At 36.2% G+C, this 72,089-nt stretch overlaps 1 protein-coding gene across 1 annotated transcript; it reads left to right on the top strand.

Annotated features, from left to right (window-relative positions):
- The first annotated feature begins 34,531 nt into the window (after positions 1 to 34,531).
- On the top strand, positions 34,532 to 70,794 carry LOC149814642 (mitogen-activated protein kinase homolog MMK1-like). Its single transcript, XM_089990263.1, has 6 exons — positions 34,532 to 34,895; positions 46,567 to 46,696; positions 54,809 to 54,946; positions 61,609 to 61,941; positions 69,950 to 70,130; positions 70,437 to 70,794. The coding sequence occupies exons 1-6, from the start codon at positions 34,675 to 34,677 to the stop codon at positions 70,607 to 70,609; spliced, it is 1,176 nt and encodes a 391-aa protein (XP_089846389.1). The 5' UTR covers positions 34,532 to 34,674; the 3' UTR covers positions 70,610 to 70,794.
- The last annotated feature ends 1,295 nt before the right edge of the window (positions 70,795 to 72,089 follow it).

The raw sequence follows: 72,089 nt of genomic DNA, 5'->3' as shown, positions 1-72,089 counted from the left end.
GGTAAGAATATTCACAACATATTTGCAAATGTTAGACACATTTGCAGATATACGTTCAGACTTTATATGAGTTTTTAATTAAAGAAAGTTCACATGGTATCCGCAAGAAGGTCATGATGATTGCAAATATGTGACACGAACTTATCGAGCTTGAATTAAAAAACATGCAATGGTAACGACACTCAAAACACACATTTGCGAAGGTCGATTATACATTTGCAGATGCACGTCTTGACTTTAAGCGAGTCTTTAGTTAAAGGAGGTACACATGACATCTGCATGAATGATAAGATTGCCGTAAATGTATAGAGTAAACTTGTCAAGCTTGAACTTTTAAATTCTAAAATATGCACATAGGGCTTGTGAATCTCAGAAGATCTGTATATTTAAGATGCAAATCTCATGTGTTGGGATTCAAGTTAACCATGCTTGCAAATACTTTATGCAAATTTTATCTGCTCTGCAAAGTGTTCGTGTGAATCTCCTTTTTATTGAGATGTTGCGGCGTTCGAAGGATGTACATATCTATCTCATGAACATCAACATGTTCGTTTGTGCGAATGGTAAAATATCCTAAAAAAGTTGAAAATATGAATTTTGGACATGAAAAGAATTTCAACAAATTGTGAGACATTTATGAATTCATGCCATTTTACAAGGACAATATGATCATTTTTCGATTTAAATACCTGTCATAGGTACCCAACCCACTCAACAATCAAGTAACCGAATTAACAAAGTTTTATCATTCTCGCCAACACTTGATCATCTCTTGTTTTTTCTCATCACAGACCTCATTTACTAATGTTATCTTTCAGTTAGATACGTTGATTTTGTGACTTTCTTATCTAACTTCAAAAAAATGTTAAAATAATGATTTCATGTGAGAGAATCATTTACGGTGGTTTGGACATATTCGGCGAAGGCCTAATGATGCTCCAGTTAGAAGGATGGAGAAATGGGAAAATATATTAGTTAAAAGAGGTCGGGGTAGGCCTAGGAAAACTTGAAGGGAAATGATAGGAAAGGATATGAATGCTTTGAACCTCACCGAGGACATGGCATTGGATAGAAATGATTGGAGGAGAAGGACTTGTGTGGAAGACCCAAAATGATATTCTTTGTTGGTTCATATCGCCGACCCCAATTGTTTTGGGATGAAGGCGTAGTTGTTGTTGTTGTTGTATGTGAAAAAATAAGGTTTCATTTGTCATGTGAATATAAATCATGAAAGAAAATATTTTCTCTTCACCACGTCAAACTAAAAGTTCCAATTTTCTCCTCTAAACAAAGGAAGATAGGTTTTACACCATGTTTGCTATCCATATTCCCATTTTTACCTTTCCAATTCCACCTACAATGTTATGTTGTCCATCTTACAGGAATACGGTGTCAATGGATCAGGTTTGACCTGGACCCAATCCATACTAAACTCTATAGGGTCAAAGTATGGTGATAAATAAGGTCAAATTATAATTTGGGCAAGACCCAAAGGATCCTATTAATAAATAGAGTTGGGTATAGTTTGTGAATTTTCATACCCGACCTGAGTTCCAATTATGATTTGTGATTTTTAATATAAAAAATAAAAAATATCATTTTACTAGGTATGGACTGGGTCTAGTTCATGTAATACTTATATAACCCGAGTATGGTTTTTCTTATGGTGGGCCTAATTGAACTCGAGTCCAGACCTGATATCAGAACCTCAAAGTCAGATCTACGTTCGTACCCACCGAGGTCCAAACCAGGTCGGACCCACTGGCACCCATATATAGGGAGGTAAAAGCACTTGTGATTGAAGCCCATCTTAACTGTCGTAAACCCTAAAAGGTGGTAAAAAATCTTTCTTAGTTTTTCTAACAACTAAAACAGTCACTGTTTTTTTAACATCGCAAAATATTTAACTCAAAAAATTGTGTAATTTTTTTTTCTAAATCACAGCAGAATTATATACCAAAACTTTGGTTAAATAGATTATGCGAGTTACAAGCAATTAATAGCAACTTTCATACCATTCAACAAATACTTAAACATTGTCTTGAATTATTACATGTAAAGCCATAAATAGTAAGAATCATCATGCTATCAGAGTTTCACTGGACATTCATAGAATTATACGGTCTCATGGCACCGCCCGCAGTGACGACTACAATTTCCCGGATATCTTTACTCATTACCTGAAAAATAATAATTCAGAGGGTTTCAGAAAACAACCAGTCTGAGTAAGTAACATGTAAGCAACATGTAAGTTCATCATGTCAAGGGTACACAACAACGTTCATCTTGCTAGCATTCAATCGATGCACCAACTAGAATAGGATGCATCTTGAGTCTTAGGCTAGACCGGTAACATATACCGGCTTTTAAGTGTATGCAGAATCCAAAACTTAGGTTATGTGTACATGTCTGTCAAGTTTATAAATTTAGGTGCATTTATAACACCTTTCTATTTTTTTTGACCACATGTCCAACCATGGGCAAAGACATGTGGACGCATCATACCAATGCATTCTGGCAAAGTCAACATGCTACATACGTAACAACATCACAAGTGCTCATATGACTCCACAAGATTCATTTTTTTTGAACCACAAGCTCAATTTCGAGCTTACATTCGTGCAAGCATGGCATTATATTTTATCCTATAACTTGAAGAATATTTTAGGCATGACACATCACAAGTTGCATATTCACATTATCATGCACAACATTATGTTGCTCCCATTCTTGGCATTCATATGGCAATAACTTGCATGTTTTATTGTCATGCATTTGATCAACATAACATCATCATCATAAAAATATAACAGTATAAGATCATCACCATATTTAAGAAAATATAACTACATACCAAAGACATATATATATCATATGCTTAATAGCATGAGCAGAGCATTGCGTTCATAAGTGGTATGCCTTTTTTAAGTGTATTTTTAAATGTTGTTTTTATGAAAAATGTTTATGAAAGTTTGTTACCAAATTTAAAAATACAACTCTCACAAGTAGTGAGAACCGAGATCGAACATGGGGAACAAGTTGAAATAAACTTTGTACTCCAGAAATGCTAATTATTTGTTGCCTTAAAAAGGAAAAGTTAAACTACTTAAGAGTAATTATAAACTGAAAATTAAAGAATTATTACAAACCCCAAATATTTAAAATTGAAAGTAATTACAAGTTTTAATGTGGCCAAGAATGGACCTAATTAACTATGAATTGAAAATGCGAAACAAAACTAAAATTACAACTCTTTCGCCTTTGCTTCTTCACTTGAACTTTAAATCCACTTCAATTCTTCAATATGGAATCAACAAACAGTATCATTTCCTGCAAACACCAAAACAAACACACAAAAATGCAAAATCTAATCTAAGTTGAACTTCTACTTGAATTTATAATTATGCTGTTACTATTGCAGAAATTCTTGTCAGAACAGGTTTTTGTAATTCGATGGAATGAGATAGCAATTAGATTCAATTTATTCTTAAATTTTTTAAATATGATCTCAACACATGAATAAAAAGAATCCAATTTACAGAACTGAAAAATTCAAAGTAGAACTTGATTTATTAATAAATGAACAACTTTCAAACTCTGGAAATTGTTGTCAAGACTTCTGACAGCTTACATAATTTAATAGATTTAGTCTAGTAAAACAGATTGGAATAAATGAAATTTTTACAGATAAAACTAGACTTATTTATTAATCCAATCCATTTTCCAGAACTAGATTTGGATTAAGAAAACTCCAAATAATCGAAAAACAAAAACTAAGAAAAATCCAAAAAATGAAAGTTGGAGAAAATAGAGATTCTAGAATATGCAGCTGAAAAAAACTCATGACGGCCAGTCAATCAGACTCCGATCATGCCGATTTTTTGCAGAGAGTAAGCACAATTCAGATCCAATTTACAGATCATAATTCGGATTCTGAAATCTCTAGATATACTAAAAACAAAAAGAAAAAAAAAAGGAAAAATGAAATTCTAGAATTTCACACTTTGATCTATTGCATTAGATCAAAGAATGATCAATTCCAAATTCATGAAATCAGATCTATCTATTTAACTAATCTAATTCTAAAAAAATCACAAATAAATAAGAATTAAATTTGCTAGAATCAAAATCTATGCTATGAGAAAGATAGATCTAAAGCTATAATTGCATTGAAAGTAATTAAGCATAGATCATTTCTCTCTTTTAATTTTTTTTTCATAAGACAAAAAGAAACCTAAATCAGATTTAAATTCATTGATTGGATCTAATCTGATTTGATCTTATTGCAATTAAGAAACAACAATAAAACTAAAATTCAAAAGATAAATCCCTAAACTAATGGAATGAGATCAATCGATCTCTTGAATTGCGCAAGAGCTATTCAAGAGATTCTATTGCTCTTCTTATAAATGAAAGGAATTCTAAATGCAAAAACATGAATTACAGAATTCGAAACTCTCTAAGATGATTAATCTAATAGCAAAAACAAAAACTAACTATCTATGCTAAAATTTACAAGGTGTAGAAAACTCACTAGAAATTCACTTCTAGTGAATTTGATGATTGGAGATGAATGAAGAATGATCTTTAACTGTGGATGGTCTGTCCACACCCTTTTTATTTTTTTTCCAAAGTCATTTTCATTGTTGGATAGAAGTGAGAAAAGGGAGAAGAAGAAGAAGAAGAACAAGGAGGGAGGAAGGAAGAGTTGGATCAAGAACAATTGGGATTTCTTTGGGAGATCAAGAGGAGGTAAAGGAGATAGGAAGGGAGAGGCTTAAAATGGCTGAAGATGGCTTCATGTTAGATCTAAGTGAGATATTTATAATGGCTTTAAAAAAATTACCATTCAGTCCTAATTTTTGTAAAATTTCAAAACATGAATTAGAAGAAAAATAAATGCTATGCACCATTTTCAAAAAGGTTTTTTCTAAAAAATTTAAATGAATTTGGTTTAGATGCTTGCTGGACATTTTAGAATTGGATCCAAGATCCAATTAAGGTATTTTTGGATTGGATCATGATCTGTATTGCCTTAGGATCCGGTTCAGAACCGTAAAATGACCTTAATTTCTTTATTTTAACTCTGAAATCTGCAAGATTCGAACTGTGACTTCTCTAATCCTAAAACATCATAAGCATGAAATGTAAATCACTAAAAACATACTTAAATACATGATTTGCGTAATAAAAAGATTACATATTCATGCATTATCAATAAGTACCAAGACCGCATAAATCCACGGATCTCCAAGTGTAGCATGCCATCCCGAATTATGTTAGGACTGCTTGCTGCAATTTGATGGCAGCAGGCCAATGATCTAACCCAACACTATCTATCACCATAATTAAATAACAAGTGATGAACACGATAGAGTTGTTACTGACCAACCACACAAAACACATCAGCCATAAAATTCCTCTCAAGCTAAGGTGAGAACGAAGTCCTCAAGTATTGATAAGGCGGTTAGGATCATATCAAGTGTTTAAGTATTGGTTTGCTGCTAATGTAAAGGCTGGCCCGACCCTTGGACAATTCAACTCACTAACCGTCTCAAAGAAAATTATGATGATTCTGTCCAACCGCTAGTTGCACACGAGCCACACTACATCTTCTGAAATTTATTGGATGTTCCATTTATTTATTAACTTATCATGTCATATTCATTATTATTTTGTATTCTGGTGCAAATTATCAGTAACTTGTGCCCAATGCTGTTTAACCAATATGTTAGTAGCATTGTGAACAAATTGTATCATTTTTTTAAAGGTAATGTTTTACACGAAATTTGGGTACTACATCAGAGAAGACAATTATCATTTTACATGATAATCGACTACTACATTAGAGGAGATGGTTGGCGAGTCAATCATTGATTAGAGGAGATAAGGCTATATTCTAGGAACTACCAGCTACATTAGAGGACCAGACGACTATGGTAGCACCATGTGTCAACCTGGAGGATTCTCACGAGAGATTATCGGTTGAGTATTCTCATTTGAGAGATCAAAGAGGCCTATCTTAATAGTCTCAACAAGTATGTGAAAAACAATTCTCTATTGGCATTTCTCCCAACTTCGAAATAAACAATATTAATGTGCCACTTAACATAAAGTATATACATAAGGTTCATATGTTCCTACCTCAAAACTTGTTGCAATACTAGAATCCAAAACCGGTATTATGCAAGGATTTGTTTATCTAATTGATTTGTTGTCTCTGGTCCTCCTTGTCAATGATGCACCAAAATTTATAGCAACTCCTTTAATGGAGTTCTTCTATAGAGAATGCAAGGAAAATGAAGAAAGATGGGAAGAAGAAGAAGAAGAGAGAGAGAGAGAGAGCAACACCAAAAAAATTTGTGTAACCTCTCTTTTTGGAAACTCTGAATTTCCTCTCTTTTTTATCTCTTTTGGTTCATGGCCAAAAATTTTGAACTCTTGAAACCGTCCTTATCCTTATTCTAATCTTCTTAAATTTAATCTTAATTCTAATTGCACTTCTTATGAGAAAAATGTCTGCTAAACTGGGAAATCCTCATTTATGTTTCAAAAGAAATCAAGATTTGAATCTCATACCCTTATTGAGTTTCTTGTTTTAGAATTTTCCGTCAGCTTTTAACCTTTATAATTAAAACGTGTAATCTTGCCATTTAATTTCAGATTTTGTAAAAAAGCAATCAACTTAGGTTACTCTCTAGTGAAGCAATGAACTTCACCACTGTAGTATGTTTTGTTCCGTAGCAGATAGAGTCATCTTTATTTTACTTATGCACATGTAAGCATTATGCATTTTTGTTAAAAAGAAAACAACGTTTCTTCATTAAACCGTACATGTGGGTGTAGTGGGATTTGAACTTGCATAAAACCCCTAAGAGGCAATGAACCTCTCCACTAAACTACACCTCATCTTATTATAATTTTTTCTAATTTAATTTAAATATACTCTTATTTGGGTTTTCCCCAACGGGTCTTAATTTTTTGGATTTTGAGTTTCCAAATATTACATATCTATGGGATCCGTTAATTGGTTTTCGGATCTCAATTGGGTTATACGATATTTGGATTCTACTAGTATCCAAATTGAATTCTAATTGGGTTTCGAATCTTCTCTGGGTTATACGATATTTGGATTCTAGTAAGATCCAAATTGAATTCCAATTGGGTTTCGAATCTTGATTATGTTATACAATATTTGGATTCTAGTACGATCCAAATTGAATTCAAAATGAGTTTAGATTCATCTAGGATTCAAATCCATTTGTTGTATCTGAATCCAAATACTCAATCTATATGATCTTGTTTGGTTCTAAGATCCATTTATACCAAATTCATTTATCATATCCAACTCCACATATTGGATTTGATATACCCCTATTCAGATCCAAGACATTTAATATAACATTATTTTATTATATTCATTCTGGATAAAAAAAATCCTTTTTATATATTTTTAAATTTTCAAAACTTTTATGGTTTTACAATTTTGCAGAAAATGCTTGTTTCTATCAAATATTCTATATTACTGAATTTAGTGTTCGGCTTGTTTGGGGACTAAAAGTTATTGGAGAAGAAACAAAAATGTATGTTGCAATGTTTTTATTTTGGGTTTTATTTTTATGACCAAGTTGGGGTTTTAAAGTCCCATGGATCTGGATTTTTAACTCGATGGCTTGATTTTGAAAATGGATCATCTTGGGAAGATAGTGGGAACCTAGAGACCTTTTTCCTCCTTTGCTAAGCAGGAATCAATCTCATCAAGAATGCTGGCTTCAGGATTTCTAAAGGGTGTTTTAAAGTTTTATTTTATAAAATACATTTTAAAGAATATTTCTTGAAGGTTTTTTGGCATTTTCGATTCTTCTTTAAATGAAATATGGTTTTAGCAAACCTTGAACCATGAAATAACATCTTCAACCAATTCCAACCAAATGTAAAGGTCTCTAGCATTCTAACAAGTCAAAAATAACTTCTATCCTATATCAGAGTGATGAGTTCTAGCAAAAACATATTGTTGGCCTAAAAAATAACTTATTCAGAAAGTAGACCCCCAATTTGAGGGTAATTTGACAATTCAAATGGTTGAATTTGGTTATTAGTCTAAATGAACAGTTATAAACAAAGATGCTATCTTTTCAAAAAATGACCGTACTGTATGAAAAAATGATGCATTTCTAAAAATGTCCTACAATTTACCAAATTTGTTGAATTAACAATTTTGCAGGTTTCCAATTTTGTCTTGACAGCTTTACCCCTCATAGACGCAATTTTTTGATTTCTGCACATCCTGACGCTAAAATAATACACCCATGAAACTCGTCAATAAAATCACATATGCGGTTGTCATATTTCAAAAAAGAGTACCAAATTCTATAAAATTTGTGAAACTTGTGACGAGGTTTGCATGATCACTTGCTAAAGTTATAAAATTTACACAAGTCTGATAACTGCAAAATTGCAGACGGGTATCTCAAGGCACATTACAAAAATCCTTTCAAGTGTTCTGAAAGTTTGTACCTTAAAATTTTTTGAGCGAGTATCACATGATGTATTGAGAAATTTTAAAATATTTGTGAAAGTTCGATATTGTAAAATTTCATATTTGAATCACCCGTATTGTAAAATTACTTTTGCTTTTAAAATTCTGTCCCATTTAAACGATGCTTCACTTCTCAACCCCTTTTGTTTGCATTCAGATGCCCTATTGCAGCGCATTTGTTGATAAGAGTCCTACCAAAGATAAAATATTGACTGATATGGTCCATCTAACCTTACTTGATTGGCGCCACCTAAGAAGGAATGCAATGACGGTAACCAAAGTTCAAAGCGTTTAAAAAGCATATTGAAAGGAATGAAAAAGGATGAGAGTGTGTGAGTTTTTTTTTATCATGGATGTAGATTCATATTGAGTTGAACCACAATAATTGTTGTGTTCTTGTGTGTTACTGTGGGGTGTTTGAATCTATTAATGTCAATAGTATGTTTGGGTCAGATATTTGATTAAATGAAACCTGTTCAAATTAAGTGGTCGCATCAGATTTAATATTAAAATGTAATCCAATTAAATAGACTCATAGTTAATTCATTTTTAATACAATCTTAACAGATTATTGAACATTCAAAAAGTAAGGCGCAAATAGGGCACCAGCTAGAAAATACAGCAACTACATACTTGGGGTGTGATTCTTGAACCTTCATGGAGCCATAACAAATGGCAGAAACAAGGGATCTTGACTTGACCTCCCTAAGCCCAAGCTAAACCTTATTGACTTAAAAAGTCACTTAAGCCAATTGTCCATCTCTGTCAAAATCAAGCCTCTCTTTCCACTATCTTGTAACCATTTTCTTTCTTTTTCTTTTTTTTTCTTTAAGTTGTTGTCAGTGTCACTAGCAATGTGTTCCGTGTAGGACCCGATGGTCTGGTCAACTTCTCCAAAGCTGATGCTGAATCTTCTCCAAATGAGTACAAGTCGCTTAGGTGGTATTTTCTTGTGGGCCCTCGTGACAGAGAAATTTTGTTCCGTATACAAGAACTTACAGTATCATATCACGTGGTTACTTGCACAAACTCAGATCATTAGAACAATCCTCCAAGAAATATAGGAGAACTAAAAAACATTTTTTCTATGAAGTGCAGGTCCACGTAGAGATATTGACAGGTCATGAAGGTCGTACTGGAATCTCAACGTGTGGGATACGCTGCTAGGCTGGTCAGTAGAGATGTTGTAAGCGGATGATCTAAGACCCGAGATCTCCACTAAAACTAAACATGTAAATCAGTAAGTATATTTTTACTGGCCCATCTCCAATTTGTACCAGTTAAAATGTATTTTTACTGGCCCTCATAACAGAAATTTTGTTGCATATACCAGTGGGGTTCGAACTTACAATATCATATCACATGGTGACTTCCACAAACCGCTCCTACCAGTGCTGAAATTTCTCCCCATGGGCTGCTAGGCCCATCAGCTGGGGAGAAGCCAACAGGTCATGAAGGTCCTACCGGAATCTCAACGACAGGACGAAAGAGGATAAGGTCAGGGGCACCCCTATCTGTAATACGTCAGAAGTCATTTTGATGTTGTTCGTTCTTGTAATGGAAGGCATCCCAAACACCACAACACTTAGACTGATCGCACAACATTTTTCAGAGCAATTGATTCCCTAAGTGGATGGTAATGCTCTGTTTGGGAGCCAACCATCCACAATGGTTTGGCTTTAATAGTGCAGTTGATGGTGGTTGAGCTCCTTTAAAAGTCTTCAATGGTTCTTTTGTTTCTTTGTGCAAAGTCATTTTTCAACTTCACGTATGGACCCAAATTAATAAAGTACAAGTTTAATATGCACCACCCACCAATGAATTGACTCCCTTCCCTCCACAACCCCAACTCCTATTTAAACTCTCTCTCTCACAGAGAGAGAGAGAGAGGGGGTTCGTGGTTCAGTCATGGTGAGAGTGAAATTGTTCTCTCTTGTAGTTTTCTTTATGCAATATTGGACTCTCTTGCTGTCCAAAGAAGTGGGTCATCCACAACAACTGCGAGCCCAAGCTGAAGCACTTATCAAGTTCAGGGACAGTCTCAAGTCTCGCCATCCCAACCTGAATTCATGGTCCCTGCACATCAACTCTACCAATAGTGACCCATGTGGTAATTGGTTCGGTATAGTCTGCGATGATAATGGAAGGAGCGTCGTCCAGATCGATCTTCCAAACACAACTCTAACGGGTACGCTCCAGTCCATTAACTTCTCAGCCTTCTTGAGTCTCACAGCTCTCAATCTCAGCAGCAACAACCTTTCCGGATCGATTCCAGAGGGGATTGGAAGCCTCTCCAGTCTCTCCTACCTCGACTTGTCTAATAACCACTTCTCTGGTGTCCTGCCACATTCTCTGGCCAACCTCACCCACATTTCTATGCTCCTAATGGCTCACAACATGATTGGTGGAGAGCTGCTTCCCAATTTTCTCATCAGCTGGAAAAGTCTCACTGTCCTTAAACTAAGTGGCAATCAAATCAATGGAACAATCCCTGAGGAGATAGGAAAAGTCAAGAACCTGCAGAGCCTAGATCTCTCTGACAACTCCCTCGTAGGTTCCATCCCTACTTTGATTGGAGAACTTTCAAATCTCACCATTCTATACCTTTTCAGAAACAACTTGACTGGACCCATCCCTCCAGAAATAGGAAAGTTGAAGCGTCTCACTGTTTTAGAGTTATCTGAAAACTCTCTTATAGGTCTAATACCTGCCACTATAGGAAACTTGTCCAATCTTGTGACTTTGTATCTCGATGGCAACAATTTGACTGGACCTATCCCCATTGAAATAGGAAATCTTTTGAACCTTCAAAATTTTGAATTAAGTAATAATCATCTATCAGGATCCATACCATCTGAAATCTGCAATGGTGGGCTGCTATCTAAATTTAGTGCTTCCAACAACAAGTTTTCTGGGCTTGGACCGAGAGGATTAACAAATTGCAAAAGCTTATGGAGGCTGAGATTGAATGGGAACCAAATCAGGTTTAACATAACAGAAGCTTTTGGAGCACTTCCAAGCCTAGCATATGTTGATTTGAATGACAACCAATTCTTTGGCGAGCTGTCAGCAGATTGGGGAGGATGTCACAATCTCACACTCTTGAATATCGCTACCAATCATTTAACTGGTGCCATTCCATCATCAATTGTGCATATGGCTCAGCTACAGGAGCTACAACTTTCTTCCAATTTTTTGTATGGTGAAATTCCTGCAGAAATAGGTGCATTGAAATCGCTATATAAGCTGAACTTGGGCAACAACCGACTCTCTGGGGGAATACCACCTGAGATAGGAAGGTTAGTCATGCTACAATGGCTTGATTTGTCAAAGAATAATCTTAGTGGAGACATACCACAACAACTTGGAAGTTGTGCCAACTTAATCAGTGTGAATCTGAGTCACAATGAGTTAAGTGGAACAATTCCATTTCAAATTGGGAATCTGGCATACCTACAAAGTTTATTAGACCTTAGCGGGAATGCACTCAGTGGACAAATACCCGCACAACTCGGGAAACTGAGAAACCTGATGAACTTCAACCTCTCTCATAATAGACTCTCAGGTGTAATTCCCTCATCTTTGGATGGAATGGTCAGTTTGACGTCAGTTGATCTCTCGTATAATGAACTCGAAGGTCCTCTACCAAGCAACAAAGCGTTCTTGCAGGCTCCACCAGAGGCATTTGAAGGAAACCGTGGTCTATGTGGAGAAGCCAAACAAGGCTTACGCCCTTGCAAGTCTTTCATAGACATGAATGATCAAAAGAAATCAAGGTTTGATCAAGTCTTTCTTCGAGTGCTCAAGATAGTTCTTTTTTCTGTTGCAAGCGCACTTGTGCTTGTTATCATTGGGATTTATGCCAAATGTTGTATAGCTCATGTTAAGACTTGTTGTAAAACAATCCAAACTTTGCGTTAGTCTGCATAGTGAGAATGGTTATCTTCTGCTTTCTTTTTTCTTATTTCTAAGGTTACCGAAACCACAACCATGTGGCAGTGGAATAAATCAAATAAGAGGATAAAATGGATCAGATTTTTTTTGGTTTCCATTGTATTTGTTCACTTAATATTTTGTAAACGAAACAAAGTGTTTTCAAGGCAGGTGGCCATAGCGACAAACGCTAAAAAAATGGCAAAAATCTTCATAAATCTCACATTTTTTGGCAAAATCTTGGCAATTAAAAATATAAAAAATATTTTTGTAAGAAAATATTAATCAAAATTATTTAAACCGTTTAAAACGTAAATATTGTATTTAAATTGTAGTATTTATGTTTTTCATAAATCTCACGATATTTTGAAAATCTTTTGAGAAATTGCCTTTTTAAACTTTCAGGCAATTTCTTGCAATACTATAAATCTCGCGATATTTGTCACTAAAGCTACCTAAAATTACTTGATTGCCTTTTTTTTTAACATCAATCATTGATTTCAGTCAAAACAGAAGGCGTCTTTCTCCTTTGTCCATTGATTCCTGGAGCACCTGAACGTCCCTCTCTCTCTCTCTCTAGATTTCCTTTTTTCTTTTCCATCAGATTTTTTCACTTTTGGAATTTAGAGAAAAGATAGGTTTTGCTTTTGTGGGTGGAATTCGATCGGGTTTTATCAAGGCGAGGATTAAGGATTTCTTTTTGTGAGAAAGAAAGATTTCTTTTCTATTCTTTTGGATTGTTGATACGTGTACAAAATTGTGGAGCTACCCAATAGAGAATAATGGTGGGGACTTGTTTTCGATATGGGGTTATGATGGAAGACTTGTTTATGAGGATATCATAAAGGCCACAGAGAATTTCGAGGACAAGTATATCATTGGAAGAGGAGGGTTTGGGACAGTTTACAGGGCAAAACTTGAAACCGGTCAAACTTTGGCTATTAAGAAAGTTGATCAATCTAAAGGAGATGCCATGATCAATCATAAATGAGATCAGAACATTAATGGAAATTAGTCATCGAAATATAGTAAAGTTATATGGATTCTGTTGGCATGTTAGAAACATATTTTTTGGTATACGAGTACGTTGAAAGGGGAAGCTTGGCAAGCATGTTATGTTGTGATGAACGAGCTGTGGAATTAGACTGGGCTAAGAGGGTGAATATTATAAAAAGTGTCGCCCATGCCTTAGCCTACATGCACCATGATCAATTGGAACCAATAGTCCATCGTGACATCTCCAGCAACAACATCCTACTCCACTCAGATTTTGAACCTTGCATATCTGATTTTGGAATTGCAAGGCTGTTGAAGACTGACACATCTCACAGGACCAGTCCTGCAGGAACCTATGGCTAGATTGCACCAGGTATGTGTGTTAATTTTATTTATTAATTACTTCAGCAAGGCTGATTAAAAAATACCTTCTATCATCGATTACACAAATGCTGGACTCGATTGGTGTACAAACTTGCAGCAAGGGACACCCTTTACGGATTTCAATCTCATGATTTGGTACATAGTGTTATTTGAAACTTTAAAAGTTTAGACTAAGAGTGACCAAGCGTCATCTTGTGAAGGGTTATGTCCCATGATTAGAGAGCACAGGCAGGACACGTGGATACGCCAATGACACACTATGATCAGTAAAGACAATACCACATTCTTTTTTAATTTGGTAATTAAAAACTTCTATCTGGTTGTATCCTATTTTTCAGAAAAATCTATAATTTCTTTTTTTTTAAGAAAAATATGATATTTATATTGATTGAAAGATGTAGCACATACAAAGAAAGAGTGACGAGGAATCACTTTTCATAAGAACAAGCTAAATCTAAACAGAACGTTTATAAAGGATCATACAATTACCACATGTAATGAACAACTAACATCTCCAACCAAAGCTTCATTTCTTACCTTTTTTTTCTTTATATATATGTTAAGCAATAAGTAAGTACTGCCTTAAACTTTTCAGCCTACCTAGCTCATTGGATGGAAAATGTCACATACCATTGCATAAACTGCACTCCCAAAATAGATGCACAATATTATCCTCACTACACATATATAAGATACATCTACTCGAAGGTGAAATCCTCTCTTCTTTAATTTTTGATATGTTAGTAACCTGTTTCCTGTGAGTGAACGTCTTATCGGAAGAGCGTTATCCCAAGGAGCCTTATCTGGTAACCACGTTACTAATGGGGGATCGAGCATATTGTAACAGGAAGCCATCGTAAATTCTATATTATTAGACTGCTTCCATCCAACTCTATCCTTCTCATGTGTGAGCTTTACTCTTTACAAGATTTGCATCAAATTCAACCATTGATTTAGAACATCCGTAGAATGGTTTCTTCTCAGCTGAATATTTCAACCATCATTTAGGTCCCTAAAAGGAGCTCACAGGACCTTGCTTGTCACTCGCCATCCAATATAGAGCTTCATAATTCTCTTAAAGAATAATATCCTCAAACCATAGGTCTTTTCAAAAAGATGTATGCTCCCCATTGCCTATTTTAAGCTGGATCGCCTGTAGGAATCATCAAGTAATTAATTTATTCCAAATTCCCAAACTATTACTCTTTTTGTTGTTGGGCCCCACAACTGACAGGGTATATGTAGGGGTGTCAACGGATCGGGTTTGGTTCAGACCCCAGTGAAACTAGACTTTGAATAGATTTTCGGTTATGGTATCGGGTCCGAACTTGACAGGTCTAATCGGGTCTACTATAAGGGAAACCATACGAACCTGATATGAACTAAATAATATTTGTTATGATTTTTACATTGAAAATTTGCAGGTCTTAATCAAAATTCAGGTCAGGCCCGGGTCTGGTATAAAATTTCACAAACTATACCTGGGTCCATGTATTAATTGGACCTTCAGGTCTAGACCCGGATCCTAATCGAGTTATTTGTCACCATACCTGAACCCTATAGGGTTTGATCCAGTTTGGTTCGGGGTAAACCTGTCCCGTTAACACTCCTAGGTATATGAGAAAGATGGAGGGTGCTAAGATGCAGTGGCACATCACAAATGTGCAATGCCCCCCACTCTCTTTATGGAGGGGGGCAGCCACTACATCGCTCCCCACGGTATGTCAGAACACTTTATAAGTGTTCTGCCCCCAAACACTGGATCTGCTCACACAGACTAAGACAGGGAACAGATCCAGTGATTGGGCCCGAGTATTTTGTATAGAAAATCTATATGCATGTAGCATTTTTTTTTGTGTTTTGTGTTTTACACAGAAAATTGCTAACGCTGGTAGCAACCTGTGTTTGCATTTTACACAGAAAATTGATTCCACATTAGTGATTTTCTGTATTTTGTGTGCCGGGCCTGATCACCTAACCACGCCTTGACTAACATGGTTCTAACCATTTAGCATTTCCATGTATCATTTAGTATTTTGTGTTTGCATTTTAAACCTGTGTTTCCATACTGATAGCCGATGTACGTACTTTTACCACTGCACCAAACATCAGCCATCATCAAAATGTAATTGAAGCACAAGTAATCTGATAAGAATGTATTGATTTATTAATCAATGATGATGTTTGCTTTCGCAGAGATCGCATATACCATGCGCGTAACGGATACTCGGCATGCGTGATGTTTCACAGCAACTTTCTGCGGCAAGTCCGCCATCACTACCTGCTTGAGAGCCTTCATTTTCAATAAACTTGTGAACCAACCGTCCCAATTCATGCCCATGTATAGTTCCATTCTATTCCACTTTGAGAAACACTACTGCACAATACCATTGGGGTAGCTTGTTTGTAGCTGGTGTTGGACATTGATCTTGCACTGTCCATATGGATATATCGTAGATCTTTCAAATACTATTATATCAGTCAACTCATATATCGATCAATTTATTGGATAAATCTTTATAGTGTCTGTCATCAATGCATGCCTAAAGAAAGCTGATTGTGATGCTCAAATTTGGCAATCAATAGTTTTGGATGTCCTATTTCTTGGATAATTACTGAAAGAGACAAAAAAAACAAGATTAGAACTAATGGAACTCAGGTGCAATGCACGCGGATGGGAAAACTCAATCTGACAATATAAACAGAAATGAAAAATATAATATCAGGAAAAACGTTGTAAAAAATTGTATTTCTAGTTTCTCTTCTCATCTCCAAAAATGCACAGTCTCTACATAGGTTGTGTTTAGCTCATCAAGTTGGACAACCAAGATTAGACCCTAAGCAAAAAAAACTCTTAATTTGCATAGCCCTATATAGGTCATGTGCAACTGGGGTCTGACCCAGTTCTATCACTTTGTTGGTTCATTTGAACTGCAACCTATTCTCTCACCTCATATTAGACAAAGGCATGATCAATAGGATACCATTGAAAATAATCACCGTGTACATCCCACCAACATTGATTATGCAGAAATCTTTTGTTTCCTCCTATCAAGTTAGTGCCAGAGAGTTTAAAGATGCAACATAAAACCTTAGGAGAAAGAAACAGAGATATTAATAGTCAATTTCCTATAACTTAATGCCTCTTGAGCAAGGGGTTTTATGGCTTTAACCCAAATTAGTTTTCTTTTCTTCGTCTTTTCATTTTTTGATAATCAGCTAAAACCATCTTACTCATTCACAAACTCATTGGTGTAGAAACCCCAGGTCTCCCTCGTCCACTGAGGAGTCCACGCAGCTTGGGCTTTACGGCAAGTCATGAACTACTATCGATTCCAAACTTGTGACATCCCTTCAGCTTGGAGACGTTTATGAGTTGCCTACAATAGATGAGTGGGCAGCCTGGTTTTGGTTTTACAACACACCTATGTCATTTGGTTTTTTGAGGGAATTGCTCACCTCTCAATTAGTGTAATACTGTCTTTTTATTTTTTATTTTTTTTCAAAAAAAAAATTTGAGCTGGAACCTACCGGATCCAAATCTGATACTCTCTTCCTTACCAAATATGATTAAGTGGTTTTTGAGTTGATCCAGTTTGGACTTAAGCATGTTCAAACCACTATTATGATGGGTGATTAATAGAATGACTTTGAGAAGGTAGTTTTTGAAAATGACAAAGGAGGTGAGATCGCCATCCCTTTGTGTTTGCACTATAAACTGGATTTCGCAAATACCACCTCAAAGAATGCCTTTTTGCGTGGCCACTTTTCTAGTTAGATATGAAGAATGCATTTTTTCATGGTGATATGAAAGAAGAAGTTTATATGCATCTCCCCCTTGGACATTCTCTGGAAGGAAATCCTAATCTAGCATGTAAGCTTAGATAGTCTATCTATGGCCTGAAGCAATCTCCTCAAGCTTGGCATCAAACATTAAGTATTACTTTAGAAAACAAAAAGTTCAACCGATGTTACTCAGATAATTCTGTATTTGTCAAAAAGCCTAACGACATGATTGTCATTGTTCTCATATATGTGGATGATATAAATGTGACAGGAAATTATCCTCAAGGTATTACAGAAACCAAGTTCTTCCCGCATCAGACCTTCGAAATCAAGGATCTGGGGAGGCTACGATATTTTTTGGGTATATATTGAAATTGCCAGATCCATGAAAGGATTATTTTTGTCTCAACAAAAGTACATTCTTGATTTACTGAAAGAGACAGAAAAAATTGATGCTAAGCCTGCAGATACACCGATTAAACCTTACCTTAAACTTGATGAAGACAAGGATGGTGTTGTTGAAGACATTGCAAGGTATCAAAGATTAGTTGGTAAGTTAATATACCTTACTATTACTAGACCGGATATCACTTATGCCTTTAGCCTAGTCAGTCAGCACGTGCACTCACCTAAATCCATTCATGTTAAAGCTATTGACATAATTCTCAAGTATTTGAAGAAAACTTCTGGTCAGGGACTGTGGTACATAATCAATGGGAATGTGGACATACAAGGCTATTCTAATGTAAACTGGGTAGGTGGTTCAGACAGAAGGTCTATCAATGGATATTGTGTGTATGATGGAGGAAACTTGGTATCTTCGAAAAGTAAAAAACAACATACAGTATCAAGATCTAGCACAGAGGCAGAATATAGGGTGATGATTGTAACCTCAAGTGAACTTATTTGGGTAAAATCGCTTATTTATGAGTTAGGGTTTTTCGTCAACTCTCTCATACCTATGCATTGTGATAATCAAGCCGCAATCCACATTGCAGCAAATTCTGTGTTCCATGAACATACTAAGCATATAAAAATTGATTGTCATTATGTTCTTGAGAAAGTTCGAAAGGGAGAAATTCTAACGCCTTATACTAAAAGCTCTGAACAACTGGCTGATGGATTCACCAAAGGTCTTCCCTTCAAGCAACATGATGATCTAAAAGGCAAGTGGAGTTGTTTAAATCTCTATGCCCCACTTGAGGGAGAGTGTTGAAAGATGCGTTCTAGATTGGCAGTGTAGCTAGATTGTTGGAAGTTTCTATCTTTATCTCTTACTTGACATATCGTGATGTAATTCAGCCGTAGAAGATTTTTTTGTTTGTTTCCCATATCTTCTTTCAATAGGAAGATAAGCTTTCATTGTTGGCTTGTAACTACCTATCATGAATCACAGTGGTACTCTTTTGTGAAGGCTATTTATCCCCGTACATGTAAAACGAGAAATATATGAAAACACCAACACAGTAGCTTCACTGTCTTCTTCGTGGACGTAGGCCCTTGGACCGAACCACGTAATTTACTTCTTCCCTTGTTTTTCTTATTCTTCAACAAATTGCCTACAACAGATGAGTGGGCAGCCTGGTTTTAGTTTTACAACACACCTATGTCATTTGTTTTTTTGAGGGAATTGCTTGCCTCTCAATTAGTGTAATTACTGTCTTTTCAAAAAAAAATTCTTTCGAAAAAAAAATGAGCTGGAACCTATCGGATCCAGATCTGATAATTCATCTTATACTCTCTTCCTTACCAAATATGATTAAGTGGTTTTAGAGTTGATCGAGTTTGGGCTTAAGCATGTTCAGACCACTATTTTGATGGGTGATTAATAGAATGACATTGAGACGGTAGTTTTGAAAATGAGAAAGGAGGTGAGATTGCCTTCCCTTTGTGTTTGCACTATAAACTGGATTTGGCAAATACCACCTCAAAGGGGTGGTAGCTGCTAGGATTTGATGGCGTCCACTTTTCATATGCATAACAATATGCTCCCCTTGATTCCATCGCTCCCAAAAACTGTCAAGTTGACCTTTGCCTATTGAAGCAGCATAGCTTTTAGATAGCGAAGTGCTAGCAAATGAGCCAAGCTTAGGTATGGAATGGGTCGGATACAAGATGGGGGTTTTGTAATTTATGGTCATTCCGGATTTGAATATGATTTGAATCCCCATGTATTTAGTTGTTTTGGATCCAAATCGTTTGCATCCCTACAAGCTTGGAATGTTTATGTTTATAGCTCAGCTCTAGTTCGTCATTAGCCAAGCGAAGACACCTCAGGTCAATCTCGTGATGAGCCAAGCCAAGGTGAGCCATGAGCATAGCCCAACATGGAAGATAGTGAATGTGTAGAAATGATTGCTCTCTCTCTCACTCTCGCTCTGGAAGTTCTCTGAAGAAGAAATTTATAGGGCCATCAAAGATTTGTCTGGGTGGAAAGCACTGAGAGCAGATGGGTTTCATGTGGATTTTTTCAGAATATTTTGGGATTGTGTCAAGACTGATGTGGTTAACATGTTTGATGAGTTCTATAGTAACTCTAGACTGCCTGAACAAACTCACTTGGCTATTATATCGTTAATTTTGAAAGATGATGTAGTCATAGATATCTCAATGTTTCGCCTAATTTCTGTTATGAGTGCTCTTTATCCATCTAGGTGTCTAGAGAGATCTTGGCTATGAATAAAGAGAGTTATTTTATGTTTTCATATAAAAAAATTTGATGTAGTCATTTTTCATAAACTAGCTGATTAAGAAAGCTAGCTGAGAGGATAAATTAAGATAAAGAATTCATGTCTACAAATTTCAATGAAAGTAGAAATTGCTAATTATAATTTTTATGGCAGACCAGAGATGATTACAAATAATAAATGTTATCAGCAACAAACAAGTAAGACAATAATAAAACAATTACAAAAAGATTTGTAATAAAAAATGTTGAAAGAAGACACCGAAGAATTAGATTCAGATAAAGAAAATACTAATTTTTTTAATATGAGTTACATAATAAACCCAAATTGATATTAGGTTTTTCCTTTTATTTTGTAAATTGATGTCCTTTGAATATGATCTAAATGACATCAATATAGAGGAAATCAAGAAAACATGATTTTGAATTTATAATGATTAAAAAATATGAGAAGGGTTTCTTTGAAAAAAATAAAAAAATATAGAGAGAAAGATGAAGAATAGAAGAAATAAGGTATTGAAAAAGAGAAGAAAAGATACAAGATAAGAGAGGAAAAGAAATGAAGGAAGATCCAAGTATTTTTCTAGACTTACCATGGTGGAAGATCGAGACCCAATCACTGCTCTGATACCATGTAAGAATAGAGCATCACCGATCAAAGGAAAATTAGGGTTACAGCAAAACAGATTTCACTCAGCCCATTGTGGGTCATGGATGGCTATATATCAATAACATTAAATTGTTACAAAAATATCCCCATTTAAAATACATGTGAATACAAATAAGATAAGGGCAATAAAAGAAAGATCAAAGGAATTAAACACATAACTATTATAATTATAAAGACATCATCATGGGTCTGGATCCAGACCCGAAACCTCATATTCGAATATTGGCTGGCCGAGAATGTGCTTCTCCCTTCCAGTTGATGCCCTTCGCCACTCGCCTCATTTTTCAAACCAGCAAGGAGAGATGTCTCTCTTTCTTCCTGTCGGTTTTTCCTTGGTCTTGTCCTCTACCTTTGGACATGGCCCTGCCTCACGCCCTAACTTAACGTCCTCACCCTCTCAACCAGCTTGATCGTGTCCCCTTAGAGCACGTCTCTCTCTTCTAGCACCACGAGCCCGGCATATCCCTTGTACCACATGCTACAATGTGTCCTCCTTGCCGGACATGCTGCCCCTTATTGACGCTATTGCTGCCTCCCAGCTGCTACCCGACCACGTGTGTACATGTTTATCTTTAAGCTAGACCCTCCCTCCTTGAATGGTTTATCTTTAAGCTAGGGAGTGAGGAACGTTCAAAAATGCATTTTCTCAACAAAATTATTTTTCATCAAAAATGACAATCCAAAATAGCCCATACACCTTGTAATGGCCCTAAAAAGATCTTAACAGGTTATATGACCCAGATCTGAATTTGATCAATTAGTTTGGATTCATAAAAAAATCTCAAAAATCAAAAATAAATATTAAATGCTAATACATCGTATTTCCAAGTCAAAATCTAATTCCCAAATTTAAAAAATTCTCAAAAATCAAATTTTGTCCATTTGAAATCTGAGATTGAGAGAATTCGCATGTTCAGGTACGATGGCATATTTTTCCTGAACATGGGTCCAGATGCACTCCATAAAAAATTCTCACATGAATTTTGTTTACGATTTGCAAAACCTTCTTGATTTTGAGACAGACCCCAATTGAAATCTCTTCCATGTTGGATTAAACCACGACCACAATAACAACCGCCTGATTGATTATTTTTTCTACCATGTTGTGGGTTGCCATTTATAGCGCATGTTTTTTTGAATAGACCATGCATGTTTTTTTGTAAATAGATTCTTTTTCTTTTTCTTTTTCTTTTTCTTTTTCTTTCTACCTCTACAATTTTAGCTTACAAATGCATGAAGGAATATAATTTTGCAATTATGGGAACTGTTATTTTATTATCAACTATTTTCTTGATTTTGTTAATAGATATAAAGATATGAGAACATGAAGGTCCATTGAGAAAATATTGTACATATATAAAAGTAAAATTTCTAAAGTACAATTATTGTGGTATCTTCTTTATGGATGACATCATTCCTTTCAAACGCCACTTGGCAATGAAGTGTCCCACACCTCACCTTCCAACATATGTTAGAGATGAGGCTAATGAGGCACTTAGAGCACTAATTATTCTAGATTCTGAAGAAATAGAGAAGTTGTATCAATTTTCTATGCAACATGTTCTATGAAAATTGGTTATGCCTTGTATTAATTTTCTAAAATTAAGAGAAGCTATGAAATTGTACTCTTGCTTGCTTGCATCTTCATGTCTTTCTGCAGTCTGATATAAGTTCGTCTCATCTAATTGAAGTTGATATGGCATGCACCTGCAGTTGCTGAGACAGTTTAGTTCAGAGTCCTCATTTTCATATACTATATGAAATTAGTGTTTTATATTCTTTTAAGCTCAATTAGTGTTTCATGTACTATATGCAAAATTAGTAGGTGGGTGAGTGACATATCAAACTTGCATTATCTATCCATGCTTTTCCATTTCATTCGAAGTTCACTTTTCACATGATACTCTCGTATACAATTTTTTAGTATAGGATCAATTATTTAAATAATTTTATTTCACAAATAAGTACTTAATTTTATGAAAAACAAGGTTTAGCCTAAACTTGGCTTGGTGGCACTCAAATAGCTATGAATTCAAGTTTTATGGCAAAAAACTTGGTTTGACACTCAAAACAAAGTAAGAAAAATCTGATCTCGGTCTTAAGTAATAAGTTTATACTTATTTCCTTATTATCAAGCATGACTTAGGCCTCCAAAGCCTCGATTGCATTTTCTTTATAACATTGAATATTGATGTCTTTTTTTTGTTTAACGAAGAATAATTCATTCAAAATATGAAGCAATAGGCTTACAAAAGATAGGAAACATGAAATAGCATGAGTGACAAGGTATCACCCACACAGTGAAACTGAGAAACATTATGAAACAGAGAATAGGAAAAAAATAAGGCATCAAGAAAAACATAATTAAAGGATGAGGACGGTGTGCACGCTAAACCATTACTCTAATATCTACGATTTTTCTCTACTATTTAAAAATCTGTTAAGATAAATTTTGTGTTTAACCTTGTGTGATTGATAAATTGGGAGTTTATCTTGCAATTATTTAAGCTTAAATATAATTTAAATAAATGTGGAATAACTGACCATTTAAAATGTAAATTTAAATATGAAGTGTACATGTAAGTTGAATTTAAAGTAAAAGCAAAATTGGATTTTTAATTTGAATATGTAATCTAATTGTAAAAGTCCATTCGTAGATCTATATTCATGTGGGCGCTAATGTAAATCCGTAGATCTATTTAAAACCTATTTCAAATTACATCCATGTATGAGTAAGATTAAAAAAAAGAACTATTTGTCAAACATATCATACAACAGTATAAAATAGTCTTGGAACTCATAATGTTAATATGAACATAAAGTCCAAACTCTTCGTTGTCAGGATAGAGATCCTAACCTAATAATAATAGAATTCACAATAAGTCATAATTAATGGCTAACTTTAAGGGCACATCACCGACATCCTCTCACTTGCCTATAAAGGTGTATGAACTTACTCCCACTTTAAAGCTTTTCATTATGTAGTTTTAATAAATCTAAAATATATGCATCATATTGTAGCCCATTTTATAAACAAAGATAGATCTAACATCCAAGATTCATATAATATAAATAATAACCTTTTTTCAAAGAAAAAAATAAATCCATAATATTCATGTTGAGACATGATTCCATATAATATTGTCATGCAAATCTAATTATCTGTAATTTTATTATGATTTTTATAATTGTTTTCAAGTTTCAACACCCTTTCTATAAAAACAAAAGGTTGCAGGCGAGAAATGGTAAAATAGAATGTTTAAACAACAATTTTGTAAATATAACATGCTTGATCATCTGAACAAAAAATATTTATAACCAGAACTTGAATATCTTTTCTGAAAATATAAGAAATTAGAACAACTTTTCTGCAAATATGAGAACTCAAACAATTTTTCTGAAAAAATTAATATGTTTGATAGCCTCTCAAAAATTTTATAAGTTTATGATGTGTGTTTTTTGGAAAAATAAGAACTTAGAACCTTTAATCAGTTATTTAATTTAATGTTCATTTGCACCTTAAACAATAAATATAAACAAATAAGGAACTAAGCTGCAAATATAAACAAATGCTCTGTTTGGGAGCCGACCTTAGAAGAGAAAGAAAAGGTTCCTTTAAAAGTGTTAAAAGTCTTCAATGGTTTGGTCTGACATGCTTTTGTTTCCTCTTAACGGCCGTTACGCGGTTAACTCATTTCAAATTTGAGAAGCCTTACATTTTTTATTTGGACGACCTGAACCGGCCTTAAACCCAGCCCGGCAAAATCTTGGGTCAGGTCGGGTCAGGCCGGGTCAGGCCGGATTAGCCTTCAGGCTAACGGGCTACCCTATATAAACCAGGTCAAATAAGTGATTCAAAACATGGATCCATCGTGGAACCCAACTATTCTTTTGCATTTTTTAAATATCCGCTAAAAAAACCTATGAATTCAATAAAACAAATGAGAAATGATGTGAAGATACGATAACCTGCAGCCAGGACCGAATTAGCTCATGGGCTTAATGGGTGGGTTGTGGGTTTTGTATTAGGCCTGAGCCTGGCCCAAACAAAGCTAGGGCAGACCCGATTGGTCAACAGGTTGGGCTTGACCAGGGCAGGCCTGTCAGCGACCCGATCAAGCCTGTCCTCTAAATGTGTCTGGCCAGCCCAGCCAGGTCGGTCCCTAGTCTCCAATACCCCTCTCTCTTTCTCATGTTGTTAATAGAGTATGCTAGTCTATGCAAACTGCAAACTCAAAAACTTGAGCATTTGGAGACAATCAGATCACTAGAACAATCCTCCAAGAGAGCCATTCCTCACGGAATCATCCAGGTCAATGAGGACAGTGTCAAATCAGACACATTGTCAGTCTTGAGACTTTGGATCCAATCCTTTTGAAGTCTATAGATCTAGTTTGGAATGGTCTGCTCCAAAGTCAAGAGTCAACACTGCTTTCTTTCCTTTTGCAAAAGTCCATTTACCAGCAATGAAACGAACGCTCACAATGGGTGGTAGTATTGACCCAATCCGACCTCATGGATGGATTGTGTTGTGTAAATATAAATATAAATATAAATATATATATATATATAAAAACTCTGAAACTTGAGCATTTGGAAACAATCAGATCACCAGAACAATCCTCCAAGAGAGCCCTTACTCACGGAATCATATAGCTCTTGTAAACCAGGTCAATGAGGAGAGTGTCAAATCAGACACATTGTACACCGTTGATTTTTCAAGGCTCATCAAATTGTGCCTACACATTATATTCGGACTATCTAAGAGCCGACCTCCGATAACATAAACATGTAAATCACATCTGTAAGTTCAGTTTCATGAAAAGCAACAAAAAAATAAATAAATGAAAAAGATGCGTCTATGTCAAAATATATACAAAGGCAGAGCCAAAATTCCAGTTACGATGGGCACAAATGTACGTGTCTATGTGTGTGTGTGCATGCGCACACGTGTGTGTGTATATATATATATATATATATATATATATATATATATATATATATATATATATATATATATAAAGAAACACTGTAGCATCAAAAGATTTAAATGCCGGATGCGCGTTCAGTGTTAGATTATGAAAATTAGTGATGGCCACAATTGCCGCTAATGTTCTGGATGAAAAAAAAATATTTAGTGGCTGTTGTAGCCGCCACTAAAAGTTATTTTTAATGAAAAGGATGTTGACTGCTGATCCACGTGCAATCAGTGACGGACGTTAATTATCAGATAATAGTGGACTATCTTGTCCACTGTTACAGGCATCATATATATATATATATAGAGAGAGAGAGAGAGAGTAACTGCAATATAAGAACTGGAAATATAAGAACTACCATTTGAATTGGCATTTCCAAGCATTTCTGACACTTTTTTTGGAAATCCAACCATGTGGATGTGTTCAGCACAGTGAATTTGCTAGGAACCTATGTGTATTGTATGTGTGATATGTGCGAGTGTGCATAAATTATTTGCTTGTTGAGACCTAATCAGGGTTTCTGGAATTGTATTGAGATGATATATCTCAAGCTCTGTTACTTTTCTCTTTTCAGCAGGAATAGGCGAACAGATGTTGAAGGACATGGGGACTGCTCTATTGGAGTCGACTGTACCCTTTTGTTTCTTTTTGGTATTTTGTGTATAAACTCTGAAATTTCATTTATGATATAAATGAAATCATTTTATGACATTTGAATTATAATGGTTTGATTTTAACTATGTGATGCGCCCAAGTTTAGGGATGGTTTCAAATTAATTCAAAAAAAACTTTCACTATATTTAAAAAAAAAATTCTCCTAATCGAGGTAGGGCATTACAGATCCGATTTGGTCAAACTCAATTACATCTAGATCCAACCCAAGTATGACCTGTTTACTTTGCTATTGGTGAAATTCGACATTGGATGTTGATGCCAATGGGAAAATTCCTTTATTACACTTGGCACTAACTAGCTATTCACCCTTATCATTACAATCTCGCATGTACTTAGGGGTTGTTTGGATAACACCCCAAATCAAGGTGAAAACCTAGTTTGGTGGCTATTTGGAAACCACCAAATTAGGTTATGGGTAAACCTGGTGGGGTTGCAAAACCACTCCACCCCTTTTTTTTTCAACTCAGTTTGTTGGGGAGGGGGGGGGGGGGGGGGGAGTGGTTCCAACCCCCACCGTGTTAACCCGTCATAAATACTAGAAATCTAAAAGCTTTTCTTTTCAAGTTTCATAGACATCTGGCAAATGGATGGGCAAAAGATGGTAGGTGTAACACCTCGATTTGGGACCTCAAGAGTCCGAGTTCGGTTGGTATTACTTCTCATAGGGAAGAGTTCAAAGTTTACACAGAGAAAACGTGGCTAAAAAATATTTTTTATTTTATTACAATCATCACATTTTTTCTTACAAGGTTCATCATTCATGACAACAGAAACCAAATACATTTTATTCAATGACAAAGAAATGAAATATACCAAATGCTCTGCTAAAGAAGAAAAAGTTTCTCACGTTCTGATTGGTCTAATGCCTAGAACCTATAGTTGTAATTAAACATAGGGGTGAGTCTACAACCCAATAAGGAATAATTATAAGCAATTAAACAATTAACTTACAACTGTAGTGGACTCTAAGCCCCTAGTCTTAGTTTAGTTTTCGACACACTACACAAGTTAGTATATTTTAATTTCTCCATTAACTTTCTCAAACACTATCTCACACAACTATCACTAAGTTGGCTATACCGGTCATAGTCGTCTATGGGCGTAGCAACCCCGTATAATACCCCAATTCTACATGTTGGTCAGATAATGAACCATACACTCCAAGTGATCTCCGGACCACCAGACACTGTAGTGAACCACCACGAAGACCCCGCCGGTAGCTAGCCGGGAGGTCAAGCTCTCAATCTCGCTATGATTCATGCTACATCCTAACCATGATAGTTATCAACTATCTCTGGTCTTTCAGAGTCCCAACCCGGTGTGAGTGGAACCCTAAGTCATAACTAAGTTCAACCCATTGAACCATATTCTCAAACTCATCATACACTCATTCTCTCACGAGTGATGTTGTGAACTCTTCACAACAAATCTCATTCTTAAATCTCATGATGACTTTAGGACTCACACATTTCTCACTAAGCACGCAAAGATGTAAGGTCTCTACATCGTTAAATCATCGGCAACCCACTCTCTGTTGTGGTTGCACTCTGACCGTGAACCATGTAGCACTTGCCACAGATCGCCACTTCTGGGATTTAAGGGGTTATGCATGCTGGTCTCAACACATCTATTCATACAATATGAATATACTATATGAGACTTCAATCTAACATACTCTTATCACAATGCATGATATTAATGAAGATTTAGACATGCAATCACAAATACAATCTCTTTCAGTCATGTAGGACACACCACAACTAACATAGATATCACAACCACATGGATAAAATCAACTCATAATGTCAAGCATGGTAATTTTTATGCATGTCATGCGATCACTCGAAAGATATCATGCTACTCATATTAATACATAAAATCACAATAACATGCAACGTAAAATGTCTATTCACTTCTAAAATTTCTTATAATATCCCTTACCTTGAAGGCGAATCTTGTGCTTTCCCTCAAATCGAGTCTCACGAAGCTCTAATAGTATGATCTAATTACACAATATTCTTATATTAATGCACAAAACTTCACACATTATTACTAAATTACCAAAATACCTTTTCCGAAATTTATTCATGAACCCTTAATTTCCGCATCACTAATTTGACTAAATTTCATAAACTAGTAGATTCCTTTCTACGATATGAGTCCAATGCACCAAACCTCACTCGATTTCGAGTTCGGGGTGCAAAGATATGCCCATTTTACCAAAATGGATCTCGGGTATCCCAAAGGATATTTAGGTCATTTCAGATTTGGACCATTCTAGAATTTCCTGATCCAAACCCATCTATGATCTGGATCTAGGACCGATTATCTGGGTCTAGATCCGTTACTCACTCGAATCCAAGACTGTCAGCCTAGATCCAGACCTATCTGACTGGATTCAGACCTGCCTGACTGGGTCCAAAACAGTCTGACTGGATTCAGAATTGTCTAACTGAATCCAGAACAGTCTGACTGAATTCAGGACAGTCTGACTGGATTCAAGACAGTCTAACTAGATCCAGACCTGTCTGATTGGGTCTAAACCAGAGACTAATCCAATCGGATCCAGAACATGTCTGGTTCAGATCAGTTAGATCTGAACCAAGAACCCAGATCCAGCCACGTTGAACCAATTCAGTCAGACCCGGTTTGGTTCAACTGGTTCAGCTCAGACCCGGTTTGGCCTGAACCGACCTTCATAAACCGGTTCGACCAGAACCGGTTCTTATTTTATTTTTTTTCCTTTCTTCATGACCCGAACTCAGGTTCTGGTCTAGGTCGGACCCAAACCAACTCGGTTTGGTCTGGGTCAGACCTAGACCGACTTGGTCTGGTTTGGGTCAGACTCAAACCGAACCCAGTCCTTTTTTTTAACCTTCCTCATTTTGGGCATGACCCAGACCAACTCGGTTCGGTCTGGGTCACACCGAGACTGATCCCAGCCTCTTAAAATTGGTCGAAAGGGGCAAAGCCCCTTTCGTTCATAGAGAGGGGCAGCGACCACCGACCAACCCCCACTTTGTACCCACCAGGTCTGGGCCGGCTGCCAGCGCCGACTGACCCCCCCCCCCTCTGCGACAGGAGATCAGCACTGGCGTCGGTCTGTCGGCCGACCCTCCTCACTCCCTCTCTCTCTCTCTCTTGCCACCACTCTGATTTTTTTCTTCAACAGGAGCTCATCGGCAGCCATGGCGACTGACCCCCTTTGACCTGACGAAAAAGAAACAAAGAAGAAGAAGCGAAGGATACTTACCTTGTCGCCGACACCGGATTCAGGTACGCCCCTTCAACCCTCTCTCTTTCTCTCCCTCCCTGCTAAATCTCTCTCTCTTGCTTGAATGCAGGGGGGCGCACCATGAGGGCTATTTATATTAGGTTTTTGTTGATTTGATTAGGGTTTTTCTTTGATTTTCTTTTATTAGGTTTTTCTTTTCATTGATTGGGGTTTTGAATAAAATATCTTTGATTAAAGCTTTTGATATTTAATTTGATTAGGGTTTCCCTTTGACTTGATTAAGTTTTTTTCTTTGATTAGGGCTTGGAATCAAATATCTTTAATTAGGGTTTCTGATATTTAATTTGATTTGAGATTTTCTTTTATTTGATTAAGTTTTTTTTTTAATTTTTTTATTAGGGCTTTGAATCAAATTTCTTTATTTAAGGCTTCTAATACTTAATTTGATTAAGATTTTTCTTGTATTTGATTATGATTATTTTTCTTTTATTTTTTTAATTAAGCTTTGAATTAGGGCTTTTATATTTAATTTTATCATTTATTTGTGGTTGTTTTGATTTTATGTTTAAATTTTCTTATAGTTTAGTTTTTTTTGGTTTATTTATTATTTATTTTCTTGTATTTTAGGGTTTTATAATTTATTTATAGTTTTTGCATATATATATAGAAAATATGAATTCCAATTTTCTCAAATTACCTAAATTCTAAATATATTTTGGCTTCTATATCCAATTCAAGATTCATATCCAAAGTTAAAATCCATAATAAACATGTTAAAAGACTTGTATGGTGGGGCAGATCGAGTCGTATGATCCAAAATGAAGTTATTCGTCCCATTATTTATATATGCCCAAACGGTCTCTACAACTTAAAAATCAAATGTTGAGCACAAGAAATGCCACTTCTTATCCAATCAAAACAAAGACTTTGATGTAGTATGATTGTTACATAACAGATAGAACATGGTTTATTGTGGATGACTTGACAAACAAGATAGTGCAGTGCAGTGGTGTCATCCAATCTTAAACAAGCAATCAAACGGACAATAAGCTCACCAATTTTGGCTGACTTGAAAATATATACTTGGGTTTTGGTTCAAAACTATCTAAGTGTTCTAGACATTATTCAATATTTGCCTAAGTAGTAAGAGTTTATTTCTTTCTACAAGTTTAGTCCCTAATTAAAGGTTGCTAGAACTCTTCTAGGCTTTATAGAGTAGGGGTGTTGCCTTTAAAGGCCAAGCCCTCAAGGGGCTTGCAATTAAACATTAAACTTTGGTCATTGGACCTTGAACTTGAACATGAGTTTTGGTCCAATCTGGTTCGATTTGGGCTTTGACCCTTCTTTTTAGTGCTTGGGACTAGGAGTGTCAATGGGTATACTTGGACCCAACCCGAACCAAACTCTATAGGGTCCGGGTATGGTGATAAATAATAAGATCTGATTAAGACCCGGGTCCGGATGTGAAGGTCTGATTAATAGATGGACCCGAGTACAGTTTGTGAAATTTTATACTAGACTTGAACTCAACCCAAGTTTCAATCAAGACCCATAATTTTTTAATATAAAATGATAAAAAATATGGTTTTACCAAATATGGTTCGAGTCTGGTTCATGTAGTTCTTATCGGGTTTGGTATGGTTTTTCTTATAGTAGACCCGATTATACCTGGGTTCAAACTCGAGACCATATCCAAACATTAGGTCCAAGTCTGGTTCCACCTAGGTCCAAACCAAACCCAAACCGTTGACACTCCTACTTGGGACAGATTTAACCTCAAGTCTAAAATGATCCATGAGCCACCTTTCTCAGTTGACCACGATAAAAAAATTGAATGATCTTGACCTCAAGAGATTATTTTAGAACAAGATCTTATCCTTTTTGTCATTTTTAGGCGTATTACTTGGCTAGTCGTTTGGGCGGTCGACACTTTGCGCCCCTTGAATGCCCTTTATGAGCTTTTATTGGGGCATTCTCACCGTCACTATTTATAGAGCCACCTTACTCCAATTTCAAAATCTAAATGGTGGAATAGGGGGGAAGGGGTAGGCCCTTATTTATAGAGTTTAGGGTAGCCCTTTGGACTCTAGATTTCAAATTAGGGATCCAATACTAATGTATTTTGTATTTAATGGTTTAGATGTAAATGTGCAACAACCTAAATTTGATTGATTGTTTCATGTGTGTGTCAACTTTGATTGGCCTAAGTTATGCGACTTATCCTAAAAGGTATTTTGGTAATTGAGTAGAACAAACTTTTAGTAGGTTGAGTGAGTTCGGTTTTGTTTGAGGAAGGCTTAATCACAACTGTTTGTGATTTTAGAATCTGGAATAAGCCTTATCTATGTTTCCATGTGTGACTCAGGCCAAAATGGGAAGCCCTTTGTCTGATGACAAGTCAAATGTCTTGACTTATCGCCGGACCCTAATGACAAGTGGGCCTAGTCAAACGCTAAGTTTGGGTTTTGGGCCCCAACCTAACAACAATTCAAGCTGTCTATAGACAACTTAGGTATATTTTAAGGCAGATATGATAGTGTCTAATGACAAGTTAGAATTTTTTGACTTGTTGTGGGACAAAACTGTTTTGATTGACCAACTTGTTTTGTCTATAACTCCTTAACCCTACATCTTTTGAGGTGCCATTTTGTTTGCTAAAAATCTAACATCCTCTACTTTAAATAATATTTTTTTTAGTACAAACCAAAAATAGATTGATTTGAGGGAGAATTATAGTATTGAAATGACATAATTTTTGTCATCTTTGAAATCTAACTGTTTTTAGTTCTTTTCATCTTAAGGACAAAAAATTTGAAGAGGCTTTGAAGGCAAAAAATCAGGTGAAAGATTTGAAGCAAAGTATGAACTTTGACTCTAGATAACCATGGTCAAAATTGCGGTGTCTAGAGGGACACTAATGTGACAGTCCATGACAAGATCTGAGCTTCTCAAATGTAGGATCTCAACGAGAATGTGAGACCTAGATCTAAGAATGGATACCTTTTGGATCAAATGCAATTAGGCAAGACATGATATCACACCTCACTTATAATATTCACAATCCAACTTTTTTCATCTCTTTTTTTCCGTATTTCCCCTAAGACTAGGTCATGGATTTAATGATGTGCTACATATGGACCTTTTCAAATGGGCCCACCATCCAAATAAATAAGTATATCAAAAATAGTGTATCCATCAAAAAAATCAATAAAAAATAGGACAGGTGGGTAGGTTGCATCCAAGCATGCATATAGAATTAGGATTTCTTCTTTTTCTCAAGCTTTAAACAATGCGAATATGATTTGCTTTTTGAAGGAAGAAAGAAAATGCAATTAAAGTTGCAATCAAGGGTTTCACCTCCACAATTCTTTATTTTGTGATGTCAACCCAATTTAACACCAAATACCCAATCCCACTCAATAATTGGTTTTTGCAAATGACACAATAATATCAAAGATCTATAAAGCTGGACAAAACTAGACTACAAAAAGGCCGCGATTGGACGACCCAACAAAATCAGGAAATTACGAGTTCCATTCGGTGCATTCAAAGGTTCAGCCCTAGTTTGCATGTGATTGTTATGATACCAAGCAAAACCAGTGGTTTATTCTGGGTCACGACCAGTGTTGTGAGAGGCGTACGCCTCAGTACCTGAAGCGTAGGCCTCAGAGGCGAGGCGCACGCTCAAGGTACTGAGGCGTGCTGTGATGCACAAACTGGCCCTCATCAACCTCCAGAACCCCCTCCTTCATCCCCAAGTCTTCCTCCTCCGCCCGATTAGTCGGTTGTGCTAACCTCAAGTGCCGGTGGATCCACTGCCACTTGCCGGCCAACTGCTCCTCCGCCGCTCCCTGCCTCCCCTCCCACCGCTTCACTTCCATACCAGTTGTGAGAGGCGTACGCCTCAGAGGCGAAGCGCAGGCTCAACGCCTCGCTTCGCCTCATCGCATTTAACAACCTTGGTCACGACCAGCTAAAGCTAAAGTTCTACTAAAAAAAGTTTTCACTGGTTAGAACCTCCTCAGGGAATATAAGGTTTTCACGAGACTGATCCTGAGCTGCCATCAAACACGAATACCTTCTTTTAAAAGAATATTTTGTTCCATTGAATTCTCTAAATCTGGAGAATATGCATATCCAACTCTGTCCAATCAATGTTGGTCCAATGTCAATGTTTATCATATATGAAGGTCACACGTGGTGCGGTCCTGATATTTGGGTATGGAGGAAGGCATGCATGCCAGGGTCGGTCCTAATCTTCATCTCTATGCTGGCAGCCTGAACACTTACCATTTGTTAATTAAATATCTTTTATCCAACCAACGGGACTCAGCTTGTGTGGCAGGAGAAGTTAGTGCACGTCACCTCGTGTTGGAGGTTGCAAGTTCGAATCCCAATGGTATGCTTGTATAACTGGTAGGGTCAGTCTAACCCCAGCTTTTTCTGTCAAGAAAAAAAAAAAAAAACAGAGGCCTGCGGTTTGAATCGACCGTTTCTCCGTTGGTCATGAAAAAAAAAAAACCACGGACTTTGACCTAACGCTGGAGTACAGTTTGGACAAGGAACAAAGCGAACCGCCTTTAAATCTCGTTCGATATTGTCTGGACAATTCCGAGTCCTTGGACGTCAAAATGAAAAAATAAAAAAAAGGAGAGAGAGAGAGAGAGAGAGAGAGAGAGAGAGAGACTTCTTGTCGGAAATTTCAAGGTTTCCTGGAGGGATCGACCGAAGGATTTCCAGGGTTTTCCCTCGCTTTCTCTCTGTCTCTGGGCGTTGTAGATCGATCGGAGGATGGAAGGTGGGGCACCGGACACGGTGATGGCGGAGGTCCATCCGCCTCCGCCGCCGGAGAACAACGGTCCTGCGGTGCAGGCGCTCGATAGCATCCCCTCCATCCCCAGTCATGGGGGACGCTTCATTCAGTACAACATCTTCGGCAACATCTTCGAGGTCACGGCCAAGTACAAGCCCCCCATCATGCCCATCGGCAAGGGAGCCTACGGCATCGTCTGGTGAGAACCCTTCTCCTTTCTTCTCTCCCTCAATCTTTGCCCTTTCGTCGATAGCTTCTCGGACAATTTCGTGGATTTGTCAAACGTTTTCGGTTCCCAATTATCTATCGATTCTAATTCGTTTTCGAGATCGGGTATATTGATTATGAGTATGTGGCTGTAGTACAATTGCCAGAAATCGGTTGAGATTGTGGTGGTTTCCCCCTCCTTCACGCTTGCTCTGATACATTTAAATATTTGTACTGCATGTGAATTTAATGGCCGATAATTGATAGTAACGAAGTTGGGGAAATCCATATTTGGTTTCTTTTGTCAAATTTGATGATCAGTTGGTCCGAGTGGATTGATTGGGACGAATCCGATTTGGAGAAAGACCCAAGTATGGATTTGAGTTTGACCCTTCCGAACTGCAATATTATGTGGATGATCACCCAAATAGATTCATGGGGAAGAAGTCCATTAATTGAAAAGAGCCCGAGATAGAGAAAGTGACCATTCTACGTTCGATCCCTCTGAAATGCAGAATTATGTGGTTAATCACCTGATTTGACTGCTAAAAGGCAACTGTCATCGATAAAGTAACAATGCTGCATGTTATCTGAATGACGCACAACAAAAGATTAACACAGGTCATTGCAATGTATGGATATACATCTGAAGTGGCAGTATGCTCGAAACGTTTGATTGCTATTGATCGAAGGTAGAAGTTTTGGAATATATGCATTTGAGATTAGTTCATTTACTCAGGTCTATACAATGCACTTTTGTTACATTTTTTATACTCCTAATTCTAGTAAAATTTCCTTCTTTGATGCTCTTTACCGACCTACATATCAGAGCCTCAATTAGTAAAATAATAGGGATAGCAGTGGACCTGGGCAGGTGCGAGGGACAAGCTCTCCACCACTGCCCTGTCTCAAAATTACTGCCCCGCCCCCGCCCTGTGCTCTGATGTTTGGGCCCGCTCCTACAACTTGGTCGAGTTTATACCTCTTTGAATGTACACTCTCATTTACATATCAATGACTTTAGTCAGTGTCCATGGATATATATCTATTTTAAATTAAGTAGATGGTTTATCAATATTCGAAATTTCAAACACAAGTGCTACATGGTACAGTATATCTGGTTTCACAATTTCTGGTGATGTTACCAATTCAAGGAGTTTCATTGGCAAAAGGCAATTTTAAGTGCCCACTACCCTGCTTAAAATGATAATACAGAACGTGATATACATGATCAGCCTTGGGAGTTGAGACCTTTCATACAGCTGCCTTCTTTGTTGAACAATGTGCCCTGAAGGCATTGGATTGTGCAACCTCTTCAGTTACAAAATTGATGTATACTATCCTTATATTGTTTTGGTTGTATTTGTATGTGGCATGTGACAAAATCGATCTGATTGTAATTTATAAAGTTATAATTTATTGATTTGTTGGCAACAATGCCATCCATTGTGGATATTTTTGTCTTTTTCATCTTATCATTGAACTTCATATCATGACAAATTGGTTGGTGAATCCTAACTTTTCACCAATATAGTTTGCATGCAAGTCCCAAGATACACCAATAATGGAGCATCTACCGTGTCTCCTTAAGAATGAGACTACCACCTATATACCTCCCTCAAACATACACCTGAACTGTACTTTGAGGTCTTAATCATCTCACGTCACCCACCAAAACATATAACACTTGTTCTCCTGCTCTTATAAAACCATCAAAACCTATTCAAACTTTTCACTTTTCCATCAGGACTTAATGCTCTCTTTAGTGCTGTCATACCCTCCAGTGTCCATTTGTAGCATCCCTTTGTTATCACTAATTAGCCGATGCAGATGTATCTGTGTCAACTCCTTTTGCTATTTGAGCCTCCTGCTGCTACAGCAAGTTTATTGCTTAACCAGACCATACCTATCGAGCTATTGCCTCTGCCTGCCATGTCCTCTCAACATTTGCATGCCTCTGTTATGACATGGAAAAACTAGGCCAATTGTGATAATTTTTTTCTTTACAAGGAGTTTATCACCATGAATGCAAGCAAACTAGATCTACTTCTAGCATGTGACCTATAATCAATCTTGTTGGTTTGGTGTCAAAGGGTGAACAAATTCATGTTCTATATGGAAGGGGCGACTTGTAAATGTCACCAAGTTGATGGGACATCAGAAGTTCGAAACCCACGGGTGGCGCCCCTTGCCTCAAGGTTGAAGTTGTGCATGTTAAAATATATGTAATACCTATATTTATATATATATATATATATATATATATATATATATAAATATAGTTCTCATTCACTACCCGATAAGGGGTAGTTTTGTAATCTCGCCCAATAGGGGCATTTTAGACTTTTTCCTTTTCTTCTTTTTTTCCTTTTTCTTTTTCTATTTTTTCCTTTTTCTTTTTTTGTCTTTTTTATTTATTTTTGTGCATTTAATGCACAGCCATTGGGGGCCCCAACAAAGAGTCGTTGGGCCCCCAACGGTCACAATTGTGACCGTTGGGAGCCCAACGACTCCTTGTTGGGACTCCCAATGGTCCCTCTCTCTTGCTTTTCTCTAACTCTCCCTCACTCCTCTCTTGCCTATAAATAAGTGGGGTCTCCCCCTTTGTAATGTGTGGCTTCTTCAAGCCCTTTTGTGCATTTATAAGATTTTATGCTTTCTAGCCATTATTGGCTTTTGTGTATGTCCTCTTTTGGACTTGTTCTTTGATTTCTATGTGTGAATGTCCATTGTAGGACATACATTTCTTTTCCGCATATTTCATTACATGGTATCAGAGCCTTGGTTGTGCTCTTGATTCATATTGCTAGTTGTCTTGTTTTATCTCTCTTTGTTTGTCCTCCATTCTTGATTATATAATGGAAGGAGAACAAAAGATTGATCTCTCCTTCAAGCTCAATGGTACTAACTACATGATGTGGGCCGCCGCCATGGAGAACAACCTCAAAGGTAAAAAGCTTTGGGGATACGTTATGGGCACCATTAGGGAACCTCAACTTCAACTTACGAAAATTGATGGTGATCAAGAAAAAGCTCTAGAAGGAAATGCTCGCATGAAAGCTATTGAAGATCACCAATCCAAGGTAGAAGATTGGGAAAGTAAGCATGCAAAAATTCTTGCATGGTTCATGAACAACGTGGAGTTAAAGATTTGCGCCAACATTGCTAAATTCCGCCTAGCAAATGAAGCATGGTTCTTTATGAAAGGTATGTATACCCAAAAAGACCTTGCTCGTCAATTCTTCATCCAAGAAAAAATTCGTACCATTAAGCAAGGTGAAATGAGTGTAAGAGATTACTATAGCACTCTTGGCCCTTTGTGGGATGAGCTATCCCTTCTTGAACCCAAATGGGTATCAAGTGAAGATGTTGAAATGAGGAGAGAACAAATGGAGAAAGAACACTTTTTCCAATTTTTACATGGGCTTAGGCCCGAATATGAACAAGTTAGGTCCTCCCTCCTTCATAGATCCAAACCACTTCCATTGGAAGATGCCATAGCCGAAATATGCCAAGAAGAAACACGTCTTGGCATGATTAAAGGAGGAGATGAAGTTCTTGCCGTGTCTAAACCCGACAATCATATGAAAGCATATAAGCCTCCACACTTTGGGAGGCAAAATAACTATAATGGCAATTATAGGAAAGCCATTTGCCATCATTGTCAAGAACCGGGTCATATAAGACCTAATTGTCCAAAGATAAATGAACCTCCAAAAGGTAAAGTTGCTATTATTGAAGAAATCCCACAAAAGAAGGAGGAGACAATGAAAGGGAAAGAGTCCTTCTCCCTTGCTCAACTATCCGAAGCACTACAAATTCTACTCAAGTCGCCATCAACTTCGGGAGCCGCCATTGCCTCTTCTTCTCCTCCAGGTACGCCTTCTTGGATCCTTGACTCTGGAGCATCTTTTCATATGACCCCTATTGAAAATAGACTATCCAATGTATGTAGAAACTCCAAAAATTCCTTTGTTTCCACCGCCGATGGTACCTCTTTACAAGTTAAAAGTTTTGGAACCTTAGATTTTTCAAAAGATTTTTTTGTGCCAAATGTAAGAGTAGTACCTCAACTTAATTTAAATCTTTTATCGGTCTCCCAAATATGTGATCATGGATGTGAAATCTCCTTCTCAACCAAGGATTGTTCTATACAGGATCTCCAGTCCGGGAAGCGGATTGGGCAAGGCCATAGGAGGGGAGATCTCTACTACATGACCCACTTGAAACTTCCTACTAACTCATTTTGTAATCATGTCCAAGATAAAAATATAGAAACTTGGCATCAAAGACTTGGACATCCAACCAAACAACAACAACAACTACGCCTTCATCCCAAAACAATTGGAGTCAGCGATATGAACCAAAAAAGAAATTCATTTTGGGTCTTCTACATGAATCCTTTTCCTCCAATCATTTCTATCCAACGCCATGTCCTCGGTGAGGTTCAAAGCATTCATATCCTTTCCTATCATCTCCATCCAAGTCTTCCTAGGCCTACCCCGACCTCTTTTAACTAATATATTTTCCCATTTCTCCAACCTTCTAACTGGAGCATCATTAGGCCTTCGCCGAATATGTCCAAACCACCGTAAACGATTCTCTCGCATCTTATTTTCAATGGGTGCAACACCTACCTTCTTACGTATCTCTTCGTTCCGAATCTTATCTTTTATTGTATTTCCACACATCCATCTAAGCATCCGCATCTCAGCTACACTCATTTTTTGAATATGATGTCTCTTGGCAGCCCAACATTCCGTACCATATAGTAAAGCGGGTCTAATAGTCGTCCTATAAAACTTTCCCTTCAACCGCAATGGCATTCTACGATCGCACAGCACTCCAGTAGCACTTTTCCATTTCATCCACCCAACCTTTATCCTATGATTTACATCTCCATCAATTTCTCCATACTTTTGAATGATGGATCCCAAATATTTGAAATAATCATTCACCGGTATATCTTGCTCACCAAGCTTCACTACACTCCCATCACTACTTCGTTGCTTACTAAACCGACATTCCATATATTCAGTCTTACTCTTACTCAACTTAAAACCTCTAGCTTCCAATGTCTGTCTCCATAATTCTAACTTAGCATTAACCCCAGCTCTAGACTCATCAATCAAAACAATATCATCAGCAAACAACATACACCACGGTACATTTTCTTGAATTGATCTCGTAAGCTCATCCATCACTATCGCAAATAGGAAAGGGCTTAAAGCAGATCCTTGATGTAACCCAACCGTTATCGGAAAATTGGTTCTCACCCCTCCACAAGTGCGGACATTGGTTACTACTCCTTCATACATATCTTTAATTATACTAATGTACTTGAGAGAAACACCTTTCTTCATCATTGTCCACCAGAGAACGTCCCTAGGTACTCTATCGTATGCCTTCTCTAAATCAATAAAAACCATATGCAAATCTTTGTTCCTCTCTCTATATCTTTCAATAAGTTGTCTAAGAAGATGTATAGCTTCCATAGTTGATCTTCCAGGCATAAAACCAAATTGATTCTCCGATATCATGACAACCTTCCTCAACCTAGACTCAATCACCCTCTCCCAAAGTTTCATAGTATGACTCATGAGTTTTATACCACGATAGTTTGTGCAATCTTGTATATCACCCTTATTCTTATACAAAGGCACCAAAATACTCTTCCTCCACTCATTAGGCATCTTATTTGTTCGCCAAATCAAGTTAAAAAGATTTGTCAACCATTTTAAACCTTTCTCTCCCAAGCATTTTCAAGCCTCGATAGGTATACCATCTGGGCCAACTGCCCTTCTTGATTTCATTTTCTTCAAAGCCTCTGCAATTTCTTTCTTTTGAATCTTGCGCATGAAGTCACGATTTATCTCATGAAAAGGAATGGAGAAGTCTCCAAGATCTTGAGCATGACTATCATTAAATAGCTTATCAAAATAATCTATCCATCTCTCCTTAATCTCCTCATCTTTGACTAAAACCCTTTGCGTTTCATCTTTGATACATCTAACCATACCCAAATCCTTCGATTTCCTATCTCTCATCTTTGCAAGCCTATAAATATCCTTCTCGCCTTCTTTGGTATCCAACTTGTCATAAACCTCCTTATATACCTTAGCCCTCGCGTTTCGAACAACTTTTTTAGCTTCCTTCTTTGCTATCATATACTTCTCCAAATTCTCATTATCACGACTCTTACTTAGATTTCTATAACACTCTCTTTTAACCTTAATAGCTAATTTGACATCCTCGTTCCACCATGATGTATCCTTACCTAGTGGTGCACCGCCTTTAGACTCACCCAATACCTCCTTAGCTACTTTTCTCATACCACCCGCTATCTTATTCCACATTGATTCTGAATCCTCCTCGAGACACCAATCAACTTCCTTAACTACCTGCTCTACAAACATTCCTTGTTTAGCTCCTTTCAGTGCCCACCACTTAATTCTAGGATCTATCCTATGTCTATCCCTTTTGCGGCATTGTCTAATTCTAAGATCTAAAATTAAGACTCTATGTTGTGTAGCTACACTTTCTCCTGGTATAACCTTACAATCGATGCAACAACCCCTATCTCTCTTTCTAAGTAGGAAAAAATCTATCTGACTCGTATTAACCCCACTTTTAAATGTTACTAGGTGAGACTCCCTCTTCCTAAACCAAGACTTGGACATCCAAGCTTCTCAAAAATGTACTCATTTCGCTTTGGAAAGAAATTTTGTAATGAGAAACATTTTGTTTGCAAGAGTTGTATTTTTGGAAAAATGAAATCCACCCCATTTCCAAAAAGAACATTTGTGTCAAAAAGACCCTTTGAATTAGTTCATTCGGATGTTTGGGGTCCTTCTCCGGTCATATCAAAAGGAGGATACTCATATTATGTTACTTTCATTGATGATTTCACTCGATATGTGTGGATCTATTTTCTCAATTTAAAATCCGAAGTTTTTAACTTCTTTAAAAAATTTCATATGATTGTCAAAAATCAATTTTCAACTAATATCTCCATTCTTCGATCCGACTCTGGTGGAGAATATCTATCAAATGAATTTCAAGAATATTTGGAAACCAATGGAATTTGTCATCAAAGGTCATGTCCTAGGACTCCCCAACAAAACGGTCTAGCCGAAAGAAAGCATAGACACATCTTGGAAACCACTAGGACTCTTCTTATTTTCAAAGAAATTCCAAAATGCTATTGGGCCGAAGCCGCCTTAACCTCCACTTATTTGATAAATAGAATGATATCCTCATCCCTACAAAATATATCTCCATATGAAAAACTTTTTGAAAGAACACCCGATTTTAATAGATTAAGAATTTTTGGGTGTAAATGCTTTGTCCTTACACATAAAAGAGATAAGTTATCTCCCAAGGCTATCGAATGTGTGTTCTTAGGATACGGAGAAAATCAAACGGGTTTTAGGTGCTTCGATCCCAAAAGCAACAAACTATATGTATCAAAAGATGTTACATTTTTAGAAAATGAGAACGGTTTTGAGAAACATAAAGATATTGATGAAAGCGAATATGCTTTCTTATTTGATCTTCTCTCTCAAGAAGATGTGATTCCTCACGAAGAGGATGTTCCTAATGATTTAGAGGATACTCCTCTTAGTAATGTTGAAAATGCAAGTAATGATGTTGAAAATAGGTCCATTCAAACCTATGCTAGGCGTGGTCAAGAAACTCCTATTAGCGCTTTAGAAAAATATTCTCAAAATTTCAACATAGAAGAAACCTCTTTAAGGAGATCTAGCCGGATCTCCAATCCTCCTAATAGGTTTGTTTCCTATGAGTCCCTAACACCTAAATATAGGGCATGCCTAATTGCATTACACTCTTATCATGAACCGTCACACTATAATGAAGCCAAAAACATTCCTCAATGGGTTGAAGCCATGAAACTTGAACTTAGTGCCCTTGAAAAGGCTAAAACTTGGGAAATAACCTCATTACCCACTGGAAAGAAGTCTATTGGATGTAGATGGGTCTTCAAAATTAAAACTAAAAGTGATGGGTCATTAGAACGTTATAAAGCTAGGTTGGTAGCCAAAGGATATGCTCAAGAGTACGGAATAGACTATGAAGAAACCTTTGCTCCCGTAGCTAGAATGACTAGTGTTAGGACTCTTATTGTGGTTGCATCCGTTAAAAAATGGCCTATCTATCAATTGGATGTCAAGAACGCATTTCTTAATGGCGAACTAAGTGAAGAGGTCTATATGGATCCTCCACCAGGAGTATCCATTGGTGAAAACAAAATTCTTAAACTAAAAAAGGCACTATATGGGTTAAAACAAGCTCCGAAAGCTTGGCATGACAGATTTAGTACTGTAATGACTAGCTTAAATTTTCGTTCATGTTATACTGACACTGCGTTATTTGTGAAAAGTGCAGGGTCCTCTGTAGTTATTCTACTACTATATGTTGATGATATGATCATCACTGGAAGTGATGAGCAAGGAATCCATGATATTAAGAAAATTTTAAAAGAAAATTTTGACATGTCTGACCTTGGTTTCTTAAGATATTTTCTAGGTATTGAAGTTGCATATTCACCTCGAGGGTACATCCTCTCTCAGATGAAACTTGCTGCTGACATCTGTGCCAAGTCTGGAATTTCGGATGATAAGAAGACAGAAACCCCTGAGGTTATCAATGCGAAGCTGAGACTGGAAGATGGGACACTTCTTGAGAATCCTACTCCCTACCGTCAACTCGTTGGGTCTCTGACATACTTATCCATCACTCGGCCAAACATAGCTCATGCAGTTCACTCCGTCAGTCAGTTTCAACATGCACCTACAACTGTGCACATGAGTGCAGTCTTAAGAATTGTCAGATATATTAAAAACACTATACCCTTGATTTAATTGCTTATACAGATGCTGATTGGGGAGGAAATCCCAATGATAGAGTCTCAACCACTGGTTTTTGTGTTTTCCTAGGTGACTCTATGATTTCTTGGAGATGCAAGAAGCAGCATAAAGTATCATTGTCCTCAACTGAAGCGGAATATCGTGCAATGACCACTACAACCATGGAGCTTGTGTGGCTTAGAAGTCTCCTCTGTGATATGGGCATCGCCATCTCAATTCCTTCGAAGATGTGTTGCGATAACAAGAGTGCTATCTATATTGCCAGCAACCACACCTTCCATGAGCGTACTAAACACATTGAGATGGATTGTCACTATGTTCGAGATGAATACCTAAAAGGAACCATAGCATTTCCCTATGTCACATCCGAGTACCAGTTGGCGGACTTTTTCACCAAAGCTCTTGCTGCTCCTCGTTTCATGTTTCTTCTCAACAAGCTTTCCGTTGTATCCCCGTAAAGCTTGAGGGAGGGTGTTAAAATATATGTAATACCTATATATATATATATATATATATATATATATAGTTCTCATTCACTACCCGATAAGGGGTAGTTTTGTAATCTCGCCCAATAGGGGCATTTTAGACTTTTTCCTTTTCTTCTTTTTTTCCTTTTCTTTTTCTATTTTTTCCTTTTTCTTTTTTTGTCTTTTTTATTTCTTTTTGTGCATTTAATGCACAGCCATTGGGGGCCCCAACAAAGAGTCGTTGGGCCCCCAACGGTCAATTGTGACCGTTGGGACCCCAACGACTCCTTGTTGGGACTCCCAATGGTCCCTCTCTCTTGCTTTTCTCTAACTCTCCCTCACTCCTCTCTTGCCTATAAATAAGTGGGGTCTCCCCCTTTGTAATGTGTGGCTTCTTCAAGCCCTTTTGTGCATTTATAAGATTTTATGCTTTCTAGCCATTATTGGCTTTTGTGTATGTCCTCTTTTGGACTTGTTCTTTGATTTCTATGTGTGAATGTCCATTGTAGGACATACATTTCTTTTCCGCATATTTCATTACAGTGCATACTCCCCAGTGGGCAGGGGGTACCTCAAGGGTTTTACCAACCGGAGGCCAGCCAATGTGCGATCAGTGATGGTTTTTTTTTTCCCTTGGATTATCCAAAAAAAAGTTCATGTTCTATATGAATGTTACACAGTAGATGCCATTGAAAGACCACTGGCCAAAATGTTGTTTGGTATAGAGTATGAAATTGACGTTAGCATAAAAAAGGTTAAACACCCAGCTTATTGCTCAGGATACATGTAAGTTTGCAGCCTCAAATTTGATTATTGTATTTATGATACCACTTGGATTTCATATACATCTATTTGTTTGCACCTTAAGTCAAATAAATGTAGAGACAAGCAAAGTACATAAATAGAAACTAATCTGTTAATGAAGGCCTTTTTTAAAATAAGCTTTTAGAAAGGGGAATTGAGCTTTTTCATTACCAACAGAATTCTTCTTGTTACTGACCATTCTTTATTTATGTGCCTGTGTCAAGCTGTTCATCATAATAACAACCTATGGTGGATGATATGGTTATAACCAGTGAATCCATGACTGACATTAACCATATGAAGGCTATTTTATCTACTTTTTCCTAGGTAATAGATCTTGGCCCACTTGAAGTGCAGATTGATCAGCACTTTGACAAGCTTCTTGGATCTGAGTATAACCCCTTTTGGGCCTGATAAGATCGACATGCTGTATTGGATACCAATTGCCACTTTTGCGGCCTTTAGTAGTTGGGTGAAGATGTAGGTCCATTACTCTAAGTGCTATCATTTGTTAAATATCCCAAATGGTTTTATCAAGTATTCGACTAGTGACTTTAAATTTTGGCATTTAAAGCATGTGAACATAGTTTATCCATGACATAAGGAGAAAGTGCTTCCTGGACTAGAGTTTTACCTCTACTTGGTCAGTGTCAATTATGACTTATCTTTGGTGAGATACAATGACTTTAAACTTTGGCATTTAAAGTATGTGAACATAGTTTATCCATGACATGAGGAGAAAGTACTTCTTGGACTAGAGTTTTGCCTCTACTTGGTCAGTGGCAATTATGACTTATCTTTGGTGAGATATAAAGTATTCATTACTTCTATTTGGCAACTTTTCTATCCTTTCATGTACTTGATGTTAAACCTCTGTTCAACACTTTTGTGAACCTTATTTCTTTAATTCAAATAAAAATTTGGATGAATTGCAGTTGGAGCATAAGGAATGAAACCACCATTTTTCAGTGAATATTTGTAGATTGGAGAAATTGATTAATGGATAAAAAATTTCTTTAAACAAGAGTTCATTAAAAGCACAAAGTGCATTCAAGAATCAATATACGCACACCTACATCAAAGGAAACATATGGAAATCTTCAGCCTCAAGAAGTTAAGGTGAAACTTTCCTTCCTCGAACTTCACAAATACATATATGATCATATGCTTCTGTTACATATGCCCGTGATATGATAGGTCCACTTTTGTGCATACCTTTTCAAAGGGTTATCCTTTTTTGTTGATTTGTTTGTTAACCATGTCTGCCATTAGATTTAAGTATTCTCTTCTATTTTTCCTTTTTTTCTTTTTTAATCTTTGACTGGAACTATGATGATTAGTTTCTGGTGGTTATTGTACATTTTTCTAGTAAATATTGCGCCTTTGTTGGAAAATATTAACATTGTTCTGTTATCTTTTGAAATCTGATAATTAGGCTTTGCACTTCAGTTTATTTTTTTCATAAAGAAGGGTTCATTTGATTTATTATGGTTCACCCTTAAAGCTCTGCCTTGAACTCCGAGACGAATGAACAAGTGGCAATTAAGAAGATTGGAAATGCTTTTGAAAACCGAATAGATGCTAAGAGAACTCTGCGTGAGATAAAGCTTCTTCGTCATATGGATCATGAAAATGTGAGATACTGGGTTTTCTCTTTTGTTTCTTTTGAGTTGGTTTTGTGTTATCTATAACTGATACTTTTTGCAATATATTTTATTCAAATGCTGTCTGGCTTGTTACATTTATATTTTCTTAGTCTCTTGTTTGTGGCATAAACCATTACTTATTGTTTATTTTCGGTGCCGATTTGCTAACATTTTTTAGTGTAATTGATTGGTCAAGCCTGTTGATGGTGAGTACTTCCCATTTATGGATTTTTTTTGAAACAATGGGAGCAGTTACTTCATGTTCAAATTATTGCATTATTCCTAAATTTTATTTTTGCTGACATTATACATGTATGCATTATTTGCAGTAATGCAATGGAAACAATATTTTTAACCAGTGTTGAGTTTGGAAAATAAACCCTGACAGCTGAGCTATCTGCTGCCACTTGTGTAGTTGTTGAAGTTTTCTGTCAAAAGAACTCCACCTTTTCTGTGAACTGCGAATATACCCCAATTGTGTAAAACTGGCAGCATGACATGATGGGAACTTAACTTTTGCATTCTATTCTGGGCCAATTAGCACCATTCTCATGCAACTGTAAAGATCATATCTGCCCTTTTGGAGTGATAGATCATTCTCAATAGAATGCTTTCTTTTTGCCACTTCAGACCCAGGCCTAGGTCTATAACATGATTATTTGGGACTTTTTGACTTTTGAACCAAATGAGCTCTGAGGCTTCTCATTCGTATCAAATGTGTTAGTCATAAATATATTGGCACAATCATAAATTAGTAACATGTATTAAAATAACTGAGGCTTATCGTAAAGGAAAATATCATAAAAAGTCACAAAAAGACTAATTGTGACCTGGTCCATGTTTTAACTCCCGTTCAGCCATCCTTCTCTCCTTTTCTGGAAGCCTAGAGAGGCATCTTATGAGCTACCGTCTCTCTCTCTCTCTCTCTCTTTCTCTCTCTCCCCCCAAACACACTGTATGTTCTTCCTCACATTTTCTGTACTTTTCACTTTCTATCATTGTATCAGTTGAAGATTGATCATTCACTTTTTTGATTAGTTGGATTCTGCTGTCATTACATGTGCAAGCAATTTTTGTAATCCTAGAAGTGGGAAATCTCATATTAGTTTGCAGTTCAAGCTGTACTTCATAAGGATTCAAAAACATAAAGTAGACGAGAACTCATCTACCACTTGTATATCTGCTAATTTTTTCTATCAAAAGAACCTCACCTTTTCTGTGAACTGCAAATATACCCCAGGTTTGTAAAACTCCCAGCATAACATAACGGGAACCAAACTTAACTTCCAGTCTGTGTCAATATACCAGTACTCATACAACTATAGATATCAGATCTGCCTTCTTGGAATGATGGATATTTAACTCTTGTACCAAATACGCAATACTGAGGCTCCTTGTTTGCGTCAAATGTTAGAAACATTGTAAACATCCAAAAACCAAATTGAACCTGGCCCATTCAACTCCCATTCAACAAAAGCCATCCTTCTCTCCTAAGCGCCTTCTGCTGTCCTTACATGTGCAACCGTTTTGGCAACCCTAGAATCAATAAGAATCTCATGTTAGGTTTGTGACCCCCTCTTTTTTCTTGACTCATCTTCAAAGAATGCACTGCAGAGATTAATAAAGAGTCAAGCCATCAATGCTTTAGTTTCTTCTCTGATCCTGACAGTGAATATCTGAAACATTGGCTCTTTGCTTGGACAAAATGATAAGTTCTGATTGATATCAAAGGTATAGTGCTGTTACTAATATTAATTATTTCACATTTTTTCTATATTTCACTTTCTCATCCCCTCTTTTCCTTCTCGCTCAGAAACTTGTTTTTTATTTTATTTCCTCTCTTTCCATTTGTACTTGTGATCCAATCAAATTTCATGTGTGGCCCTCACTTCCTCTTCTTCTAACAAAGCCTTTTTCTAAGTTCTAACAAAACTTGGCTCCGAATGAGGCTAGAAGTTAGTGTGTGTGGCGCCATCTGACATGGGTTAGTGCTGTTTGTTTCAGCACGCTGGAAAAGTTGGGCACCTAGGAGAGCAAAGATAATTCTGCCCTGTCTCTGCTACTTGGGAGCCAAAACTAACTCTTTGAATACCAGAAGTAACCTTTTGAAATATTTAAATGCCTCTGAAAGAATATATAAAATCAGTAAAAGATTGTTGCTGATGGGCATTTTTAGCATTTTATTTAACAAAGATGGTTACTTTTTATTTTTTCTTCTTTGCTTGGGAATGACTTTGGTTACATAAACAATGTCATGGTGTTTATAGAATCTGTTCGCATTCAATCAATAAACAGGCTGTCTTTGTTTAATGGGATTGCCTGCCAATAATAGTTGTTCTTCTCTCTCATATGCAAGGACAAGAAAGTCCTTAGCCTTTTCCAATAATAGCTGTTGTCCTCTCCCATATGCAAGGGCAAGAAAGTCCTTAGCCTTTTCCAGGAAAAGACTGAACCAGATTCTTAAAAGGGCCTATCTGTTATGTTCTAATTAGTTGAAATTTTGATCATATTCTAGAAAATGTTTTCTTCCTGTTTTAATTACGATTATTGGTTTGCTTGGATATGAGTTTCTCCTTACTGACCTGGAGGTCTTCCTTATGCAGTTGGAATCATGGCCATTCATGGATTATGAAATATTGATCAGTGATAGAGGATGGGCATTGTTTACATGAATAAGTTTAATAACAAAACCGAATCCATTACCACCATGAATTTCAAGTTGTCCGAGCCTTAAACTGATGAAATCATTACAATTGCAATTTGTCAGAGCCTTGAATTGATGAAATCATAACATACGTTAAAAATCAAATTGTTGTAACTCATTACATCAAAACATTTGCAACTGAAGAAAGTTGAAAAGTAGCAAAACAACAAATAGGTTGTCTAAGGTTGCATCAAGAACTGAAGAAGACTTGAAAATTTAAATGCATTTTGCAAGCATTTGTGTTGTTTTATTCTTCCTGTTAGATCATTCAAATTCTTCATGGGGTAGTGTTTTACTGGTTTACTAAGATGTAATTTTTGTGTTATTTTCTTCTAACTTCTGGAATTTGCTTCATATATTTGAATTCCATATGCAGGGAAATTCTTTCATCAGCCATGTTTGTTGTGCTATATCTGTTAAAATGTATCATTCAACATTTGTAATATTATATATATTTTATATATATAAAGTATAATACATATTCATATATGGTATATATGCATATGTATTATCCTAATTATATATATAAAATATATATTTCTCTATTTATAGGCATAGGGGTAGTTTAGACATTTCCAGTTTTACGCATATTCCATTTGGAATATGTTTGTAATTTTATCTTTTATTTTATTTTTTATTTTTTTCCTTTTTTCGTGGTTTGCGCAACCTAGGGTGGCTCCCCAAAGAGTCGTTGGGGAGCCCCCAACGGTCACAAATGTGACCGTTGGGGGCTCCCAACGACTCCTTTGGGAGCCCCCTAAGTGGCTCCTTTCTTGTGTTATAAATAGGGGTCTCCCCCTTTGTATTTTCTAATTCTTGAGGGAGCTTATGCTCCATTGTAATGGGGTTTTTACCCCTTCTCCATTATTCTTCAATGATATGCAACTTATGACTTTATGTCATATTTTTCCCTTTTTATGGGTTTTATGTGTTAGCACATTATGTGCTTATGTTGTTTCCCTTTAATGGGTATATTTGCACTCCACGTGCATAAGTATGGGTTCATTATTGAACCCAATGTATTCCAAGTCACTTTCTAACATGGTATCAGAGCAAGGTTGAGATCGAGTTGCTTTTTGGTGCATCGGGAAGCGTGGTATTCAAGAATTTGTTAAAGAAAAATGGTGAAGTATTCATTTCACTCTATTGTCTTTCTTATAGTTATTCGGTATGCATTCTATTTCTTTGAGTATTGTATGAAGAATGGAATATGTTCTTTTCTTTATGTGTGATTTTTGTCATTATGTCTTTTTTGAGTTTCTTGCTACTCCATTGAATCGTTTTCGTATGTTTTTCTTTGAAAAACTTTAAATGATAACTTGTTTGGCGAAAAATTAGATATATGATTGCTCAAAACTTGCTTTAATGGGTCGGTAAAATTTATGACCGTTGGAACTTTGAATTTACATTTTAAACCTAACCTTGTTTATGAAAATACCTTTATATGAATGTTTAGTCTTTAAAGAAAGGTATGTTAAGATTAAAATGCTTGTGAAATATAGTTTTTTGAAAAATGTTTGGCATATATGAAAAATTCCATATTATGTGTCCATTTTATATGAGCAACATTTAATTAAGAAAGTTTTTTTTTAATAATACCGGTTGAATTAAGTTTTAAAATGGTCTTATGGAATATGGTGATTTTCTTTCCATCTTTACACTCTTAAGGATGTTTTCAACATTTAGAGAGTTCTCTCTCTTTTCAATAAGAGACATTTATATTTTTATGTTGTGATTGTCTCTTGTGGGATTTGGTGTTTGCCCTTTTGTTTGTTCATTAGTGAATGTTGTAAGTGCTTAATGCACTCTTTTGCTTTTCCGCATATTTTATTACAAAAGTTATGGTCTTCACTAATGTTTATTGTGTACTTATTTCATTAGGAGTAGGTAATAATCTATTAAGTCATGTTTTTCGATAAAACTTAAGAGTGTTAAATTTTTCCTCAATAAATGTTTACTTTTTATTTAAGCCATAGTACAATCTTATTTATCATAAGGTTTTGCTAATGAATCTATTTTGTTGGGATTTCTTCCACTTTAATGGAGTTTTCTCCTTCTTTGGGAGTTGTATATGTTTGTTTGTTCAAACTCTCCTTAAGGAGCCTTTCGGTCCTTATAATCTTCTTGTGAGTATATACTCTTTTTTGAAGATTTCATGATTGTTTATCATTTTTAAGTTGAAATAGTAGATTTCATAAGTTTTTCGAAATTCACCATCTTTATGAATGCCTATATTGGCCTAAGTTTGTTATTTTTAAACTTCACCAACTTCACCGTTTAATTGCCCTTATGTCTTTCATAGTTAAGGCTTGTTTGTTCCAAATCGGTTCATACACATGATGTTGCTTAATATTTCATGTTATGTTGCATAGTAAGCATTTTTTTGGTGTACAAGACTTCTTTTGAAGATTAAGCATAATTCGTGGTTATGCAAAATTGTTTTGATGGGTTATATTGGACCTTTGATTCAATTTGTTAATCGGTCCTCTTTGTAAAAATTTTTTATTTGGAAAATGATTCCTTATGTGTTTATTGCCCTTTTGTGGCATTTATGTTTGTCCATCACATGTTATTTAATGCATCATTGTTTTGGCCTTATTATTGTTTTATTAGAGATGTTTGTTGAGGTGAGTTATGGGCACCTCGTGTTATATCATTTTAGATTGTCCAAATTGCCATATTATAGATGGTGGTTGAGGTGAGTTATGGGCACCTTGGGACTCTAGAATGATTTGATATATGAGTGTGTCACTAGTTTGTTCTTGTGCCATTGATATTATGGATGCTTCTAAGTAAATGTGATGGACATATGGTATTTGAAACCTTAAATGTTTTAAGGTACATTTAAAATCAAGATGTTTTGGGATTATAGCCCAACCTTTTATTTGTTTATGAATCTTATGAGTGCATTTGCACATTTGTGATTCCGTATGTTGTGCTCGTTGTGCACATGTGTTCTTGTGATTTTGCACAAGTATTCTAAGTGTTCTTGGTGTGTGTATGTTCACACATTTGTTCTCAAGAATTTTATTTTATCGATTATAGTATCTTGTTGAAGATATTTTTTACATGCATGTTATTGTTATGTGAATTCATTTTAAAAGGAGTATTGTTTTATTCGAGGTTTATTTTCATTACAAGTTTATTGCCTCAAAAGTCTTTTCCTTTTATGCCCATTATCTAAGTGTCATCATATGTAGACAAGAATTTTATTACACCTTCGTGTGTTTTTAGCCCTTTGTTGGCTTTTGCTCTCTTGGTCTAGTAGCTGAACACACTTGTCTTGAGTGTTTTTATATGTAGACAAGGCACGTTGATTCACACCATGGTGTGTGATTTTTAGCCTATGTTGGCGTTTGTGTCCTTGTTCTAGTCGCTTAGATGTATGCCCATGGTTGGCTTATTTCACTCATTTCAAGTGCCATCATATGTAGACAAGAGATGTATTATGTGTTAGCCCATGGTTGGCTTATTACTCTTGTTCTAGTAGCTGAACATACTTGGTTTTAAGGGTATTTTTACGTAGACAAGAGATACTTTTTAGTCCATGTTGGCATGTATGCTCTTGTTCTTGTCGTAGATGCACTTATGTCAAGTATTATTATATGTAGACAAGAGGTTCTTTTACACACCTTTGTGTGTGTCTTTGGCCTTTAATGGCTTTATATTTTTGATCTAGTAGCTTATACACTTGATTTATGGGTTTTTGGAGAACTAATGAGGAAGTTGTTTGTAATGGATGAACTATTATTGAAATTTGCAAAATTCCATTCATGACTTGTGTTTTTCAAGTGAATCATCTTTTTGATATGCATATCAAGTTGATTCCTTAGCATTTAATCTATATATTAAGTGTTTATGGTTTTTGCCACCCTTATATGTAAAATATATTTTTTTTTTTGTCAATTAAGTATGACTTTCATAAATGATTTTTAAAAACTTGTGAACTCTTGGGTTTATTTTACCTAAAGTATGCTTGGAGACTTCGTTTCTCTTGTTTGGCACTTCATTACATGTTTGAAGCATGATCATTAATGAGTTCTTTGAGTATTAATTCATTTAATGATAAGTATATGCATATGCTCTTTATGACCTTTTTTGGGCTCTCATTCAATAAAGCATATGTATTTTATGCCTCTTCGTAGGCTTCTTGTGGTATCCCTTCGTGGATCATTTTGTTATTCCTCATTATGGGGTTATATTTGTCCAATGTTGGACCTTATGAATGCATTATGCATTCTTGCAATTTATTTTTGCATAATGTGCTTCCGCTCATTTCTGTTTTAACATAATGTATGATTTAGAAACTTTGGTTTTCTAAATTTTTCGTTTCATGCTAAAGTAACTATTATATTATACATAAACTTTGCACCTTGTTAGGAATGTTCCTTTTTTAGTAAAGTGCAAAGGTATTTTTTACTTGTTCTTTGTTGTTTTCTTTTCTCAGGATCTTGAAGATAAGAGAAAAGGAAGACCCTTGGATAGAAGGTGCTCATCGATAAAGACATTGGAGGAAGATATTTACAATGGCATTCGTTCTGAAGGCTCTTGAAGCTTTGAGATTCTTCTTCTTGCCGTCTTCAACCTTTTCATTCCCCCACGCAAAGCTTGAGGGGGGGTGTTAAAATGTATCATTCAACATTTGTAATATTATATATATTTTATATATATAAAGTATAATACATATTCATATATGGTATATATGCATATGTATTATCCTAATTATATATATAAAATATATATTTCTCTATTTATAGGCATAGGGGTAGTTTAGACATTTCCAGTTTTACGCATATTCCATTTGGAATATGTTTGTAATTTTATCTTTTATTTTATTTTTTATTTTTTTCCTTTTTTCGTGGTTTGCGCAACCTAGGGTGGCTCCCCAAAGAGTCGTTGGGGAGCCCCCAACGGTCACAAATGTGACCGTTGGGGGCTCCCAACGACTCCTTTGGGAGCCCCCTAAGTGGCTCCTTTCTTGTGTTATAAATAGGGGTCTCCCCCTTTGTATTTTCTAATTCTTGAGGGAGCTTATGCTCCATTGTAATGGGTTTTTTACCCCTTCTCCATTATTCTTCAATGATATGCAACTTATGACTTTATGTCATATTTTTCCCTTTTTATGGGTTTTATGTGTTAGCACATTATGTGCTTATGTTGTTTCCCTTTAATGGGTATATTTGCACTCCACGTGCATAAGTATGGGTTCATTATTGAACCCAATGTATTCCAAGTCACTTTCTAACAATATCTCCCCCCCCCCCCTGCCCCGACTCTTTTCCCCTTTCCTCCTCCAACTTGCTCCCTCCCCTACTTATATCCGCAGTTCATTGTTTCTTGCTTCTATGGAGGAAGTCTAGTTTTATACCATCTAACTGATGAAAATTTTTGAACAGGTTGTAGCAATTAAGGATATAATACCACTGCCTATCCGTGAGGCATTCAATGATGTCTACATTGCTTATGAATTGATGGACACGGATCTTCATCAAATAATTCGTTCCAATCAAGCTCTATCAGAGGAGCACTGTCAGGTCATTATTTCAATTGTTGATATATTGGAAAATGATGTTAGAATTTATAAAATTGAAACATCAGCTAATTGTACTTTTCTTTTATGTTGCAAGTTGCAACATCATATGAATGTGTTGGTGGGCAATTATTTCAAGACCAACAAAGGAAGTTATTTATAAGGTTGAGTTTTTTAGGTGGTGACAGGGCACTACCATAATCCTTATAATTTAGATCTCTAAGAGTTGGATGTTGTAGGAGTTTTTGTATTTACATATACAAAGTTTCCCTGTGTAGGTAGTAATGCAGTGTCATTCTCTAAAGAATACAAGGAGGTGACATTCTGGTTGGCAAACTAAATCCCTAGATGTCCTTTGCTAGTATTTAAATTTGCAGTTTGATGACTCCAGTCAATGGTGCAGCAGGGCATGGTACGGTTGAGTTGATTTGAAAAAAATAAAACTAAAGTAATAGAATGTAATGTCCAAGGTAGTAAAGAAATCTATTTATAAACATGATGGAAAATTAAAATTTGTTAAAAATGAGCAGAGGTTATAACCTTTTAGCATTTGGGTTCATGAAATATAAATTCATTTTTGGAGTAATTGATTCTTAATCTTTTTATTGTTTCATTAAGAAAGAATGAGCAAGATGTGAAAGCTGTTTTATAAATATTTGTTTTTTTTTCTTAGATGCATATAGTGCCTACTGTTCGTGGAAGAAAGAACTTGAAATTGTAGTTTAATAGCAGTTTAATGTGGTTTAGCTGAAATGCAGTTCACCTCATAATGTATGGTAATAGATTGTAAAAGACCATGTAGTAGGTATATGTTCAGTTATTCCTTGTAGAAGTCACCAAATATCAATATGAAGAACACATTGGCAAGACATTTGGTTGATATAAATTAAAAGAGTTGGTATTTCACAGCAAAATTGGCAAAGTTTTTAAAAGTAAACTATTATGAATGGGAAAATCTGAAAATGTATCAACAATGGAATAGATGCACCTCATGAACATAGTCACTGGAACCTTTTGAAAACATTGGGAGCTTGTCTTCTAGGAAGCCCTTTTCGGAATTATGAAACCATATGCATCTTTCACACTTCCAAAACTTCATGAGAAGCTCACTTTCATTGAATTAAAAGCTTGCTTTTCCCAATATGAATTCCAATTTCCTTGATTTTGGAAAATATGTTTTGATGTTAGAAAATTTTTACTTTCTTTTGAAAACTAGTTTTTATGGTAAAATTTGCATATACAATAGTTACTTTGGTAAGCATTTAAGTAAAACCACAAGTTTTATAAATTAATGCATTTAAGGAAAAAATAATAGCAAACTTTTTTGTAAGGCATTTCTTAGGCACTCCTACACATTCTTCACTCATTTAAGAGTATTATATTCATATGTTTTGGTTTCTGATGCTTATCAAATCATGTGCACTTGTATTATGCACATGTTGCACATATTTACTACTTAGGCCTGCATAAGGTTATGTAAATTTTTATGTCTTCAGGAAATATGTCCAGTACAAATTAAGTATAAAATAAGCATTTGTTGGTTAAGTATGTAATTCATGGGAGCATACTTTCACGTAGTTGGGGGTTGTTTCCATTTGGTTGAGAGCATTCTCGCTCACGAATCTTATTCCCCATTTGCTGATACATGAACAAAGAGTGGAAATGTTATCCAAGTGGAAGAATCCTGTGACTATATACTGGGGAACCTTTACGGTTCACTAGTATTCAGGGGCTTTGAAGATGGAAAGAGTTAAAGGCAACATGTAGACTGTGTGAGTTTCATCGAACAATGGTGAATGGACTTTGAGGATTGGTTTAAGTTTGATTAAGCATCTTGTGGTGCCAATATATATGTATCATGGGGGCCTGTTACATTATGAATTTCATTGCCGTGTATACATTTTTGTTGGTTGCCAAAGTTGAAAGCTGTCGAAGATCCATAATTGGTAAACTTTAATGAAATAATTTTTGAGCAAGAGTCAAGAACATGATTGGAGATTTTGGATGGTTGTGGTCTAGATCTTTGAGATGCTAGTGATGCTGGTATCTGTGTGGAGTGGTTATAGTCATGGATGTGGTTGGACCAGAGTTGCCTGTCAGGGAAGCGGAAGCGGGGCACTTCCAAAATTTTAAGAAGCGGGAAGCGCGGGACGACTTAGAAGCGAACCATGAATCGTCTAGGAAGCGAATGAGGGGGAAGTGAAAAAAGAGAACAAAAAAAGGAAAAAAAATGAAAACACAAAAAGAATAAAAAAAGAAGGGGAAGCGAGATTCCCCTTCCCAACATGTTTCGGAAACATCACGTTTCGCGCTTCCGAAATGCGCTTCGGGAAAGCGTGCTTCCCCATGCCCTATGGCGCTTCCGGTAACCCTGGGTTGAACTAGCACCATGTAAATGGTTGTATAGATAGTTGAAGTGCTAATGTGAAAACATCTTTTGATACAATAATGTTTTTTCAAATTATATAAAAAAGAAATAAATTGGAGATGTGTTGGCACATTTTCGTACCTTGACACGGTAGAGATCATGCTTAAAACTTGAAGTTTTTACATATCCTTGGAGGCTCATTTCTCTGAAATCCACTTAGAAGTTGGAAACTAGCTACCCTTGAAGCTTACATCCTATATTACGAGAAGCACACTTGCTAGTACATGAGATATTTTAGACATGAAAGCTGTAATTTCACCAAAAGGTAGTGTGCTCGTGATTGAGGAGTTGTGATTCCTGTATAAAGGGAATTGTAGTTGATCACGGTTTCTTACTTTGACATAGAATCATGATTACTGGAAGCTTCTACATATCCTTGGAGGTTCTTTTTCCTTGGAATCCACTTTGAAAGCTGGAAACCAGGTACCCCTGAAGCTCATGTCCTATATTATGGGAAACATGCTTCCAATTCCAAGTACATGAGATATTTTAGACATGAAAGCTGTTGTTTTATCAAAAAGTAGTATGCTCACAATTAGGAATTGTGATTCCTCCATAAAGGGAATTGTAGTTGATCTGTTTTAACCAAACTGAGTGTGTATATCTGTGGGTGCATGCATGGCTAGCTAGCTAAAACTCTCTCTATGTTTAGGTCCAAAATTTTCCAATATTGCAGGATCCTAAATTCGTGGTTGCTAATATCTTCCAATTGCCATATTTTTTGGCCAAATTGTTCCTTGATCTTCTTAAGAAAGATGGCAAACTCTCTGATGTATGTATCAATTGCCTACATTTTAAAATGTTGTCAATTAATGGTTAGCAATGTTATTTACTCATATAGTGATTGGGTTACTAAATTGAACAACTTTGTTGCCTAGAATAAAAAAAAATTGTGTGGAGAATGTAAGTTGATACCCCTAGAGGCCATGATGAAATCTTTTTGTTTCTTGTTTAGACGTAGCTCTCAGACCAGCTTCAAGGTGGAAACCCTTATTGGGATTATAGATCTAGGAACCTTCTTTCCTCCAACCCCCACAATAACCCCCGTGGGATTCAACCTGTAATCCCTTGGTTATGATAGTGCACCTAACCACCTAGCTATCTCATTGGATCCCAAGAATTTTGACATGTGAAGGTGCCACTATTTTACCAGTGATGTCTATTGCTTCATTATGAAATCATTATTTGATTTGACATTTGCTACTACTTAATTTAACAAATTTAATGTGGGAAATCTAGTTTGTAAATTATCTGTAATGCTGGGGGGAAGCCGTAAGAGGTGAACTTGTAGACATTCCTCATCAAAAGGGTGGTTGAAATATAGTGATACCTAATTGCCTTACCTCTTTAGTGTGGAAGTCCATGCTGGATACTTTTGGATTTTTACTAAAAACTTCCTTGATTTCAAATTCCTTGGCATAAAAAGTAAAAGAAATCATTATTGCGAATCTCAAGGGTCTATTGCATATAAAAATTGTACCTTGTGGTATCATATCTTAAGATACACAAAAAAAATCATGGATGATAATTAAAAATGAAAGATAAGAAAGGAACTAATGCACTAGAAATTGTAATGAGTTAAAAATCTTTGACCAAGATAAAAATGTTCAGCATATATAAGGAAAAAACTACAACGTCAAATAATACTAATTAGGAAGTATTGGAAGTGCATGATGGATTTGTAAAATAGATAAATAACACATGAATCATCATGTTATCAATATTGACGTGTTAAAAAGTTATAACAACTAGTTATGCCACCATTAAGACAAATGATGATTGAAGTCAAACCCCAAATTGAAAAAAGTACATTGTTTGTCAAAGCATCAGGTATCATTCGAGAGATATAATAAGTTAGAGTGAATCGTGAAATTTTTTATGCATTCTGAGCCATTGAGTTTTGAAGCTCTTAAAAAACCTGCTTACACCACAATCATGTGATCCACCACATAAACTTTGTAGATAATATCTATAGGTGTTTGATTCACAAAAACATTCAAAAGATTGTGAAATCAATGGTGGTTTGATTCAGTCAACCTGATCAAATTAACCCATATATCTCTATGTATGTATATATGAATGCAAGTATGAGCAAACAAGGTAAGTAGGATTCTGTATGGGCAGAAAAAAATAGCTAAAATTGAAAAAAATTAGGAAATTTTTTGCTGAAAACCTTATTGTATTCAGCTATACAGAAGGTGGCCAGTTCTTATGGTACAGTGGTGTTATACCTCTTTATAATGGTGTTGTGTTATTGGTTTTCTTTACGATGTAAGTAAATCATCTTGTATTGTTACTCTCGGAGGGTCTACTTTGGATTATGTCTGTGAATCTAAGAAAGAGAAGGAATTATTGATCTCTCTTGACGGCTCTTTCAATTCAAACATAAGGAATTATGTTGATCCTATGTCGTCAATTTCTCCTAAAGATTATATTCAAGTGAAAATTTTCCTCACCGCACTACTTGTTGATAATGACCTCTGTGAAGCTTCCGTGCTGAATTTTTAGACCAGCTGACTTAATACTTTATAGGTTTAATTATTTCTGGATGCATGCCAATTGGAACATTCAATAATATAATTGTATTCTATGGAAACTTATCATCAATGCATAGTTAATTGATATATTTAAAGTATGAGATAGGATAATAAATGGCAATAATTTCAATTCTTATATATATTGGAACTCATAGGGAAGAAACTGGACTTATGGATGCTATCAAATATCATAATCTGTTTTCAAGTGTTACTATGAAAATCCTCTAAAAAAAGTGTTACTATGAAAACCTTAGTCTTCATGATTGTTGATTTTTCTTTCTCCATTTAAACCTTCTTGTGCTTTTCTATGATGGGAGTGATACCTGCAGAATTTTGTATTCTATGCTCAGAAAGTAGTACAAAGCAGAGAAAATTCTAATCTGTAATTAGTAAAAGAACTAAAAGAAATGTATGTATTTGATAACAGTGTCACTGATATCGCTGATATTTTGAAAATATCGCTATTGTTAAAATGTATTATATTGCATATATATTTATATATACATAATACATTATATAATATATGTATTGTCATAGTTTGTGAATTAGGGTTTTCATGTAAATTTTCCTTTTCTTTGTAATTTCTTTATTTTTTATTGTTATTTATTTTTGTAATAGGTAATGCCCATTAGGGACATTTTTGTCAATATTATTCTAGCCGTTGGGGCCAGCCCAACTGCTAGTCCAAGCTCTTTCTCAACTCCCTCCTCTTGTGTATATATATGGTTTTATTCCCATTTTTGAGACATGCTTTTCTAGAGCATTTTCATTAATAAAATTTATATTTTTTAATTTGTTCTCTTGTGCCCATTAGTGGCTTGTGCTCTCGTCACTTGTTTGCCCTTAGTGGCTTATGTGTATTGCCCTTAGTGGCTTGTGTAATTGTTGCCCTTTAGTGGCTTGTATTCTTTAGTTTCTTTTTTATTTCATTACAACTATATTATCGGCAAAATATTGTGATATTTTCAAAATGTCGCCAGAAATAAAAATATCGCAATATTATCATGATATCTTTGAAAAAACTTTAGTATATTTGAAGCCCAAATTTTTTTATTTTTTTGTTTCTTTTTTGTATTTTAAAAACTTTTCAAAGTTATTTCCTTATATTTTTTCAAGAATAGCTATTATTTTCTTATATTTCTTATTATTTGTATATATTTTTATATTTTTAAAACTCTTGAGATTTTCCCAAGAAAAACCAATTATTTAAAATCTCTTTGAGAAAAAACCCTCGTTGAGAAATCACCTTGAACAATATAGGTGACTATATTTGATACTACACCATGCTCTCCATTTATGTGATATTAGCCAAATGGGATGTACAATCACATTGGTTATCTCACATCTTCTTCATGAGATTTGAGAAAATAATTTGATTTTTTGTCTTGTCAAAAGATATTACCACAAAGTGTTGGTTGTGCTCTTTCATATAAAAAGTTATGCAATGCCATCAATGTGCCAATTGGGCTAAATGCTGGGTACATTTATTTATCTTGTTTATTCTCTTGCGTGAAATTTCCTAGCTCTATGAACTTATGCAATGCTGCACACTTGTACAATTGCTTATATGCAAATGCTTTGCAAATTTCTGTTGTGATAGGCATTGATGCTTGGTATTTTTTTGAGTTATATTGCAGTCTTGATGCTTGCTTTTGTTTCATTGTGTGAACCAACTTAAAAAAGGCTTTCTCTTTTTGGCAGTATTTTCTGTATCAGATTTTACGTGGACTGAAATACATACATTCTGCAAATGTTCTCCATAGAGATTTGAAGCCCAGCAATCTCCTCCTGAATGCCAATTGTGATCTTAAAATATGTGATTTTGGGCTTGCACGGATCACTTCTGAAACTGATTTCATGACAGAATATGTTGTCACAAGATGGTACAGGGCACCAGAGCTCCTCTTGCACTCAGCAGAGTACACAACAGCAATTGATGTGTGGTCAGTAGGTTGCATATTTATGGAACTAATGAACCAGCAGCCTTTATTTCCTGGGAGAGACCATGTTCATCAGCTGCGTCTACTAATGGAGGTAAATATTCTTGTTTGGTCTGTTTCTTGGTTTTCACCTGCATTTGCCAGCAAGGGCTATAACTGAAAAAAACTAAAATAGATGTTATTTAAGTAGACTTCATTTTGCTCTTTCACAGACACCAAAAAGGATCCACATGCAAATTACTAAGGACTGCCATGCACATGATTTCATATGAGTCAATCCTTTAATATGGTAGGTTAGAATGTTCTTGATGCACAAAATGACAGGAGACTAACATGACTCGTTCCTTTAAAAAATTCAAGGAATAGTTTTCCAAAGATTTAAAATCAGTGAATATGCAATTATGGCTTGAAGTGGAGTTCTCTTAATATTGGCATACTTTGTGCTACCCTGACATATCTCTAGGTGCGTTGCAATGATGATCTCTTAGTGAAATCTCCATCAACCCTGGCCACTGTGACATTGACTGCGATGAACTCTCACTTGGATATCTGGGGTTCTGGTTATATTGCAACCATGGCTTCTGACTGAATCTCTAGCGACTTCTATTTATCTGGAGCGCATGGTCTATTCTTTTTTTTTTTTTTTGGAGCAAGCTTGTGTAATGAAGTAAAAAGATAACTCAAACCTCACACAAGAGGTACAAAACACACTCAAAATGTGTTCACTCACATAAGCCACTAAGGGCCAACAACACTTAAAAAATTTATTTTTTTGTGTGCACAAGACCCATATAACTGTTGGAAAATGCCCCAACAACTAGAAATATAGTTGTTGGACATTCTCAACAGCTATATTGACTAAAAGACAACTAAATATAGTTGTTGGAGATTTCCAACAGCTATATTGACTAAAAGACAAAAAAGGTCAGTTCTGCCCCTAAAGGGCAGAGCTTATTACATGTACAGTATTACCATTCTGCCCCTAATAGGCAGAGCCTATCACATGTACATAATTACCTATAGGGCAAACCCTATAGGTAATGGTGAAATTACCAAAATGCCCTAGTGGGTATTTCCTATTACAAGATAGAAAAAAATATTTTTTATATATATATATATATATATATTACTATATATACATGTTACATATACATGAACATATTTTAACAACTTTTTTTTTTTATATTTACACGGAAAAACCACCCCCAGGAACAGAGACCTAGCCACACTGGCTTTGCCTGACATACTGACGGTCGCTCTCCTGGTAGTGTAAAACTCTGTGGGCTTACCCCTTGCCCCCAGAACATATTTTAACAGCTTACACCTCTTTTCTTGTACAACCAGACAATTGAAACATACGCAAGACTGAAACCTCAAAGTGACACGTATACCCATGCCATGTTAGGATCCTTTGATAGTGCTTCTGTAAATTAATGCATCTTCATTATGCATTACTGATTGAGAGCTTTTTTTTAATTTATGAAGTTTTATTAAATAATAAACAATAGCGCCCACACTAACCTGCCTCTCCCCTCTCTAACAAGTTCTATTTTATGTGGTTTAAAAATGGTATAAAACATCATATTTTAGTCAACTTTAACATATATATATATATATATATATATATATATATATATATATATACTACAATCGATTGTTTCATGCGTGGGAAACAATCAACTCTTTTAGCCGTCCGATTTCTTCCATAGGTAGATCGGGCACCAGTATTCCCTGCTCTCTGCCCCTCCCTTTTCCCCTGTTGCTTTCCCTCCCTCACCACTCACTCGACCACCCGACGCCCAACTGTGCCGTCCACTTCCCTGTCTCTGCCAAATCTGCCCGCTCCACCACCACCCGGTTGAGGCCCACCCACACCCACACCCTCCCGCTCTCGTTTTTCTTATCTCTCGTCTCACACAGCCCACCATGACCACCACTCACACTCGTCCCTCTTGCAGTTGCGGCTAGGCCATTCCATCACCCCCATTGAGGGAGGGAGGATAAGGTGCAATGTGATTGCCCTCCATCAATTTTTTGGCCCCACAACTGGCTGGCCCTATCCCCAAGATGGAGGGTGATCAGGTGCAGCGCCACACTAAAAGTGTGCAATGACATTGCACCTGATCTTTTTTCCCATTGAGGCCCACCCGGACCCTCCCCCTCTTGTCCCCCTTCTCTCTCATCTCACCCAAAGCAAATAGATCTTTAGGTCACATTGTAGACATTGTTTACTAATCATAATCACTTGACCTACTATGCTGGATTGGAATATGAACCATTGACTGCTTAAACATGAATATATGATCCATCTTTGCATGTGCTCATGTCTATTTGTTGTACCTTGTGCTCACCTGCCTTTGCAATCATACAAGCATTAATATACTTCCTTAATTTTCACACGAGCACCTCCTTCTGAATCAACTTAAGAGAACCAAATAATTTATTCTCATGCATAGACAACCAAGTCATGAATGGGATAAGCATCAGCTCTCGTTATCAGTCTTGTGTTCAAGTTCGGTTGCAGTCAATTGCAGTTCTGGTACCAAAAAATGCTAGGGATTGAGTCACACACCTAAAAATAGGGAAGTAGATATGTGGACCTACAAAAAGTACTTGTGGACTCACAAGTGCCTTCGTTGATTGCAGCAAGCATAGAATCCATAAGCTAAGTGTACTAATCATGAATATTTTTAAGCATAGACCAATTGTGCTACCTAGAGGCATGGTTACCCTGTTCACTTACATGTTTTGATTTTTTTTGCCAATCTGACCCTCCATTGATAAAGCACTTTTTTTTCTCCTCCATTTAATCCTCCTTTTCCCTTATTCTTCATTTTTCATTTTCTTCCCAACCCCCTCTAGGTGGGTTGTGTGAGATGAGAGAGAAGGGGGATGAGAGAGGGAGGGTCCAAGTGGGTCTGATGGAATGGCCTAGCCGCAACTGCAAGAGAGGTGCGGGTGTGAGTGGTGGTCCGTGTGAGACTAGAAATGGGAAGAAAGAAAGCTGGAGGGTGTGGGTGTGGAGGGCCTCAACCGGGTGGTGGTGGAGCGGGCGGAGTTAGGAGAGACAGGGAAGCAAAGGGTCGCAGAGAGGTGCATGGCATGGTTGGGCGCCAGGTGTTTGAGAGAACGGTGAGGGAGGGAAAGCGACAGGGAAAAGGGGAGGGGTGGTGGGCAGGAATCAGATATGCTTATGGCATAAATCAGACAGATAAAAGAGTCTATTGGTTCCTACGAGAGAGAGAGAGAGAGAGAGAGAGAGAGAGAGAGAGAGAGAGAGAGAGAGAGAGAGAGAGAGAGAGAGAGAGAGAGAGACTACCACAAACCTTAAGGACTAAACACTCGAAAAACCTCCCCATTTCCCTCCCCTTGCCTTTTAACATTATTTTCATGAAGGACAATTCTGCCCTTTCAAAAACATATAGTTTCTTTTTTTTTGGTAAAAAACTATTAAGGCGCAAAAATGTCCGAGCCCCAAAATACTTACTGGATATAAGGAAACGCCTGGGAATCGCGTTTCCCTCAAAAGAGAGTTGCACTTCCCATTATTGGGAAGCTCACTTCCCTCAAATTGGGAAGTTCGCTAAAAAATATAGTTCCCCAATTGTTTTGGAAGCGCCACGTTTCGGGAAAGCGTGCTTTTCCATGCCTACTGGTGCTTCCAATAACCCTGAGATCAACAACCTTAAAGAGATCGCCACAACGTATTCCCACCACCATATATGCAATCCGGTGAGATTAGTGATGGCAAACACCTCCAAAAACACTTTAGGGCCCTAGAGTATGGATGTAGGAAGCATTTGGAAGCAAAACCCACTCTATTCTCAACTTCTACAATGAGAAAAAGTTACCATTAAGTATAAGGACGCCTCACCCTTTCTCCCTCTCCTTAATAAAGCTCAAATGACCAAAATATCCCACAAATAAGAGGAAAAGGACTTACTAACCCTAATGGAGAAAAGATGGGTGATTGATATAACCTAACCCAACAGAGAGATTGGCAACACCTAGTCTGGTTGTCTAGATCTTGCATTGCTTTCTTGCACTTCATTATGTGGATTCGTCACAACTACTTATAGACTCAACTTTTGCTTCCATGTTTGATTTTCCAAAAACTGAATATGCTAATGTCATTTACTAAAAATGGATCTGCGGGTCAACTTCATTCGCCGTTTTCTCAAATTTCAGAGGGTAGAGTAGTGCATTTGAAGAGTGAATTTCAACATTTGAGTAGAAATTCCACATTAATGGTGAAATTCTTAAACAAGATGAAGATAACGGCTATTTGTTGACATTAATTAGATGACAATTAATGAAAGTTGCAACACATTTTGAATGGCTTAGTGCATGATATTATGTTTCAATGGCTTTATCATGTGACACTTCCATAGTTACTGGGTTCTCCATTTTAGGTTGTGACTCAATGTTCCAAGCTTAGCATGTTTATGCTTAGTTCAAATGATCCTACCTAGCATACCAAGGTACAATTATTGATCCTGGTGACTTATATGCCTGCTGTAATTGCCATATTTTGAAAGATTTAAGCTCAAAATTGCTAAGATAGAGGTTAGTCTCTATACCTTTACAGGAGATTCAAGTGGACTGGAACAGCCAAGTGCTAGCTGTTGGTTTGTGAGCTTGGTCCTTACGACACCATGGTTAAGGAAACAATTTTCGAGGAGGAAGAGGATGAGGAAGAATCCCTGGTCAGAGGGAAATGTGTTGTCTTGCCGTCACATGTTTTTTCAGGACAAAATTCAAATGCATGAAAAATATCCCCTTTTATCAACATTGCAAAAAAAAAAAAGTGAAACAAATTGCTGATATAAAATAAGAATGGATTATGGACAAAGTTCAAACAGAGAAAGGACAAGTAGTTCAAAATATATGATGATGACTCATGCTAACAATCACAAATTGGCAGATTGTTGGTATAAATGTAATCTTAATAATCATAAAAAAGTGCATGGGGCCCCACCCGGGGTTTTCCTTGCTTCGGCAAGTGTTCCTCTTCATAAAAAATAATCATCAAAAAGTGTCTCAAAGCAGCAGAAAGAGAAATGATAAGTAGTTCAAACCAATGCAAGTAATGTTCTTTCTAACAATGAAAAATTGGATAAAAAATGTTATTAGCTGCATTGGCTGGCTTAAATATTAAGCAAGATGATCATGGTGGTTGATGTGTAGATTCAGGTGGACATCATGTCTCCAGAGGATTAATTCCATATAAAGGTAGAAACAACATTTGTTACAAGAGATGCATGTGATGATGCACAATGGATCCTATGTCACACGGACTCTTCTAACATGGCACCGCACCCGCACCTAGGCGGATGCGACACTTAGACAAGCCTTCCTTTGTGTTATGTGAAGTCAACCACACTGAGGTCTATTTCTATCTAAAAGTAGATTCAGTTAACCCTAATCAAGTCCATTTTTATCTATATTATATATTATAAATACATAAATGCACACAAATACACGTAGTGTTAACTTAAAACTGTTAAAAATTATATATATCCTCCCCGCACCCCCGCAATCAAGTTTTTTTAAAGTGCCGCATCACCGCACCCGCACCTATATGACATAGAATGGATCAGTTTGGCCCAGTTTTGTACATTTGCTGATTGATCCATTGATGGGTGTTGAGTTTGGTCAAGTTAGGCCTGTCAATAGGCTTGATTTGGGCTTAAGCCTAGTTCAAGCCAAGTTAAATGCCAAAACGTCGGTCAAGGTTCATTACCAAAATGGGCCCGACCATGTGCTAAATCAACCTAGATTGTTTCTATTTTTTGCAATGTCCGCCTTTCGTGGCCCATCAACAAGCCAGGCTGGGTCCCAAACTTGTGGCCAGGGCTTAGCCCAAACAGTCTGGGACACCAGGCTGCCTGGTCTGATGCTCACCTCTACATGAAAGGGTACACTTCATTTTGCACATGGTGAATGCATTAGTTAATGTGTCTCCATCCAAGTCTATTTCATTGTTGAATATATTGTGGTCCTAGTAATAAAAGAAGCCTAGTTATGGGCTAAAATTTCGTTGATGCTATGAACTCTTATATCGTATTCGTTTCCTCTTCTGTTTATGTGAATGATTTTCATATCAATGTCCTAACGGAGATGACGTGTGAATATGTACATCTTCAAGGAGACATCTAGTTTAAAGTCAAAATCTGTCACAACGACAGTTCACTTAGCGGGTGTGTCTCATGTCGACATAACACAACACAACACAACACAACACAACACAACACGGGACACACCATGACGCTTCATGGACATGGTCAAACTTGTGTTAGACATAGTCAACACCACGTCCTTAACTTTATCTATTTCTTTTTTTGATCTTGATTGCTTATTTTGTATTTAGTTATGTGCTTTTTCTTTTAAAATTTGTTAATGATTACATTACATTTCAATGTTCAACTTAGATTTATTCTTTAATGTTTTAGTTATAATGAGAATTGTTGATCAACAATTTTCACTTTAGATGATATTCATGCTTTATTGGCTTTAGATTAAGAGTTTTGAATATACATAATCATATACACACTTTCTGCACATATATTGTACAAAGCATGTCTGTGTGTATCACACATGTATCCCTGTCTGTGTGATTTTTAAGTTGTCAGTGTGTTTCACATTTTGTGCCTGGAAAAAAATGGGCATAGTCTTAATTGCAATTCGTGGTTATTATAAGTCTTGTTTGTAAGGAATTTTTTGCCTGTATCGACTTTTATGAAAGAGTTAGACAAGAAACTGTGTGCTCATCAAGTAGAGTCTTGTTACTTTTCCTCTCAATGAATAATTCTGATGTACAGGAACCTTTACTGCAGGAACTTGTATCTGCTATGTTTTTTATGTCATTTATTGATGAGTATTCTCATTTTACATGGGAAATTTTCATTAATAACAAACTTGGAATTTTTTCATATGCATTTGTCATGAATTTGTTATTTGCTTCCATTCTTTAATTTTTCATGTGGTGATGGCAGTGAATATTCTTCTAACCAGTCACAGTATCTGTCTTGACAGTAACTCACAAATATTTTTTCTATTGAGAATTTAGAAAATTTTAGCAGTTTTTCTTGGAAAATATTGAAGAAATTTTAAAATAAATAATAATAATAATATACAAAGCTGAAAAAGAATTCAAGCATTTTCAAATAGCTGGATTTATTGGAAAATATTATATCGTGATACTTTGAAAATATCATGATGTTTCAGTTTTTTGGCTTTCTTGGAAAATTCTTTTAAGACATGATTTTTTTACAATGTCTCTGATATTGGTGCCCATGATCTTAAAAATATTTTTTTTATCATAATATGGAATTAATTTCAAGATATCTTGTCCATGTGTGCTTCAACCCTTAAAAAAGTGGCATTGCAGAATGGGCGCATCATAATGTTGTAGAGAGTGCATTGTGTTTGATCCATTTGGGTATAACTCTTTCTGATCTTGGAATGAATCTTCCAACACAGTCCTGTTAGCTATAAACTGGTATCAGTTCCGGTAGTGGAGGGACATTTTCGTATTTTATATTGTATGTAAATCATCTTGATTATAACACGAGGAAAATATTTTGTATTCGCTGTCTGCACAATAATAAAGGCTAAAAGAACAAACTCAGTCCAAATGGCTGAAATATGCTTATTTGTTGAACATTCTGAAAATTATAATGGTTGTGGATACTTCTGTCCAAAAAACCGTGTATACATGCATTAAAGAATGTAGTTTTTGATAAAAATGCCTTTGAAGAGGTATTATATCTACAACACCCCGGCCGAATGCATGACTCACTAGTGGCATTGGTCAAGGTGAGGTTGTGCATCATGAAGTTGTTCAGCAGCCTCAAATCAGCAGCCTAGGATTGAGAATGATGCAGGATGCAGGTTGAAATGCAAAGAGACTTGCTGTGTAGCTGGATAATTCAAGCTAGGTTCCAGCGGCACAATAATTATTCACCCTTTTGCTTGAGGCCTGCGTCTTGATGTGGTGTTGGGCATACAACTGCTGCTTATAATTAACACTTCCGCTGTATTGATAGAATGGTATTTGTAGGAGAATATTGTAAATGATTTTGCTAACATAGTGATTTCAGCTAATTGGCACTCCTACAGATAATGATTTGGGGTTTGTGAACGAGAGTGCAAGAAGATACATTCAACAGCTTCCACGACATGCTCGTCAGTCATTTGCTCAGAAATTTCCACATGTTCATCCTTTAGCTATCGATCTTGTGGAGAGGATGTTGACGTTTGACCCAAGACAAAGGATTACTGGTAAATCTGGAGAAATTTTTATACCCATGCATATGCATCTGCATACACTTCTGCGACATGCACAACACATGCACAATTTAAGATACATGGTGTTCGCATTATTCCAATTTCAAAGAGTTTTCTAGTTTCAATTGAAATTAAAGTCATGCACTAACTTTGAGAATATAAAAGATAAAAGAAAAGAAGAAAAAAGGAACGGCCATTGTCCTTCCATTAAGCTGACATACTAATTTGACAACTTTTTTTAAAAATTTTTATAATGGAATTTTCCATTCACTCTTCTAAGTGATTTTCTGTCATGTGCAGTTGAGGATGCACTGGCTCACCCATACCTGGCATCACTCCATGATATCAGTGATGAACCAATTTGCTCAACTCCTTTCAGCTTCGACTTTGAACAGGACGCTTTAACAGAGGATCAGATGAGGGATCTAATATATCAAGAGGCCATGTTATTCAATCCCGAATATCCGGTGTAATTTGCTTTCTATTCCCTTTTATGTGCTGTAAGTCCATTGTCTTGTGTGTGATGATTTATGATTTCTGTAAATATGCATATTCTATGAATTTACCCTGAAGGAATATACTATGGACAGACCCTGTTTGTTTGTTAGAGGAGCTTATTTTTTTTATCCATATTGCTTACATTTTACCAATCTCAAAAGTATTTAGTAGTTTTGAGAGTCATGGATATGAAAAAAACACTGGACAGTTTCTGTTAACTCTGAGTTGGTCTCAGTTATAAAATGGCCGGGTCTCATGAGTCATGTAGTCTCATCAAGGGCCACTCAAGCCCGTACTTGATGATTCTGTTTTCTGAGCCGCATTTCTTTGGATCTGCATTATTCAACTTGTTTCTAAGAACGGGATTAAAGTGCAATTATAATCTCAATCTGAACATCTTTCAAGTGATTTACATTGACTGTCTCTGGCCATTTTCCATGCGTTTTGAACTGACTAATCGACAACCAGACTGGAAATGTGTACACGAAGTTTGTTGATTATCTCCTAGATTAACTATATAAAATTAGTTTTGATTGAAGCGATCAACAATGATGCAACTTTTTCAATAAATTATTTTAAAATAATATTTTCAATAAAAGGTTTGTGCAAATCCTGCATCAAATCATAAAAATAGAGTTCGGGTCAATCTCAAAGAACAGAAAAAAATACTTTGTATTTCACAAATAACTAAGCTACTCTTTTTTATCTTGAAAAGAAAATTCATTAACTAAATAAATGAGAGTACGACCTTCTTTAAGAGGGCTTAAACAAATAATAATAAAAATTTTATTACAAATCTCAATTAAATAGTAAAATAAAATTCTAATCTAAAATAAAGGAAAAAATGGTATTCAGTTTTTTGTCCTTTTTTCCTTGTAGTGGTTATAATCTTTTCTTTTTTTTCTTCACCAATTTCTTTTCTATTTCTTGAAGGGCTCTTTGAGGGGCCTTTTGAGGGGACCTTTTCGAAACCTCAGAGAGCTCTTCGGAGGTACTTTCGAGGGCTCATCACACGTCTAACGCCTCTATGCAAAAACACATACAAAACAAAAACAAAACAAATTTAAACAAAAACTAAGGGTCAGTTGAATTAAAAATCAATCAAATAAGGATCTAATCAAACATGTAACAAACTAACATACTAAAAGACAAAATAGCAAAACAAGCTTAACAAACAAGTAACACAATAAATTAGTTCCAACTAGAAAAAACATGAGCTATGTGGATGAAATTACAGCTAGAAAGAAACTAACTGCAAGCATTAAGAAACACACTAACAAATGGAAACAATTAACTAAACTAATCGAAACAAGTTAAATAATTAACTACTATACTATGACGTGAATAAAAAACAATAAAGCAATAACCGATTAATATAAATTGCCTAATGGTAATGTAAAATGCTTAAGAAACTAGGAATATACAACAACAACTACAACTACAACTACGCCTTCA

Source organism: Nuphar pumila, chromosome 15 (assembly GCF_984573655.1).
Source record: "Nuphar pumila chromosome 15, dmNupPumi1.hap1.1, whole genome shotgun sequence".
In the NCBI taxonomy this organism is placed as follows: domain Eukaryota; kingdom Viridiplantae; phylum Streptophyta; class Magnoliopsida; order Nymphaeales; family Nymphaeaceae; genus Nuphar; species Nuphar pumila.
The sequence above is the reverse complement of the archived record's forward strand: the minus strand, read 5'-3'. Positions and strand labels throughout refer to the sequence as shown.

What these genes read in the sequence shown, in the direction of transcription:
- LOC149814642 (XM_089990263.1), top strand. Translation starts at nt 34,675, where the DNA reads ATGGAAGGTGGGGCACCGGACACGGTGATGGCGGAGGTCCATCCGCCT. An exon ending in GGAGCCTACGGCATCGTCTG is followed by an intron (nt 34,896 to 46,566) that starts GTGAGAACCCTT and finishes TCACCCTTAAAG; the next exon opens with CTCTGCCTTGAACTCCGAGA. An exon ending in GTCATATGGATCATGAAAAT is followed by an intron (nt 46,697 to 54,808) that starts GTGAGATACTGG and finishes ATTTTTGAACAG; the next exon opens with GTTGTAGCAATTAAGGATAT.